The 72,089-nt window shown below is 32.1% G+C and overlaps 3 protein-coding genes across 4 annotated transcripts; 1 reads left to right on the forward strand and 2 right to left on the reverse strand.

Moving 5' to 3' along the window:
• Positions 1 to 479: 479 nt before the first annotated feature.
• Positions 480 to 27,010, reverse strand: LOC134680905 (pre-rRNA 2'-O-ribose RNA methyltransferase FTSJ3-like). 2 transcript variants are annotated; one of them, XM_063540199.1, is made up of 18 exons: positions 26,865 to 27,010; positions 24,655 to 24,807; positions 23,933 to 24,012; positions 23,184 to 23,283; positions 22,450 to 22,762; positions 20,073 to 20,181; positions 16,503 to 16,603; positions 15,384 to 15,452; positions 14,308 to 14,418; positions 13,348 to 13,483; positions 11,361 to 11,575; positions 10,838 to 10,937; positions 9,186 to 9,567; positions 8,259 to 8,358; positions 7,615 to 7,699; positions 6,268 to 6,360; positions 5,545 to 5,639; positions 480 to 704 (listed from the first exon to the last, which is right to left on the reverse strand). In XM_063540199.1, the coding sequence occupies exons 1-18, from the start codon at positions 26,929 to 26,931 to the stop codon at positions 497 to 499; spliced, it is 2,517 nt and encodes an 838-aa protein (XP_063396269.1). In that variant the 5' UTR covers positions 26,932 to 27,010; the 3' UTR covers positions 480 to 496. The 2 variants fall into 2 exon arrangements, with proteins under 2 accessions (XP_063396269.1, XP_063396268.1); XM_063540198.1 differs by having other exon boundaries at positions 8,259 to 8,361.
• A 5,305-nt stretch (positions 27,011 to 32,315) lies between these two features.
• Positions 32,316 to 33,170, forward strand: LOC134727612 (E3 ubiquitin-protein ligase TRIM45-like). Its single transcript, XM_063591994.1, has one exon. The coding sequence runs from the start codon at positions 32,316 to 32,318 to the stop codon at positions 33,168 to 33,170; it is 855 nt and encodes a 284-aa protein (XP_063448064.1).
• Positions 33,171 to 66,694: 33,524 nt separating this feature from the next.
• On the reverse strand, positions 66,695 to 70,159 carry LOC134727613 (uncharacterized). The gene is made up of 5 exons (XM_063591995.1): positions 70,000 to 70,159; positions 68,928 to 68,950; positions 68,138 to 68,267; positions 66,924 to 67,040; positions 66,695 to 66,744 (listed from the first exon to the last, which is right to left on the reverse strand). Exons 1-5 carry the CDS (start codon positions 70,070 to 70,072, stop codon positions 66,695 to 66,697), a joined length of 393 nt encoding a protein of 130 aa, XP_063448065.1. The 5' UTR covers positions 70,073 to 70,159.
• Positions 70,160 to 72,089: the final 1,930 nt, after the last annotated feature.

The following is a 72,089-nucleotide window of genomic DNA, read 5'->3' on the forward strand; positions in this document are numbered from 1 at the left end:
AGCTGACAAAATCTACTGGTCTGATGCAAAATCTTCTGTACTCAAACAACCGGACCAGCTCAAATTTCAACCCCTGCTAATAACTCATGTTACCAATCATACATCTTCATATTTTTATATTAAGTCTGCAGAATGTATTAATTATGATTCTTTTGTCCTGTTTTATTCAAATGATAAATATTTTTAAAACTTTACCCTAATAATTGAAGAACTAAATGTCTTTTTTCTTCTTCAACTTATTACATTGGGCAAGGAGAGTTCTTTTTAAATCACCTATAAATTTTATCAATCATTACCTAGTGTGGAATATTTCATCGTGAAATGTAGTGACTGTGGTCGTGTGAATTTAACCACATCTACTGATACTTATTTGAAGAAAAAAACCAGAGCCCAAAACAGTATTTTTAAAAGAGAAAACCAATATGGACAGCATCTAATGATTTTAAGTGTGTTATTCAATAAAGAAAAATGAAAAGTAATATAATGATATAAATATTTATTTTTTCTTTCTTCCTTTTCCTCCTCCTTTCTTTCTATCTTGTGCTTTCTGTCTTTTATTATCTGATTTCATTCGTGGATCTACAACTTTATAAGGGCCTTTATGGCCAGATGGACGAGCTGCTCGTTTACCCATTCCTTTTTTAGCAACCACATATTTAATTTCTTTCTTTTTGGTTGTTAATAAGCCTGCTTTCTTGTAGATTCTGCAATAAAAATAATTAATGTTACATGTATGTGGCAGCTGTAACAAATAGTATGTTTCTATTAACTTTATGTCAGTATGTTGGGGGTGTTTTTGTTGCAGATCAGTGTTTTAGTTGTTCTGTTTTGTCTCTTAATTTGCTCCGGTTTTAGTTTAGAACCAAGACTTATTAATTTTAACTCTTTAAATCATCTATATGTACACAGTCTTGATTTTTAAGTCATCTCTAAAAGAGAACACTAACAACCATTTTTTACATCATTATACAACCTTGTGCCTAATGTGTGAAGATAGAAGTGCTAACCACTACATCAATTTCACTTTAAGACAAAGTATCACTTGTGTATATCTAATATGTTAACTTATACTGCATATTGTTGTCTTATGAAGACATTCACCAAGTTACAAGATGTTTATTCAAAATCTAGATTATAAAATACTACACATGTTTTCTAAAATATATAAATAACAAGAATGTGTCCATAGTACACGGATGCCCCACTCGCACTATCATTTTCTATGTTTAGTGGACCGTGAAATTGGGGTCAAAACTCTAATTTGGCAGTAAAATTAGAAAGATCATATCATTGGGAACATGTGTTCTAAGTTTCAAGTTGATTGGACTTCAACTTCATCAAAAACTACCTTGAACAAAAACTTTAAGCTGAAACTAATGCACTATCGTAGGTGGGGCATAAAATTGTAAAAACTGCAAATATTGTTTGCCTTCAGACAACCCTCCTCAATTCATTGCAATTACAATCTCTTATGAATTACATTCTAAATACATGTACCAATAATCAATTTCGTCACATTAACCAATTTAGGAATCTGATATTATTATTTGGTATAGGATTAGGTCATTTATTAATTATAGAACATCAATATCTTAGGCAATAATCCAATGAAGATTGTCAATTAGCTAAGGTCTAAAGTCCAAAGTTGCCATAGTCTTCGTCAACAATGGCTCTTGGATGATCAATAAGTGGATAATTAAGTAACGTAAAAATGAAAATAGTTAATAATATGATGTAGAGTGATACACTAAAGTGGCCGTTCAATTTCGGTCAGGAAACTTGAGAACATATTTGTTTTATCATTGATCTCCTAATACTTGACAAGTTCTGATAGTTTGACATATGGTATCAACAATTGTCTATTATCATTATGCTGCCGCTGTCTCAAAGTGTATAGTGCTTAACTGTCTTACCTAAAATGCTTTTTATACTTCATTTTGCATGGAGTATTTCTAAAACATAACTTTGAAATATGTTTTTTTTTAACTTTTCCTTGACGTTATCTATCTTCTTAAACCATATTTACAGTTTTTCATAAATAATAAATTGAATATTTATTTATTGCTCATTATTTGAATCTTTTATCAACCAGGATGTTTAAAAATGCATATATTTTTTAAATCTGTTAAAAATCAATATTTTTTCTTATTTATTTAATCCTTTTTAGTACATATAATACAACCATATCCAATTTTATAGCCTAAAACAAATTATATTTAGTTCATCGAGAAAAAAACCAAACTGATATGGCTTTCAAAGGATTACTTGTTTAGAATAACAAACAAATCTACAGAAATGTTCCAAAACATTCATTTCTCATCTAATAATGTTTTGGGGTAAACATTTTTAATAAAACTTTCCTTTAATTATTTTTCAAAATATCTAATAATGAATCCTAAATTTATTAAAATATTAACATATAATTACTAAAATCAGAATTTAATGTACATGTATCTCTTTTTATCTTTGGATCTATTTCTACAAATTGTGCAAAACAGCTCTGAATTTTGACTGCGATTAAATATTTGACAAAGCAAAGGTTTCTGACACAGAATAAATGTGGTATTTGAATTTAATCTAAACATTTACCTTTTATAGTCCAATAGCCAAGATGTAAATACATGGTTAGATTCAGCATATTGAAGAACTTCAGGAATTTTGTTTTGCTAGAGTCATACCAAATCTAATATGTCTAATTATGGACCTTTTGAACCTCAATGCGGACTTATTAGAAAATGTGACAAAAAATTGAAAACCACAAAAATTTTCATCTTTCAAAAAAAACACCATTCAATTGGCCAAGAAATAAGCAATTTCTTAACGTATTAGAAAAGTTTTTTTTTTTATCTACTTTTTGCTAAACCATAAGTAGGGCCATAATCCTGACAATTGATTCCAAACTTCCTTTTAGGGTATGGAATCATGTAGTACAATTTCATAGAGATTCATACTCTTAAAGACAACTCTTTTCTCATCTTGGTCTATATGCATATCTAATAAAGGACACTTTGCCACATTGTAGATAAAAATAGAATTCATGACAAAAATCTCTATTTTGTTGATCTTGTATTACTAATCATTTTAAGGTGGTACCCAACACTTTCACAAAAATAAATTTGGCTCGTTTAATTTTCATCAAATTTTGACGAGTATTTACTTTGACCCTTACACAGAAATATGAAAATTAAAAAAAAATTTAACCAACAGTTTTGTCAGAAAAATTACACTGGTTATATAGTAGTTTGACAAACACCATTTTTGATCATTGAGAAGCTTAATATTCCTGTTACAACACAAGGTAATTAAAATGTTTATCTGACTTTACAGAGTTATCTCCCTGTAGTTAGGTACCATTTTAAGAGTCTGTTTAGTTTCTTTCTATCATGTCTATATAGTTTAGTTGTTTCTCATCAAATTTACCTATATACAGGTTTAACTTTATCTACTTAAATTGTTTGCAGATGTCAATCTAAATTAAAATGCTTGATCAAACTTTGATACAAACAAAACAAGCAAGCAAACCAAACATTGAACTTGCTAGCATTAGGATAACAGCTGTAAGGGCAATTACTCCTATATAAATGACTGACAGTCTGCTAACTATATAGGCAAATAATATAATGAAATAACTCCAATTAGGAATTGTCTTAATTGTAGATCTTTCTTGCTGATTAATTTTGCTTATTTAAGTTTATAATAATACTAAGGAGAGATTGACAATTTTGACCATTAGTCACATTTGTAGAATTTGTGTATGGATAATTTTTGCAACTTGAAATTTCTCTCTATCTTAGTTTTCAAAATGATAGGCAAAATATGAAAATGGGTAATAAGTACTATAAGAAGTTTTGATGAACAATAGGTAGAACTCACATTCTGAACATTTTTGCTATAGTCAGATTTTCTTCATTTACAACAGTTTTTTTTAAAATAGACAACCTTGCATTTCACCCATGTTCTATTTTTAGCTATGTCAGCCATCTTGGTTAGCAAGATGGGTCAACTGACACATTTTTTAAACTAGATACCCAATGATGATTGTGTCCAAGTTTGTTTGAATTTGGCCCAAGAGTTTCAGGAGGAGATTTTGTATAAGTTTTATACCATTTGGTTGGGACAAACTGAAGCTAGAGAGTGGCGATGGACAAGAGAAAACATAAAGTCCCCTCTCCATCAGCGGGGCTGAAGGTTCACCTTATAGGTAGTTGACACATTATTTTGCATTATGGAACTTAATATCAAATCAGATTAATGCATATCATTTAGTACTTTAATTGGCAGTCTGTTTTGCATAAAACTTTGTAGTTTTAAACTGTGCAAGATACGGTTTCCACTTTTCCCATGCTTCATCAAATATTTCATGCATTATAGCCACTGTAGACATGTAATTTTTATAAAGTAAAAAAAAAAATACCAAACCAATGCCCCATAATGCTTGCTATCTATTATATTTTAAACAAGAATATGTTCATAAGTACACAGATGCTCCACTCCCACTATCATTTTCTATGTTCAATGGACTGTGAAATTGGTATAAAACTCTTTTTTGGCTTAAAAAATAGAAAGATCATATCACAGAGAACATGTGTACTAAGTTTCAAGTTGTTCAGACTTCCACTTCATCAAAAACTACCTTGATCAAATTTTTTACCTGAAGCGGGAGAATGACGAACGAACATAAGCACAAACCAGAAAGCATAATGTCCCTCTACTATCTTAGGTGGGGTATTAAAATATGAGACATTTCTTGCATTTGACATATTTGTTTCACTATCAGAAATGGCAGTTATGCTGGTGTGTTAGAAGCAGTAAAAATTAAAAACAATATAAGGTAAAAGATCACCTTATAATATTATGATCCAAGCCACTGTTGGTTCAAATTGGCCTAGTGGTTCAGAGAAAATTCATTTTTTTGTGATAAGTCTTCAACAAAAACATACACCAAGTGATGGAATTAGCATGTGAGCTAAAACCAAATATATAAACAATGAAAACCCTTGAGTTAACATGTAATGACATTAGGCAATATGTATGCACGTAGATCCCTTTGTTTACAGTTCACCCCTCCAGTGCTGCTAGGGTACTGCAGAATCTCACTCCCTATCAGGTTTAAGGGAGATGTGCCACTAACATATTTTATAATGTATACCAATGGACAAGGACAATCCCCACCATAACACAAGGGAGTGCTAGGACACCAGGTAGTCTGTTATTATGGTGTCCAGAGTAAGTTGTAGTGCTCGGACAGAATCACTTGGCTGATCAGCAGGAACAGTCAAACCAGAGAGATACATATACATTGTATCAGCAGATTGATCACCAGGTCAATGAATGGAAAACTTTCACCAACAGAAGTCCTACAAAGTACCCATTCGTTTTCTTGTTTTAACTTCTGTCTTGGTATCAGGGTTGTGTGTGGTTGGTTAAAAATCATCATTTGATGACTGAATCTTCAGCAATGTAGCCATCAGCCTTAACCACTAGACCATGAACCCACTCATGCCAATAACAGCCCTAGATATTATCACTATATAATAAACTTACTGTTTAATCTGCTGCATTTTATCCCTCTCATTAATATCTACTGTATCAGAGACGGCTTCAGCCCTCTTCCTGGCTCTGTCTAACCTTTTACCTTCCTACAATCAACAAACAACATTTTATATGGAGAATTGAAATTTCAAATTTTGGCTTTATCATGACGGTCAGTTTTTATAAGTGGAGGTAGTCCCTTAGAGAACCATGACCTTTATACAGTAAAATTATAATACTGAAACTCAATACAAGTCAATTAAAATTAGACTTTGAAAAGTTTGCGTTTTATATATAAAAGTTTAAAGGTTTAAAGTACTCTAGCATAGAGCAATATGGTAATCAGGCTAGATCAGCTATTTTAAGTTCTACAATGTTTTACTCTTTTCCTTTCCTTGAAGATAAAAGGGTCGAAAGATGTGAAGGTTTAACCTTATATGGAATTATTCTAATCCATGCAAATAGAAAAGAATGATGGACAAAGCATGCTAATCCACGTAAATGTAAAAGAATGATGGACAAAGCATGCTAATCCACGTAAATATAAAAGAATGATGGACAAAGCATGCTAATCCACGTAAATATAAAAGAATGATGGATAAAGCATGCTAATCCACGTAAATAGAAAAGAATGATGGACAAAGCATGCTAATCCACGTAAATAAAAAAGAATGATGGACAAAGCATGCTAATCCACGTAAATAGAAAAGAATGATTGACAAAACATCTACTCACCCTTTGTTTTTTCCTAGCCTTGGCTTCTGCTACTTTCTTGATAGGACGAGCATCTATATCTTTCATCTTCATTTTATACTCCTGAACTTCATCCTGAAATTATATATACATTAAGTTATTTTTTTACACTATTGAACTTTATCCTAAAATTATATATACAAAAACACATAGCTTTTGGGGCCCTTTACAGCTTGCCGTTGGGAGTGAGCCTAGGCTTTGTATTGAAGACCATACCTTGACCTATAATGGTTTACTTTTATAAATTGTGACTTGGATAGAGTTGTTTCATTGGCACTCATACCACATCTTCCTATATCTAGTTATAATTTTATACTCCTGACTTCATCCTGAAACTATATACTGTAAATTCGGAAATTATTGTGTGCATTTATTATTGAGATTTTGTCATTTTAGATTTTGAGAAAAATCCTGTTTAATTCATATAAAATATTTCAAAATTCGAGTTTAAATTATTGCGTTTACAACTCTGTCGTATTTTTCGGAATAATAAAAACCTCACAATAATTTCTGAATTTACAGTACTTATGCAGCTATATCTTCAATTTAAATGAAGCTAAATGTTAAACTGGACCAATCACTTATGTCATGCCAGACTGAATAAACGACACAAATGTTTTAAATCTTTGTATGTGCGAAATTGTCAGGAGGTATATGACAGAATTTTTTAGATTTCTTTGCCATTTGTAGTATATAAATATTCTCCAATACATAGGTGAATAGTTATCAACACCTTGCAAATAATTCAACTAAAACAAGAATGTGTCCCTAGTACACGGATGCCCATCTGCACGATTATTTTCTATATTTTCTAGGACCATGAAAAAGGGGTAAAATCTCTAATTTGGCATAAGAGTTAAAAAGAACATATCATAGGGAACATGTGTACTATGTTTCAAGTTAATTGGACTTCCAAAAACTACCTCGACCAAAAACTTTAACCTGAAGTGGGACAGACAGCCAAACAGAAGGACAAACAGAACAGAAAACATAATGCCCATAAATGGGGTCTAATAAATGGGGCATAAAAATAGCAATAATGACATTTTAAACAGGCAATGAGTTGTATGCTTTTGGACTTAGTTAAAGACCTGTGTGATTTTAAGACATTCAATAAAAGTGCTCTTCCATTTGCTTTTGAATAAGGTGTCTGAATTTTGTGACATGACAACAACACAAATGGATCATACAAAGGAAATACCACGGATCATTTCATCACGCCTAAACTTTTTTTTTACAATAATGTTATTTCACAAAACTAAACTTGCTAGAATATATACATATGAACATACATATATATTGAGGGATTAAAAAGAGTAAATAACTTACCTTTGTGACGGGTAAATCTCTTCTAGTATGCTTTGATTCATCCGCAACGAACCATTCTGGCAGAAATTCATCATCATACATATACCTGCAATATATAAAACTATATAGTAGTGGTACACATTTGTTTTTCATAAGCATGAATAGATTGAACTTTTGTTTAAAGCTCATCCTGAACTTCTAATATTTGTCAACAGATGTTAAGCATCCAACAAGCAACCAAAAAAGGTACATTGAATGAACATGATGAATCATATATTGTGAAACGCTGAATTTAAATCAGCTAATCATTTATCAAACATTTAATTACCATGATTCCTAATTATTTAGAGCATATTTGTCTCAATTCTGTGTCTCAATAAAGATATCTTTTGAATTTTCCCAAACATTTCCTTTGTCACAATGCTTATATTATAACATCACAATAAGAACTTATTTTTAATGACGTCATCTACGAATGTTGACCTGGATTCATCCATAAAATACAAATTCATTACTGTGAACTTGGGGTTAACAGCTAAAAGTAATGCAGTATATAAATAAAACAAAGAGAAAAAGTTGAATCAGCATAAGGAACGTCACAACTATATTCTAAAGAGGGATTTTCTACTTTCTCAAAGTATAAAAAGATTGGTGTAAGGTCCTACCTATGATATCCATCATCAACAATATCACGTTTCCTCTTCCGTGATGTTACCATGGCAGCTCCAATAGCTAATCCTACAGCATTTAACTTTGGGATATTGGCTGCTACAATAATAAATTATACAATATTCTTTATTCAATATTTTGTATAAAAGCCTAACTTAAAGCATGCATGCATAATTGTAAGAGAAATGTCTTGTGAAATTATCTTGTGTTACTGTACAATGTGTAAAAAAACACATTCTTTACATAAACAAAACATTAAATCTTGAGAACATCATTTACTGTCAACCAACTAGCATTCGGTGAAAACAATTATGAGACAAGCAATGTTTTTTTTCATTTGATCATTCAAAATGTAAATATATAAACAGACATGTGTGCTGGGGGTACCAGGATTTCCCGAGAAATACAAGAAAAACGTAATATCCCCAAAACAAACTGATATATCCTGAGAAAAAGATTTTTAATGGTGTTATAGGTATTTCATTTTTTATAAAATTTACTTCTGGATACTATCTTATGATCATAAACAAGTTTCTCTCCAAGTTTGGTAGAAATCCACTATAGTTTAAGAAAGTTATTAAAGTTTCAAAAACTTTAATCACAAGGGGAATATTTGTGGACACTGCTGGTAACGACGGAATGTAGGATCGCTATGTCTCGCTGGAAGGCTCGACAAAAACAAATAATATCTTTAATTAATATTCTTTAATATTGTTAAAAGTAGTATAACACTATAAAAAGTAGCATAACACCATACAAAAACTTTTCTCGGGATATATCAGTTTGTTTTGGGGATATCACGTTTTTTCTTAAATTTCTCGGTAAATCGTGGTACTGGTGTGCTGCTGACAACAAACAAACAAATAGCTCATACACCTAAGAGAAATCCTAAACTGAGAAAATACAACACATTATAAGTTTACCTGAATCTACTGGTACCGTTTCAAAACCATCCTTTTTTGTCTGTGCTTTTTCTTTTTTTCTACTTTCCTTTTCCTTTCTATAAAGTTCTGAAGTATCGTAATCACTGTCACTAGCATTGCTATCACTACTACTTTCACTTTCAGTATCACTGTCATCTGACAAACCACTATCATCTGAATCTTCTAACTGTTTTTTAGATTTTGAATCAATTGGATGTTTGCCATTAGTCAATGTATCACTTAATTTTTTGTCTGCAGTTTCAGCAATTTTTACACTTGGTTTCTGGTCAAGAATTTTTCCACCTTTTTTAACATATTCAGTTGCCATTGTTTTTAATTCAATGTCTTCATGATCATCATCAACTAGATCAGCAAATATATCCTACAAATAATAACAAAAATATCAATTAGCAATTTTTTAAATCTTATTTTATCCCTTGTATTTACCAAATGAAAATGACATTACACCATTGACTGAATGTCAATTGTTTAATAAGTAGTTAACCAATCACAATAGCTTTGGGCTCTAGTTGAAAATTTTACCCAGAATGGTTTAGATTCTGGAATGGCAAATTAACTATTGAGCTGCTATCATACATTCAGGTATTTTCATAGCAAGTGCATTTTTATGGAATCTTAACAATTCAATTTATACAGTAAAATGAAGTCATGCTACTTTAAAGGAATATGTGCAAAAACATGATAAAAGCTAGCAACAACATATTCCTTTGCCACAGCAACTCTAATATATATAGCCCAATATTCTGTTTTTTTTAATAGTTGCCATTTTCCCTTAAGGGCATACGATACAGTTTTGATCCTGTATTTACAAGTTCATGAAAATTTGCATTTAGGCTATTTTCTACCTGATTTAATGAAATATGTTATAAAAAATATATCTTCAAGTGCTACTTTTTGAGTAAAATGAGGTCGAAATTTTGTATATTTGCTCAAAATTCAGATTTGTGGCCGTTATTTCGTTTTCAAAAGAAAGACATAACTTTTTTGTTATAAAAGATAAACACAAATTGTTTTCTGTTAAATAATCGGTAATTTCTGTATTTTATAAATATCATAAAAAAATATACAATTTTTTATTCAGAAATAACTCGTATTGATCAAATGTTCATGAATTGAGGAAAAAACGTCATTTTTTACTGCATGTTTAATTAAAAAAAATCCTTACAGTTTTATAAAATTTGGGTCACATAATCTTCCTGCAAAATGAAACAAAATGCCGTTTTGAAAAATAGGGGTCCATGAACTCGTTTTCAAATTAAATCAGTTTGAATGATAAAAATCAGTCGAAAAATGCATCTTTTCACGATATGTCACAGTTTGACGTCGTGAAAATAACAAATTACGTTAGCAACGTCATTACCTTCCCTGTAACTGTATCGTATGCCCTTAACTAAACAATCTTTGTGTATATTGCTCTTTTTTGTAGATGTTTGCAAATTTGCATCAAATAACTTTTTATGCTTGACCATAAGAGGGAAGATCACTTTAATCTTTGATATTCAAGTTACTGATACTGACCATTCACCAAGAGAGGATTACCACTCACTCGCTCTAATAAAACTAAATTGAAAATCTATCTCCCAATTATATAAACTTTATTCTAAATACTGTACTTCAAATACTTCACATACCTTACTGAACCAATTATTTAATTTTTTCTCCGTCCTTTGATCTCTATCTTCCATCTTGACCAGTAATGGATTCTCATCATTATCTTCTGCTTCCAGATCACTACAATGACAGTCAGAATAATATATATATTTTTGACAGGTACATGTTACAGAAAGATAAATTACCAACTTTCCATTATGAATTTTCCTCAGAGTAGAGTATTATTATGATTTTACTTTTTTACCAAGAAACTCTTTTTTTACTGAACAATAAATTTGGAAGATTTAAGACAACCCTGCTTGATGCATATTCTCCATTTAAAAGAAAGTCAACTATCTTTTTAAATAGGAAGATTGAGTTGTAAAAGTTTTTTTTATATCACAAGTATATTTTGTTCATACTAAGTGTGATCTTTAAATTTCTATAAACATTATATAGAGCGATTGATATATTCCTTCCATTCTACAAAACAATTTACAGACAATGACAGACTTAAGCCAATGCATGATTTTATTTCTGCCGATTTATATTTTGTAAACATACCCTTCGATTTCCTCATCATCCATTTCCTCAAACTCTGGCTCCTCCTCTCCCTCATCTCCTGACGAGTAAAGGTCAGAATCTAGGTGCTCCTTGTCCTCACGATCAAATGTCAGTTTTCTCTGTTGAGCATTAAGATCATCATCTTCTTCTACATCTTGTTCTGCAGCATACTCATCAGCAATCATTGTATCACCCTCTTCAACATTATCCAATTGCTATTAATAATAGAATTGGTATTGATGTGTGAAAATATCTTATTCTAGAGATATGTGTCTTAAAAATTCACTTTCTTAACTTTTTCTTGATGAAAACCAGTTTATTTAGATTCCTTAAAATTATTTTAATAACAAGACTAGCTGACAATAATTTATTTTATCAATATACATCCATGGAATTACAACTAATATTCTTTTTGTAATTTCCTTAATTCTTCTTTTTTTTCCATTTTTGGTTTCGTAAGACATGTAAGAAAATCATTTATAAAATTTTAGATTCATCAAGAAATATGTTTCTTAAAAGATAGAATGACATGGTTTTCCAAAGTCACATGGTTTTTAGTTGGAGTGGCAACAAAAATCAGGGAATTATTGGTATGGCTCAATGTTACACACATGCTTATTACACTTAATGCAATTTTTTGATATTAAATCATTAATTTCATTGAAAATGTGGCATTCATTAATTCTCACTTACCTTTCGTTAAGCTCTGCCCACTTATGGCAATGTGTGATAATATTAGCAAAACGTGTTAATGTCTAATATTAACACCAGGCTGAAGCTAAAGTTTGCTGATATTGAACAATTAACACCCACTACAGTCGAGATTCTTAATTTATGAATGTATTTTTTAAACACCTGTCCTTTTAATAAAATAGTGCCTAACGTCAAGAAGCATTCACTATAATAAATAGAGGCTCAAGAGCCTGTATCGCTCACCTGATTCTACTTGGGTTTTTTAAATCATATAAAAAGATAAAATTTGGCTACAAAGTAACAACACTTGGCCAGCACACCATTAAGAAAGGAAAATTTATGCTAAGATTGCTTTCATTCAATTCAGTTGTTCTCTAAAAGAAGTCATTTGTATGCATTTCCCATAGGGTCCTATGTTAAACTAAGTCCCCCTCTGGCAGTCATCTTGGATGATGAATCAGCTACAAAGTAACAACACTTGGTCAGCACCTTATAAGAAACATTCATGCTATGTTTGGTTTCATTCCATTCACTGGTTCTCTAAAAGAAGTCATTTGTATGCATTTCCCATAGGGTCCTATGTTAAACTAAGTCCCCTGCTGGCTGCCATCTTGGATGATGAATCAGATACAAAGTAACAACACTTGGTCAGCACCTTATAAGGAACATTCATGCTATGTTTGGTTTTATTCCATTCAGTGGTTCTCTAAAAGAAGTAATTTGTATGCATTTCCCATAGGGTCCTATGTTAAACTAAGTCCCCTGCTGACGGCCATCTTGGATGATGGATCGGCTACAAAGTAACAACACTTGGTCAGCACCTCATAGGGAACATTTATGCAATGTTTGGTTTCATACAATTCAGTGGTACTCTAAAAGAAGTCATTTGTATGTATTTCCCAAAGGGTCCTATGTTAAACTAAGTTCCCTGCCAGTCACCATCTTGGATGATGGATTGGCTACAAAGTAACAACACTTGGTCAACACCTTATAAGGAACATTCATGCAATGTTTGGCTTTATTCCATTCAGTGGTTCTCTAAAAGACGACAAGTGGTGAGATAAGCTCACTTGGCCCTGTGGGCCAGGTGAGCTCAAAACGCATACTTCCGTTGGACGAAAGTTGTTAGGGTGATGAACAAACTCACTGAAAAAATTATCACCAGCCACTTTGTCTTAATTTGTGATAATTTCCCCCCTCATGTGTTAACCTACCCTAACACCTTCATCCAAGGGCAGTAAATTTATTATTGTACATCAAAAAGAAGCTGTAAATACTTTTCCAATATACATACTGTTTTATTCTTAATTTTCTGTAAACTAAACATTCCAATATCATCTACAAAGTCGTGTCTATCGCCAGGTATTATCATCTTCAGGTCAATCTTTCGTCGTAACTTGGCTTTCTCCCTTCTAATCTTCTTTATTTTCCTATAATGAAAATAAATGTGCATTGTTTTATTACAATTCAAAAGTTTTATTCACTTTTTAAAAGTACAGACCTGAATAGCAGATTCCTCAATTATAAATCTTTTTTTCAATATTGAAAGCCATTTTAATTCAGAGGGTGTTGAGTGCTTGAAAAAAAGTCACTGCTCCTGATTTTGAATTACTGGACCTTACATAAGTATCATTGTTATATTCACAAATATTTACTGCTTGTTTGACATAACCATAAGATCTGTATACAAATAAAAAGAATATTTAAACATATTAAAAACTTTAAAGGAATCAAAAAGTTACTTGAACTTACCATGTTACACTAACAGTCAAATCTGTATTAAAAATGCACCATCCAGACAATAAAAAAACAAATGAAACAGTGAGTTACAAGCCACTGCTCACTGACAAGAACCCCACCCGCCCAGGAAGTTGTTAAAATTGAAAACAAATCACAAGGTATAGCTGACCTATATATAAACCCTGAAACCAAATTGAAGAAATCCTTTATATGTAGTTCTGGTGAAAGATGCGGTGAAAAATATTCATGGGAGGGACTGACAGACTGAGGGATGATGTACAGACAGAGGTAAAACAGTAAACCCCACATTTTATAAAGCTGAGGTATAAAAACTTTCAAGGGAGGTAACATTGAATTGAAATGGATTCAAAGTATATATCTATCACAAAATCTTGTAAAGAAAAGGGTGAACTGATATCTTTAATAGAGGTGACAATTATAGCAGTTTGAATGTATGTTTATCAGTTCCTTAAAATGATTTAATGCCTTCTCAAAGATTAAAGTCATAACTGACCTTTTTAAAGCTTTTTTCTCTTCTTCCTCAGCCACTGCTATTTTCTTCAACAACTCTGCCTCATCTTCCTCGGAATCTTCTGCCTTCTCTTCTTTTTCTTCTTCTTCTTTTCTGATTTATTGAAAATAATTATGGTGTAAAAAAACATGCAATGTTAGCAAAGATGACAAAATGATACTTCAGGCCTTGACTCCATACAATGTACATTGCAAAGTCTATGAAACTGTTAATTTCAAATTGAACAGATAATTTACAAAGAGATCACTATATGCATTTCAATAATCATTTTCAGGGATGATAAAAACTATTATCCTAATTAAGAGTAATTTCTTGCAATTTGATCATGTTGATTGGCTGATATCGTCATAATAAGTTTCAGTACAATTTTTTATCATGTCAATTAGAATGATCTCCCTTACACCATTGAACTAATAAAAGATAGGTCATGTGGTCAATTTGATTGGCAGTTTAGGAGGTGGTGCATTGTAATTAAAAGTCCACCTTGTCTCTGATTGTTTAGTGATAATAACAGTTGTCAATCATACTAGTTGAATCAATACCCACTTACCTAATCAAAATGTTTTTAAAAAAGCCTGCACAACAACACACATTAATGACATACATTCTTGAATGAACTGCTCCAATAATATACCCAGTTTTTTCAGTTTATTTGTGTATTACACATGTATGTGCACATACATGAGAACTATAGGGAACTATATTTTAGTGTGAATACATTTAGTAACAGTAGCTAAACTGTCCTGTTGTTAGGGAGGGTGGTGCCTAAGTAAAGATTTAGAACAAGTTCTAATCTTTCCAAAAACCCCAGTTGAGTTGCTTTATAGTCCTAATATTTTTCACAGTTATAGATAAAATATATTTGGTTAATACATCTAGATGAATTTATAGCCTCACCCCTCACTTGATATGAATTTTATTGAGTGATAAATTCTCATATTAGGACAACTGCACACTGTGTAACTTACATAACAATCTGGGAATAATGTTGGTTTTAAAATGAAATGTGTTTATTCTATTCAATTTATTCTAGTCATAATAATATACAAAGTACTTACTCAGGTTCGTCCTCTTTATCTTCTTTGTTGAAATCCTTTTTCAGTCTTTTCCTCCAGTTAATTATACTCCTACAAAGTAAAGACAATAAATATTGAAAATTTTAGTCATTTAATTATTTGTTAACATTTCAAATTTCATTAAAATTTTTAGTGCGACTATGATATAAAAACATAAATTTTCACACTTTAATTTAAGAATTGAATGCTTCTTTTTGTAAATTTGTTGGGGTGTAACAGCTTTGACTGAAGTACTTTTGGTATGAAGTTCAGAAGTGCTAATTCTAAAATGTGTGTACAGTCAACGCTTTTACACCTCTATAAAATTACTTGAAGAAGCATTCAATACCTAAAATTACATTATTTTGCTAGGATCATAAAAAAAAATTTCTATCAAGATTTTATTTTATTTACCTGTACACTTATTTGTGGAAGCTCATGCCATCATGAATGTTACATTCCCTTTTGAAATGAAGATGAATTTCGGAATGGCACGAGATTGCTTCTAGCCATTCAAAATACTGTATTATAATGAACAAGAATGTGTCCATAGTACATGGATGCCCCATCCGCACTATCAATTTCTATGTTCAATGGACCGTGAAAATGGGAGAAAATCTCTAATTTAGCATTACAATTAGAAAAAATTATATCATAAGGAACATATGTACTAAGTTTAAAGTTGATTGAACTTCAACTTCATCAAAAACTACCTTGACCAAAAACTTTAACCTGAAGTGGGACAAATGGACGGACGAATGAACAGACAGAGGGACCACAGACCAGAAAACATAATGCCAATAAATGGGGCAAAAAAATACATGCAATTTAATTATAATGTCATATTCTGTCAAGTCCCTACTAAAGCTCTAGTTCTGATTCCATGTTATATATTAACAATTGACATGGAACTATATTTTTTCAATGTGTTCTCAATATTTTTTAAATGCGTTTTCACTATGTTTTGATGCAACCCAATAAAAGTTGTCTTGACAAAATCATCTTGTATTGTTGTAAATAATGTCAGTGTTGTAAAATTACAACATTTCTATAAAATGTAAAATTGTTTTTATTGGGAAATAACTTTTTCACTGAGGTCAATATAAACAATTAAACAATTACCGTAATTCTTTCTTGCCCAAGACTTTTATATCTCCTAAACAGTGTTTCAACTCTTCTGTGGATGCAGGATGGGTTGCTATTCTATCTTCATCAAGAATGACCTAATATTAAAAAAAGTCAGTAAATCTTAAAATCACTGAAACATGTCATTTGTTTAAAGAGGACCAAAAGTCTTAATATGCTTCCCACTTAAAAAATATTTAATTTTAGCTATTTACAACATTGAGAGGGGGTAGGAGGGGTCCTGATCCCGAAATCCCAGGCTAAAAAAACACCTGATCCCGAAATCCTGGGCTTAAAAACATGAAATCTTGAAGTCCCGAAATTTGAAAAAAAGAATTCCCAGATCCTGAAATCCCAAGCTTAAAAACACCTGATCCGGGAGTCCGGATAAAGGTCCTATCCCCCCTCTACATTGAGAACAAAATAGCAGCACTTCAAAATTGTTATTTGTAATTTGCATCCCTATACATTAACAGAAAGAACATGTACAATAAATGCATCCAATAATTTCCACTGGATGATAAGAAAACAACATTCAAATTATTCAGATAATTCTGGGAAACCTTTGTTTTATAATTCAGGCACTTATTTATCACATGAAGATAAACAAGAACATATGGCCTAATTGGTATGAAATTGAATGATCTTATATATGTATCTGAATATAAAGAATATGCAAATATATTATTAGTTCACCTTTCTAGTAGAATATTGCAATTAATATCACAGTTTATCAAGCCCTAATGATGTTTATTAAATTTTTGCTACAGCTTATTTCATAACGCATGAAAAGGAAAACTTTGATTAGCTTGCTTGCTTTGTTTGTATAAAGATAAGATAAGATAAGATAAGATTTATTTTATTAAAGTGTCACCATCCATTACAATATCAATATATATATATATACACATAAAGTCATAAGAACCCAACATTTATGTAAAAGTGCCAGCCGAAAACGACTTATGAGACACTATCATTAAAACAAACATCTAATACATACATAAAAGGACAGCTTTGATACATTTAAAATGTATTTCGTAATTTAAAAAAAATTAAAAATTAAAAATAACAAAACATATATAATTTCTAGATGACATGTTTTCGTCGATAAAACATATGATAAAGGGAACTAGCTAAAAGAGGAACCATATTCTCATTACACATAAGATAACGAAGTTTTTCAACATCACATAAATTCTCAAAATCAACATTTAAAAGACAGGCTTTGGCATATAATTCATGTCTGATATCAGAGTAAAAACAACAATTAAAAAGAAAGTGTTTTTCATCTTCAATTTGGCTACTATCACAAAAAATACATAAACGGTCTTGTAGAGGTTCTGGTGGTCTAGCATATCGACCTGTTTCAACTTTAAGTTGTAACGAACCAGCTCTGAATAGTGATAAAATACGTCGGTGGCATCTATTATTAACTACCTTTACATAAGGCTCCGTACCAATACAAGTTTTAAACAATCTATAAAATCTTAATTTATTACCATTGACATTATTTTTATCATTCCATACTTCATGGTGCCAATATTCTTTTTCAAAAACTTGTATAGAGTCCCATACATTACTCATATTAATTTCATCTTCTACATTTATAATCAATCTATATTTACGAGCTAACTGTAAAACTCTATAATCCCATGACGATTTTCTTCTAATCGCCCAGGTATGAACCTTTTTACATATATTACTAGTATTGTCACATTTTAGACGATTCCAAAGTTTAAAAACTTCAACTTTCAGTAGTGCATCGCCTGATAAAAAACCCATATCACCTCTAGCAGCTAAGTTGCTGCTTCTTTTGCTTAAGCCTAAGAAAAATTTACAAGCATTGTTTTGCAAATTATTTATACAATTATGTATATTAATGCCCCATACACCGGAAGCATATGTAAAAATGGGTTTGACCAAAGTGTCATATAATTTAGTAAATACATCAAAATTCATACCACCAGTTTTACAAAATTTGGCTTTAATAACACCAAGAGCTCTATTAGCTGATTTATACAATTCTTTGGCAATTATAGAATTATCTGAAAATTCATTCAAAAGTACACCAAGATATTTATAACAAGCTGCATATTCAAGACAAAGTTCGCCACATTTGAACTGAGAATTACTTCTTAGTACAGATTTATTTCTAAAATGAACAATTTTGGTTTTGTTTTTATTCAGAGTTAATCTCCACTTTTCACACCACTTATTTAAAATGTCCAACTGCTTTTGCAGTTTCTCTGCATCAGGTGCAATCAATGCAATATCATCAGCATATAATAACATAGAGACCATAATGTCATCTATTTGAATACCACAATTTGCTTCTCTAATATCTGAGACTAAATCATTTACATAGATAGAAAATAAAGTCGGCGATAAAACACAGCCTTGTTTTACACCAAGAGCAACAGGAAAAAAGGATGTCATAAAGTTATTTACTCTGACTGCACAATTAACATTACTGTATAAAGAAGTAATACAATTTAAAAATATACCGCTAATACCAACTTTTTTCAATTTAAAAATTAGACAGTCTCTATCAACGGTATCAAATGCTTTCTTTGCGTCAACAAAACATACAAATGTATCCTTTTTTGCATTTTTTCTACTTTTAACAATATTATCTAATACATAAACATGATCTGTACAGTTTCTACCTTTTCGAAAACCGTTCTGTTCATCACATAAAATTTCATTTTCATTAAGCCATTTATTCAAACGCTTATTTAAAATGTCAGCAAAAATTTTACATGGGATAGATAAAATAGTTATACCTCTATATGACATAGGATCGAATTTACAACCACTATCATTTTTTGGAATAGGATTAATAATTCCATTTAACCATAAATCAGGCACTTTACCATTTTGAAAGCAGAATGAAATAAGTTTAAATAACAGGTCTATACATATGCTATTGCGTAAACTTTCCGCAGGAATATAATCAAAACCGACTGCTTTATTCAATTTAGTCCTATTTACAGCGTCAATGACATCTTGTTTTGTAACAGGGCAGTTCAAAGTGTCACAGTTCCTAGTCGGGAAAACATGATTATTTCCCTTTACCCAGTCTAAATGATTGTTATCAAAATTGCCATTATCACCAGAATTAAATAGTTTTTCATAATCTGTTTTCCATTTGTCCAGGACAACATCAACATCACTACTAAAGCCTTCATCTGTTTTTACTTTGAATGGAATGTTTTGGCGACGTTCATTCGCAATACCAATATTACCAATGTATTTCCAAAAGTCCCGAGTGTTATTACTTTGAAACAGTTTAGACAAATTATCCTGCTCCTTTAATTGAAAGTTACGTTTAGTATTTCTATTTAGCTTATCGAACTGATTATATTGTACAATTATATTGGAACAATCTCCAATTACATTTAAATATAATATATACTTGCTTCATAATGCCTGTCTATATTGCTTGCAGATGTCAAACTTAAATACAATGATTCAGCTTACGTTTATACAAACAACGCAAACAGGCCAGCCAAAGTTTTACTCCACAAGCATTAGGAAATTGGCTGTAATGCTAATTGTATAACAAACCTGATTAGCCGCAGCCAATAGTTCTAAATAATTCTCACTCTGTATAAATTCTGAAGCATTTAATGTGTGGAAGAGTGTGTAGTCTCCTTCAGCATAACCATCTCGTTGTCTGAAATATAGAATTTATATAATTATATATACAACCATATGATTAAATAGAAGCAAGACTATGATATCCACTGAGAAATACATTCTAAAAGCCTTAATTTGCAAAAGATTTACAAAAATTTTGCCATTTTCGCTGTGAAATGATAAAAATTGTTTGGTCAGATTCCTCATTCGTTGGAATCATGAACTAGAGGCTCTAAAGAGCCTGTGTCGCTCACCTTGGTCTATGTGCATATTAAACAAAGGACACAAATGGATTCATGACAAAATTGTATTTTGGTGATGGTGATGTGTTTGAAGTTCTTACTTTACTGAATGATTCTGCTTCTTACAATTATATTTATAATGAACTTTGCCCATTAGTAACAGAGAACTATATTTGGTAAAAATTTACATAAATTTACCAAATTAATGAAAATTGATAAAAAATGACTATAAAGGGCAACAACTCCTTAAGGGGTCAATTGACCATTTAGGTCATTTGACTTATTTGTAGATCTTACTTTGCTGAACATTTTTGCTGTTTACAGTTTATCGCTATCTATAATAGTATTCAAGATAAATAAAAACGGCAAAATTTCTTTAAAAATTACCAATTGGAGGGCAGCAACCCAACAACCAGTTGTCCAATTCATCTGAAAAATTCAGGGCAGATAGATATTGACTTGATTAACAATTTAATTTCATGTCAGATTTGCTCTAAATGCTTTGGTTTCATAGTTATAAGCCAAAAACTGCATTTTACCCCTATGTTCTATTTTTAGCCGTGGCGGCCATCTTGGTTAAATGGCCAGGTCATCAGACACATTTTTCAAACTAGATACCCCAAAAAATGATTGTGGCCTATTAGTTTCAGTGGAGATTTTGTAAAAGATTACTTAGATTTATGAAAAAATGGTTAAAAATTGACTATAAAGGGGAATAACTCCTAAAGGGGTCAACTGACCATTTCGGTCATGTTGACTTATTTGTAAATCTAACTTTGCTGAACATTATTGATGTTTACAGTTTATCTCTATCTATAATAATATTCAAGATAATAACCAAAAACAGCAAAATTTCCTCAAAATTACCAATTCAGGGGCAGCAACCCAACAACAGGTTGACTGATTCATCTGAAAATTTCAGAGCAGATAGATCTTGACCTGATAAACATTTTTATCCCATGTCAGATTTCCTCAAAATGCTTTGGTTTTTGAGTTATAAGCCAAAAACAGCATTTTACCCCTATGTTCTATTTTTAGCCATGGCAGCCATCTTGGTTGGTTGACCAGGTCACGCCACACATTTTTTAAACAAGATACCCCAAAGATGATTGTGGCCAAGTTTGGTTTAATTTGGCCCAGTAGTTTCAGAGGAGAAGATTTTTGTAAAAGATAACTTTAATTTACTAAAAATTGTTAAAAATTTACTATAAAGGGCAATAACTCCTAAACGGGTCACCTGACCATTTCGGTCATGTTGACTTATTTGTAGATCTTACTTTGCTGAACATTATTGCTGTTTCCAGTTTATCTCTATCTATAATAATATTCAAGATAATAACCAAAAACAGCCAAATTTCCTCAAAATTACCAATTCAGGGGCAGCAACCCAACAACCGATTGACCGATTCATCTGAAAATTTCAGGGCAGATAGATCTTGACCTGATAAACATTTTTATCCCATGTCAGATTTGCTCTAAATGCTTTGGTTTTTGAGTTATAAGCCAAAAACTGCATTTTACCCCTATGTTCTATTTTTAGCCATGGCGGCCATCTTGTTTGGTTTGGCGGGTCACGCCACACATTTTTTAAACTAGATACCCCAATGATGATTGTGGCCAAGTTTGGTTTCATTTGGCCCAGTAGTTTCAGAGGAGAAGATTTTTGTAAAAGTTAACATCGCCGGACGACGCCGGACGCCAAGTGATGGGAAAAGCTCACTTGGCCCTTCGGGCCAGGTGAGCTAAAAATAGATATACCTTTGCATGCAATATGGGTTGATACTTTATTTATACATAAGTTTTAATTATCATCATAACAAAATTCTGAAAATTAATACAAGTCTGAAGCATATAATAAGCCTGTGCAACATATATATATTTCCAAAATAATGAAAATTTCAATTAACATCTATATCTTTGATATCTTTTCAGTGATTACATCATCAGCAGCAATTATGGCTGGGGTGACTAGCAACAAAAAATAAGGTTTCGCAAAACAGAGCTTTATTTGAAAATAAGGAATTGGTACCAACAAAATTATCCTTAAAAATGCATAGACAAACCTTTTCTTTTTCTCTGGATGGATCAAACTAATGGTCTGTTTAGGTTCCATTTCCAACTCCTGGAAAACATACTTGGGGTCCACAAATTTTGGGTCTATTTTATCTGGTGCTAAGAATTTCTCACAGACCACAAATATTTCAGCCGATTCATTACGTGAAGCTTGTGGTTTGGTAGCATGTACACGTTTAAATAACTGTTGCATAACCCAGAGAAGTGCATTGTAGTCTTTGGACCTGAACACTTTTGTAACAAACCATCCACCTGGTTTTAAAAACTCTGTTGCTAGTTTTAATGCTTGGAGAGCAAGCTGAACTGAAAATATACAAGACAAGAAAATACAGTTTACTGGAATAGTCATTTGTATATTTGAACATTTCTCTATGTATCAAGATGGCAAAATAGTATGGAAGATTTTAATTTAAAGCAATATAAAAATCATTTGAAACATAAGAAGCAGAATATGAAACTCTACAAGTCATAACATCCTACTTTTTCAAACCATCCTTCCCTGAAACTTATCACTGTTTGATCTTTATTATACCTTACAAGCCTCAACTGGAATGATTCTCTTGTTTTGCAAAAGTCTGTATACAAGCATATAGAAAATATGTACTTAGTTGAATGTTTAAATTGGTAGATTTTCTTTACCAACAAAAATCTTCAAAATTGTTATCAAATGAAAAGTAATAAACTTGCAGTACCATACCTTCTTGGAAAGCATATAATATCTTACCTTGTTGGAAAGCATCATGCAACCAATTTTTACCAACATTAGGTGCTCCATCATTGAGAACTACATCAGCCTTCCACTGATGTAATTCCTTCTTCAATGTCTGAAAAATAAAATAAAAATATGTCACTATTATATTATCTTATGAAAATAAAACAAAAATATGTCACTATTATATTATCTTATGTGACAGTATGTGTCTTAATCTATATTACAAAAAAATGTAGGCTTTATGTACAGTTTTTTAAAGAAATAAGTATCACTCATGTAGTTACAATAAGTACAACATATAAAGAGAGGCAAATTTTCTATAAAGTTGTTTTAGTTGGTTAATCTAAATATGTTTAAGGTCTACACAGTGCTAGTTGATGATTTTCAAAAACTTCAAGTTAGTGGTTGAACAAAAGAACATATTTGGTTTTTATTTATTATTTGGTGCATAAATTTGGGCGTTAGTATTCTGGTTTGAATTGTTTCATTGTGTAACTTCAGGGCCTTTAATAGCTGACTGTGCGGTATGATTTTGCTCATTGTTGAAGGCTATACGGTAACAAATAGTTGTTAATTTCTATGTGATTTGGTGTTGTGAAGAGTTGTTTCACTGGTAATTATACCATATCTTCTTATTTCTATTTAGCTTATAGCCCTAGTACATTAATTTTTTTAAACTGTAGGCAAAATTCAAACATTTAGTTTGATGGACAAAGGATGTTATTTTCTAACAAGAAATAGCTGTATGTTTTCTTACTAACCTGTCTACATTTGTCTGTAGTGATATCTTCCTGAAATGTTGTTACGTTGGGTATAGGTCTTATAGAAACCAAATCTACACCTGTTGGCAAAAATAAAATCATTTCAGATATCTATAGCATGTATACATGTACATAAATGTTATTTATTCTATTATATTTCAAACATAGAGTAAACATTTGGATTATTAAGGCTACAGCCAAAGTTTCCAATACATGATGGTATTCTGCTTTGGGGTAGGACCAAGGACGAACATTTTATACATGTTATAAAAGTTGTGAATTTGCATGTCCAAACAAAAGTTATATGCCATACTGTGCGCTATATTTTTTTTCTGATCGTTTCAAAAATATTTTAGCAAGACACTTCTTGTTTGTAGATTCATTTCTTTATTCTGATAATTTTATAACTTCAATTTTGATGTCTATTATCTCTGTCATTTGGCTGTGTTTGATTGTTACACATACATGACATAAAATCAAGTTACTTTTTATTCCAGTTGAAAATATACTACTGAATACTACTTACATTTGAAACTTATCTTGTAAAGGAAATTCTATTTTATGACAATTAAGTATACTTTTTGGCCAATTATATCATCTGAAAGCTTGCCTCATGTTGATCTCACAAAAGTGTGTTATTTTATATCTACATGTATGTAGCAAATTTGGTATGTACATTTCTCAAGGCTGTGACAGCAAACTACAAATGTATATAAACCTACCAAGAATAAGACTGGATACTGGAGTATTCTCAGAACAGACTTGTAACCACCCTCCAGGAGCAGCACATAGATCAATCACTACTCTCGACTTCTGTAAGAACTCATATTTTCTGTTCAGCTGGATAAGTTTGAAGGCTGATCTAGCTCTGTAGCCTAAAGTAAATACAAAACTAAATTTCACAATTTGTAATACAATGCCATGGATTCCAGACTGGTAGTGTCATCCTTGATGGACAGGTACAACAAAACATGCCTAACATCAGTCTGTTCAGTCAGGGATATAACTCTATAGGTTTTTAGAGAAAATATCTTGCATGTATTATTACAGATACATTGTACTTTTGTACTTTCCTGTGTTGTTATTTTTAATTCCTTAAATTTTATAAATTTATAGTAGATTTTTTCTAACGTACATTGACATACGTTTGTTATTTGTTAAATAAATCATAATCATTTTTAATTTTGTGTAGGCATTTGGGAATTCTTGAAACTGTGCAGAAACTAAATACACAACCTTGATTGCTTTTTTCACATTTAATGAATATAGAGTGGGGCGCTCATATTCGCCGTGGACACAATTTCGCCGTTTTATGATTTTGAGGTGTAAAAACTTCAAAGGATGGTTAGGATGGTTGAAATGGAAGAAATATGCCGGTAAATTGTATTTTTAAAACAAATATGGTTATATTTGAAAATGAAACAAAATTTTGGCACTAGTCGCAAAGGACCGAAAAACGGATAACAATTTTCAGCCAATTTCCTGAATGAACAAAAAAATTCAAAGAAGTATTTCTTAGTTATTTTCTTGACTTATTGCCAAAAATTTCAGTTTTTTACACCTTTCAAATGTCTGCTATTCATCTTTAATGAAATTTATTTGATAAATATTAAATATTGTTTAAAGCTGCAGTGTTTTGGTTTTAAATAGATATGCAAAAAAGGGCGAATATGTGCCCCCTTTGACAAAAAATCAGGAAATTTCAAACACCCTTAAATCACACGTTTCAGATGATTTTTCTCAAAACAAACACGATTTCAAGCCAAGAATAATTTGCATTTGAAGCTATCTTCATATAGAAATATCAGTATACTTCAAAAACATAAAGACGTGAACATAAACTGAAGAAAACATGGAAAGATATGTCGAAAATGAGCACCCCACTCTATTAACAATATTTTTCATCAATTATGGTAAATCCAAAAATTGAGGGTAAGATTTGGAGATCCCATTGGGGAACAGATATCAATCTGAGTCTTAAATGTAAATTAATACAGTCAGATATACTGTTTCCAGATTAAAACCAACGTTGTGACCTGTATCTGTTAATTTCTGTGTCATCTTGCAGTGATATTGTTTGCCTTAAATTACTGCCGAATAAAGGCTTTTTCCCCTGGAGAAAAATCCCAATTTGAAAAAAAAATGGCTAAAAATTATTCCCAAAGAGACAATTTTTTTTCCCAAGCAGTGCAGTCTTAGTGGTAATTGTGCATGAAAACAAACCGAAGAACACTCATTTAAACATTTTTCATGCCTAAAATGACTATTTGTGCAGATTTGAGGGTCTTTTTATGTATCATCACTGACAATAAGGGGTCTTATTACAAATGAGGGTTTACCTCTGCAAACAGGATCTGCAAATTGAAGTTCCAGTCAATTTCATAGTTTATCATAAATTTCCCAATTTGATAAAAATGACGCATATTTTCCCAATAAAAAAGGGTAGAGGTAGTTTTGAAAAAAGCCAACAATATCACTGTCTTGTTTCTTGTGGAGAGTTGTCCCATATTGGTAATCATATACCACATCTTTTTATAAATTGAAGACAGTATTGTTTACACTAGTCATGACAGTTTAAAGATTCAAGCGGCCTGCAATACCGAATAGGTGTCTCTATTTCATGTACAATAAAAGCCAGAATTAGTATTTTAGATGTAATCTAAAAAAACAGTATATAGACAGATGCAGTTGATTTTGAATCACAATAATTTAAAGACACCACAAACAATAAAACTACACGACCTCTCTAAATTCTAATTGCCTAACTCTACCAAAGCGAGAATTTGCTTTCATGAGCTTCAATGTAATCGAGTAAATTTGAGAGAAGACTCAAAAGTGTAGTGTTTTTTTTATGAGTGGTGGGGGTTGATCATTGAAAAATATCAAATCCCATATATTATAGTGAAAACTATATATTAAAAATGATGATTACCTGTTTCCTTAGCTAGTTTGTAAAATTTGTCTTTTCTGGATTTTCCCGTTTTACTTTTCTTGCCCATATTAAATGATATTTGAGGAACTGAATCTGTTTACATTGAAAAACGTGGTTTCCGATTTTTATGTGTGCTACGTCACTTCCTGTAAATAAATAAAAGTTTCTAAATACAAAACTAAATGACGGAACAGACAACGACTTTTTTCGGAAAATAAGTTAGTAAGATAAACTTTTCTTTGGATTCGCCGCATATGGACATAAGACCAAGCATAAGAGAACACAGAAGTCAAACATGGGGTCAAACATGTCAAACAAATCTAATCACCTTTTTATACAAAGCCTTGCACATACTTTAATTAAATATGTTGTAATATGTATTTTCTTTTAGAGACATCTGCTTATATATAAACTCACAAATTGTTGTGTATACACTGCCAGAAAATATTATGGTGGAGGATACTGATCATTCACATTTTTCAGAGGATTTATTGTGTAAAGATACTGTTATGATTATTCGGTCTCATTCGATTGCTCCTCAGTAAACAGGAGGGAATTACGAAAGAAGGAAACTTGAGGTGCATGTGTTCCTTGAATAAGCAAACAAAAAATCTCAAAACAAATAACACACACAAAAAAAAAAAACCTACTGGCTTAAAAGCCACTGTATGATAATTCATTGTATATGTATTTTTTTTTAATTAGAGACAAGTGCCGGTGATACAAATTCTTGAACAAGCAAACAAAAACAATCTCAAAACAAATAACACAAACTGAAAAACCTACACTTAAAAGCACTCTGTTTCACTCAGACTGTCTACTATTAAAAAGTAAAAATAAATGCAACTTAATCTGGTCAGTCCTGATATACACAAATGTACAGCATTTTTTCTTCTTGTCAGAATATCAAACATTACAATGGATTATATATAACTAAGTATATTTACCACCATTCAACACGTGACCTGAAATGGGATCAACAATTGATCAATACATACAGCAGAGTAACGGACAAAGCAATTGAAACCCTTGGATTTTTGCAGACTGAACACGTCAGACTGAATTTCATCTTCAGAAGTAAAAAATCAAGCTTACATTGTACTAGTATTAGTACGACCACAGCCAGAATATTCCTTAACTGTTTTGGACCAATCCACAAAAGATTATATCTACATAACAGTAAACATACACAAAGAAGAGCTTCCGAATACTTGATTATAGAACAAACTCATTTTAACTGCTAGTGTCTCAGAAATGATAGATCACCTGCAATGAAGATTATCACTTCCACAACGCAAAGAAAGGACATCAGACTAGTCAAGTTTTATAAAATAGAAAAAAAAGTATGATAGCGATATCTAAAGAAAGGTGTCTCAATACCACCAGGCTGTCAATGAAACATATACGTCCCAAAAACCACACTTAGTACCACATAAATTTCATACTTACATGTAATACAGCCTATAAGGGTCTAAAACGCCTAATAAGTGGAAAACCCATAGACACAGTGGACGTTTCATCCCCGAGGGGGTACCACCAGCCTAGTAGTCAGCACTTCTGTTTTGACATAAATATAAATTATGTGGTCACTTTTATCAATTTCAAAACTTTAAATTTTTCGAAAAACCAAGGTTTGTTTTTTAATCCCAGGCATTGATTACCATAGCCGTATTTGGCACATTATTTTTGGATTTATGGATCCTCAATTATGCTGATGTTTTTTCTATGGTCGGGTTGTTGTCTCTTTGACACATTCCCCATTTCCATTCTCAATTTTATCTTCAATTTGGAAATTGTTTGGCTTTAATAAATATTTTGAAATGAGCGTCACTAATGAGTCTTATGTAGATGAAACGCGCGTCTGGCGTACTAAATTATAACCTGGTACCTTTGATATATACTATTTATTCATTTTTAAAAAATTAAGACATAGATTACCTTAGAAGTATTTGGTACAACTTTTTGGAATTTTTGATCCTGAATGCTCTTCAACTTTGTATTTGTTTGCGTTTATAACTATTTTGATATGAGCGTCACTGATGAGTCTTATGTAGCCGAAAGCGCGTCAGGCGTACTAAATTATAATCCTGGTACTTTTGATAACCATCTCCACATGAAACAAAAACTTAATGTTTAACCATGTTAACTGAATTTAGATTGACGGTTTTTATGCAAAGGGTTTCCCTACAGGTGGCACGGTAGTATTTGCTTTCCAGAATTTAGGTTGCTCTTTTGTGTACTTAGGTAAATGTATCTAAACAGTGTGATTGGACAAAAAATACAGTATCAACTGAACATACTTTCCCAAACTGAGTGATGAATCAGGTGTAGAAAAATATGAAATAATTTTATATACAGATGAAAATGAATTTTTGAGATTTTTTTTAAATTTTGCATTCACTGCACCATAAAAGACCTAAAAGTACTAGTGGCCTTAGGATTTTAAAAATAGCAAAAAAAGTAAACGGTCATGGTACATATCGAAATTCATTTCTGAATGGTAAAATGAAAGTACTTCAGTTAACTGTGAATGTAGAATTTTTTGCAGTGTTAGAAAGTGGTGAAAATTCTAAAAAGGCTATCATTATCCCTTATGGCCAGGAAATACTACCGTACCACCTTAAGATAGATAACGCTCGGTTGACAAATATACGATAATGCATACCATTGAGCATAGAACATGGCATGGCTTTTTTTTCTCTTAAAAACAAATCTCATCATTTACAAATTTAAATGTAAGTTCTGATTAAGGAAGACTGAATCTGTATTGATATTTAAAAACATATTCTTGAAGATCAAAACAAGTCATATGTTTTTTTTGGGGCCTTTTAATTATCTTTTTCAACAGAAGTTCATTTCGAATAATCATGTACATAAAAAACAAATGACGAATTTTGTTTACTTAATGAGAACCTACAATTATTTCCAAAGCGCAAATTTAACAATTTTCAATTTTAATCTCCGAGGAATTAATCCGAGAATTTATCATAATAATATTTTATAGATGGAGTTTGATATTTGTAGTAAAATAACAAGCTTCGTGTACATGAAAAAAAAGAGAGGAAAATTAATTCCAAATACGATTTTAGACATTTAAAATTTAAATAAGTTTTATGTCGCGTCACTGCTCGATAATGATTTTTAATACTAAGGTGTGCGCATGTTTTCAAGGAACTATTTTTCTATCTTCTACTCTCTGCATACCACCTCTGATTGTTACAGGTATTTTTGCAAGAATCACAACCATTGGTCCATTATGTCAAAGACCGAAACAGACACAGGTTTGTGATTGTTAAAACTCCTTTTATAATATCAGAGAATTGAAGTATTATATATATATGCATATATATGTATTTATAGAATGCAAAGTCTATTTTACTTCCGCTTACTTGCAGTTTTACAAGAAATGTACACGTCCCTATTTCTCTTGCTGTAGAGAAGGGCTGCTCCAGCGGACGAAAAAGGATGATCTTAAAAGAAGTTCCGAATGAAGGATCTTCTTTTTCGTATTATATTACCATTTAAGGCAATTTCTCCAAATTTTTGTATTTCTTTTTTTGGTCTTTTCTGCATTTCTTGGTTCGTTTCTCTGTATCCATGCATATAGTCGGCTCATTATTCTTTGCTTTTACAACCTCGTCCACTCCCACTTCAGGCACATAGAAGAGTCAGTATAGAGACAAAAAGGCAAATACATTGGTATTGATCAACATGATCAACTTGAACATGTCTATATAATTTGCATGAAAAAGGTCATCACTCAAACATATATTGCATTATTGGATTATTATATTGTAAATTAAATTAATGACAAAGAACTGCTGCATTGTTTACAAGAATAAACTGTTAAAATCAGTGTTGTTGATTATGTTGAGTTTTCAATAAAAGTTTAGTGAGGCATTTTTTAAACTCGCTAATGGGTTAGACGTCTGTAGCAACTTGTCATGTGGTTGGTTCAAATCCATGAGTGTTTGTGGGTAAAAATATGTATACATTCTTAATTTGCCTTAAGTCGTCTGCAGCTTGCATAGACATGTGCTAATGTAAAAGCCTTTGTAATATGCAAAGCTAGCCATACACAAGTGTATGGACTTTAAAAAAAATGTTTGGCCATGACATTATCAAAGTTTACCAAGTTAAAAAGAACACCATCAAAACAATATGTCATTTACACATTGTTATTGATACCGTTTGAGTGGTCCTTTATCAACGTCGAAATCACAACCAACATTCAATTCATTGCCAAAAAGTTATACAAAACGTATTTCTTCTCAATCTTTGTCTTATTTTTTATATAGCATGTATAATATCTTATAAACTGTTTGGTTAAAATGAATGCTCATAATACTGTTAATGAGTAAATCTACATGTATTTTACACAAGACGTAACCAGTTTTATTCAGTTTAGCTTTAAAATAGACTAGAACACACCCGTGCTATCACGGGTCCATGACTGAATTAAAATATATAGTGGTATATAACTATGCAAGCCTTATTTTAGTTTTAGTATTGTCATCTGATATAGTCATGCCGATTATAAGATACACAGTTTTTCTCTGCTTTCAAATTTTTCTGTTTGAACCCGTCAAACTGGAACGTAAAAAAATATCAGTTATTGGTAATATTAATTATTTGGAAAACAAAAGGTCCTGGAATGGAGTATTTTTTAATCAACAGCATTGTCCTATATTAGTTATAAATAAGGTTGAATCCTTTGATTCACCGTTTTACGTCATGCCCACTAACAAATTAAAAACTGTACCCATACGCCTTATTTTTAGTCCAGATTTTCAGTATTCGTATTGTTATCTTAGAAAGTCTTACTGATTAAAATACTACAATATGTATCAAATAGACAACTTAATAGTGTCATTCAACCCTGTGATTATGACCCGTGTATATAGCATATTAATCCTGAATACACCGTTTGGTGGTGCGCCTCTCAGATGCGGAACGTACAGATAAGGTAATAGGGAACAGGTTAATATACTATTGGTATCGGTATCGGACTCGACCCGGAACTTCTTAATTATTGGCAATATTAATTACGTCACGGGAAAACAAAAGGACCTGGAGTGGTGTAATTTTTAATCTACACCTTTGTACTATATTAGTTATATATAAAGTTGAATTCTGTTATTTGTCGTTTTTACGTGATGACGAATTGGACCTCGTAATTTTAGTATTATAGATAGATACCCCATTTCCAATACAATTAACAATCAAGTTTTTGGTTGATCTGCCCAAAATCGTCAGCGGTCTTGGTGCATTCAAACTTTGTTAAATAACTTTTTATTTATTTTTCTTCAACTATGCTGAACATGTTGAACTGACGTGGCATTTTATTTTCAAATCCATTTTTGTTTTTTAACCACTACGTTGGATATTGATCCGTTTGTATTCTTTTTTAATTGGATTGTTATCATTCTTTTTTTAATAGATAGTTTGCACATGGCATCAGCAGATCAACATGCCTGTGAACCGTGTTCAAGAGGTGAGACCGTCTCAACTGGTTACAGCTGGTGTTCTGACTGCGAGGAAATATTATGTGATGTTTGTGACAAATCTCACAGAGTAAACAAACTGACTCTGTCGCATAATCTGACGGAGATACGAGAATTACCGTTTATTCCGAAAGAAACTGTTACCAACTTCCGATTATGTGGCAATCACCCAGAAAAGATCGTTGACTTTTATTGTGCATTTCATGACGTCGTTTGCTGTCAGACATGCATAGCTGAAAGTCATCGAGCCTGTCAGCAGGTTAAAGTTGTCGATGATGTATCTGGTGATATCAAATCGTCGGCTTTAGTGGAAGATGTATCGAAAGCAGTGTCATACTTACTGAAAACATTACAGTCAGTCATAGAGAATAGGAATAATAATAAAGAATTGGTGTTTTTGCAAGAACCATTAATTAAAACATCAATTGCAAAGTTAAAAAAAGATTTACTTCAACACGTTGAATCGCTTGAAAAATCTCTCCTCTCTGAATTGTCAAAACTGAAATCAAAAGCTGTATCTCAACTTGATACCGATTTAGCCGAAACAAAATCAATGAGCGAAAGTTGGCAGAAGATTAAACAAGAACTTGATTTCAACATCGAACATGGCTCCAATAACCAGTTATTTTGTTCGGTTCAAAATCTAAAGAATAAGATATCAGACGAAGAAATGAAACTTCAAGACAATTTAACAAGGACTATGAACTTAGATTTGGAATACTTTGTAGAGGAAGACTTATATATGCGACATAATTTCATCACATTGCAAAGTAAAAATTGCATATCAGCATTGCGGTATTAGCCATACATCTCAATTACATACAAAAGCACAGTTTGTACCAGCTGTTTTGTCTTTCACACCAACTAATTCAATTGACTTGTCAATGCATGGAACATGCGCAATATCTGGTATAGAAATAATCGACGATAGACTTTTCCTGTGTCATTTTAAAGCAAGTAAGATATTAGTGTACACAAATGATGGTACATTTATCAAAGAAAAATTCACTGAAATCAAGCCATATCAAATATCAAAGATACCAAACGAATCACATATTGCATTAACGACACTCGATTCTTCAACTATTTTGGTAATTGACAGTGAAAGTTTAGATTGCATTCGCAGGATAAATACAGACAAATCATATTCTGCTGTGAAAACACTCGATCATGCATTCTTTGTTGGTGGAGACAATGTTTTAGACATAATATCGATGGATGGAAGTGTAAACCGTTCTTTTGTGGTCCCCTCGTGTGATAAAGGTAAAATTCGCCACATACGAAAAAGACGGGACGACACACTTTTGTTCACAAACTCGTATACATTATATTGTATCCGGCTAATGGATGGCACGCAATATTTTGAGTACTCCTCAACAACTGCGGCGCGTGGAATAGCGGAGGATCAATATGGAAACATATATATTGCAGACAGAAGTCAGAAAAATATACACAGAATCGCTCCTGATGGATCTTTCATTGATATTGTTCTAACGGAAGATGACGGAATCGGTATACCAACAGCTCTGCAATTTAGTAGCGATTATAGTAAACTGTATGTAGGCATGGATAACAATAAAATGTTGGCAGTTTTTGAATGCAAATGAATTGTGAAATACAGTTTTGAATTGTAAGTTATATTTGCTTTACTGTAAACATATTTTATTAAAGCAATCGTTATATTATTAGTTACATTGTGTGTTAGTGACCTAATATATATATACGATATATATGGGGTCAGTAAATTCCATATGGGGATTTGAGCGAGGTAAGATACATATACTTACAAGGGTAAAGACATAAATACGAAATATACAAAAGATTCAACAATTGGGAGTATAGGAAACAAGAGCAGTGCTCTCATATAAATCCGTCTCCTGAAATTCAAAAATGAAATTACAAGCTTTGAAATATATATGTATATATTCTTTATAAATTGTTGTAGTCATATTCGATATAAAAATTTATGGTGATTTAATGTCAGCAGTCCAAATAATTTGTATTTGCTTCAAGTATAAACTGCATACATTTTTTGAAAGGTAACATATAGTTTTACCATACATATTCTTATTTAGTGGGAGGTTTAATTAGCTTTAAAATCAGATTCAGTCCATTATTTTCTTCGGAAATTGTCTGTATCAAGTCAGGGACACGACATTTGTTTTCTATTTGTTCCATTCATTGACATAGTGTCGCACGTTTGATTATATCAAGTTTTATGTCCTTCACCCTTTTACACCCTATTTCATTGAGTGTGTATATATGCAAAGGTAACATCTTTCAATTGATTAGCTTGCTTGTTACATGTAGATGAACCGTGAGGTCATCATTATTAGGTCATGTATACTATCCCCTTTCGAAGTAGTCTAGTCAAATAGATTAGTTATCTGTCAGACAAGACGATTCTCAAAGGAGGGTAGTTTACCTAACATAATAATGACTTCGCAGATTAGCTATCAAGCAAGCTAACCAAAGATATTACGTTATTTGCTTACACACTCAATGAAATTGACTGTATCTATTTTTGTACTTGTGTTATTATACCCCCGCTTTCAAAAAAAGGGGGGTATACTGTTTTACCTCTGTCTGTCCGTCCGTCCGTCCGTCCGTCCGTCCGTCCAATGAAACTTTTGTCACATTTTTCTCAGGAACTACACATCCACCCTGTTTGTAATTTGGTATCAACATTTATATATGTCAGCCATACCGTGTGATGCGTTTTCAGATTCATCATTCATCGACTTCCTGTTTGCCGAACACTTGTATGATTTTACACATGATAGCCAAGTTGAAAATTTTCGTCACATTTTTCTCAGGAACTTCAATACAAGGATTTCTGAAATTTGGTTATAATTTAATATATATTAATAGAATTCTTCAAAAACTTCTCTGTTTTGGTGATGATGGCTTGTTTGTAGATCTTACTTTACTGAACATTCTTGCTGTTGAGGTTTCACACCACCAATTACTCCCTCCAATTTAGAACGTATATTAGGACCATTTTGAGTAAAAAATTACTTGTTTATGAGTTTGCATTCAAAATTGAGGATTAATGCACTCCATAGTATACTAATTTAGGATCTCCAGAAAACCAGGGGTTATTTTAGTGGTACCTCTATTCGGTAGACCTCTTCTTTCTCATACGATTTTAAATATCTGTTGAAAATTGGCATGTAGAAAGCTGATACATGTACTATGAAGTTAAACGTGTGAAGGTAAAATATTTAGAAAGCTGTGAAAATTGGAAAATTTGGTTGAACAGATATTGACTTTTAATTGGTGGTATTATACCTTTACAGTTATCTCTATCAATAATGAACTTGGTCAAGTAGTTTCAGAGGGAGAAGATTTTTGTAAAAGTCAATGGACGACGATGACATGCAACGATGAACACCAACTTGGCAAGTGATGAGAAAATCTCACTTGACCCCTTTTGGGACAGACACTATCATTAGGTTTTATAACGAGTGAGAATGGGTATCGCTTGTTAACTCCAGTTATTTAATTTCAATATTATAATAAACGAGCATTTGGCGAGTTTATCATTACTATTTCAATTAAATAACGAGAGTTGATATCAAGCGATATCCCAATCACAAGTTATTAAACTTAGTTGTCATAATATGGCCAATTCTTTCATTTTTGTTAAATAAAAAATTCAGCGAATCGTTGTTCTAGTATTTTGCACATAAAATGTACATAGTCGTAACCTTTGAAGGTCATCAATGACCTTACAAATAGACAGTGGAAATGCCTTAATATCGTCTTATGATGATGAATAAGAAAATCAAATTAACACATATTTTCGTATCACTTTTTCATATCACACTCACTTTAGTGTGATACGAGAGATTTCTATTAATGCAAGAAATAGATTATATAAATGAGACACAACCATGTATAAGAGAAATTAACTTTGCAAACGCATCAGGTGTATCATTCGACCATGGCACAGCTTTTTTATTAAACATCGAAGTAAGAAACATCAGTAATGGACAGCAAATCAGAATCAGAAAAATATACTTGTAATAAAATACATTCTGCTATACTGAGGAGGCCTGCTCCCCGCCCCAACACAAAAAATCCATGAATAAAAAATGAAAAAAAAATCCAACAAGCACAGACATACCTAATCCGCCCAATTTTTATTCCAATTGTCAAGAACATTTGAATTAGATTTTATACATAATTAACAATGAAATGAATAGCTCATCAGGAATACAATCTATCTGTATATGCACGTCTCAATTCAAATTGTCTATACTTACATTATATTGTTGACATTACGAATATAAACTGTATGTATAAGTTATAAAATATTACAAACAACAATAACATTATATACAAATGACTTGCATGTAAATGTTAGAACATCATTATCAAACTGACGAATGCATTGAGTCATGCTTGGAAAAGTACTTTTCAACCTTTGTTTTAAACGTAAATACACTGACAAATAGCATTTTAAGCTATAGGAATTTTGTATAATCACTCGAAAAAATCGGACACACTCGAAAAATCCCGGACTGCTCTCGAAAAAAAAACGAACATAAAGAAATGAATTTTAGTCCCAAAATGTCGTTTTCAATGCAAACCCAATATTTTTGGTAAAGCGTCTGTATTTCTAAGGATATATAGATTCCATGTATGCATTCCCTTCAACATCATCAGTGTCATGTGTACAAAAATGGTTGTATTCTGTATTTTGGAATTAAAGCATTTTAAGGCTAATTCTAACTTCTTTAACGAAAAATAATGTCGGATTGGTAATATCTTTCTTTATCAAATACTATTATACATGGTATAACTTTGTATATAAACTGAAGCGTCTATATCACGTCTTGTTAAAAAGGAAGTCTGTTTGTTTACATATTTGTTCATATTGATATTCACTCGAAAAAAGTGGTCACACTCTAAAAAGCCCGATTAAATCACTCGAAAAACCACGATCCTAGCCGGACGGTCTATACCTACGTGTAATTGATTAAAGGCGCGCATGCTTTATACACGCAACCATTTATCTATCTTCTTACCGCTGATGTTTTAACAACACAATATAAATTCTAGACGGTCATAGACTGAATCTGACACACGTCAGGTGTGTTATTATTGTAACGGATGACATCATGTAGCCATACAGATACAGAATAATGTAAAATACAAGTGGTATGTATGTAAACAAAAGTGTTATAGTCTTTTTTACTTCCGCTTGCCCCTCATCTCTCCCCTATTATTTTAATATCGAGGCCAATGTGAATGAGACTTATATTGGACCGCGATACATTTGTTAGGTAAATTTTCATCATGTTTGATTCGAAAATGTCATCCAAGACTACGTTAAGTAAACTAAATCAATAAAAAAAAAAAATACCTAGAACATATTTTTCAAAGAGGTTAAAAATAAACTGCTAAAATCTATGAGGGTCTGGATGGGAGTAATTCATTTCTTAAATGTTTGTCTTAATCTATTTTTCTGTATTAATTCTTTTTGCTAATTTATTCAGCACTATTTGCTGTTTTCCTCTGTTAGTTAGTTAGTCAGTTAGTTGATAATCTAATTTTACTAAAGATTGTTTCAAAATATCATATAATCGATAACCTCAACCTGACATAGTTTATAGCATATATTCAGCTAAATTAATATAATTATATTCGCGAGCAATAAAGAAAGAAAAAAAAAGCCACAAAATAGTTGTCTCCTTTTGATTGTAACTTATTTGGAGAGAATTGGCCCCACATTTCTGAGCCATATAACAAAATTGGCTTCGGTATGTGGTTAATAGAAAGATGTAAATTTGTTTTAATATTAGGTTTAAAATGAGTGAAAAATATCTTTTCAATTTAAAAAGGCTTTTAATGCTTTATTATACAAATTAAACTTAGCATTTGCATCTCCCAGATACAGTGAATATCATGCCAAGATAATTATATTTTTTCTCATTATTAATAAGTTGACCATTAAATGTGAATTTTGCCTTTTATATTCTTCCTGTGTTATTAAACATTACAACTACTTTGTCCAAATGTGCAAAGACATAGTTTTCGAAAAATTACATGTTAAATTTTGTAAATATTCTCCACAGGTACCTAGAAGATCAACTAATCTAGCAGTGATGAGAGAGTGTGGCGCTACCCCTATCTCTTGAGATTATTCTTAATATGACTACATTTTGGCTCAGACTCACAGAACAACACAGCTCCTTCATTAGAGAAGCATTTGAAGAGTAATTTTATCTAAAACATGTAAGGACAATTGGTTGGGAAGCATTTATTCATTATTTAAATATCTTAATTTAACCCCAGAATATTTGTTAATTCACAAATCTCATATAAAGTCAATTATCATTAAAAAAAAGTCCGAATTAAATATGATGAACTTTGGCTTAACCAACTAAATAATGACAAACCTGGCATGGTTCAAGAAAATAGATTAAGGACCTACAGATTATTTAAAAATTATATAGGTCTTGAAAAATATTTATTGTTAAATAATTGTATAACATAAATGAGTTAACCAAATTTAGAATTATTGCCCATGAACTTGAAATAGAAAAAGGAAGACATAAAGGAAAACCCCCAGATAAAAGATTATAATGTAATAATGACATTGTTGAGGATAAGATTAATTTTCTTCTTCAATGTCCATCACTTAAAACTGAAAGGTCCAGTTTTATTTTAGATTTATCCTCTAAATTTACTAATTTTAAAAACATTAAATGACCAATGTAAATTTGTATGGTTGATGTCAAATGAAGATCCATAATAACGGCATTTGTTAATAACATAATGATTAGATTTATAGAACGTTTAATAAAAACTAGAAGAATAAAATTCACTCATTATCTTTGAGAATAAATACTGTATAGTGTTGTCTCCCTTCTCTTATATATACTGACCGACTTTAGAAACGCAACACTAGATTCTTTTTGTGTTGTTTTTGAATGAATGTGTCCCCGTCATAAGCGATGACTGCATGTTACAAACGCCAAAATAATTGTCAGAAAGGTCAACAAAGTCTGTCTGATATGTGTTGAGTTCTGTTTTACACCTTTTGGTTTTGCATTTTTTCAACCCATTAATTGTTTTTGGCAATTATGCCGTTGGAACTTTAGGGCTTTTAAGGTTTTCCTTCAGTCGATTCTTTGGCAATTCAGTTGATGGGAAACATTTATGGCATGAATCTGTACTCAATGTTATCGACAATTTGATTAGAAGTTGACGTTGCGGCCGTAAACATGTCTTGCAAATGACGTTGCGTAATCAAAATCTGTTGATGTTTCATTGTCACTAAACGTTTATCTGTTCATTGATGGCCAGCAACAAATCTTGTCTACTTGTTATGTAGTCGGAAGGACAGTAGGACGAGTTTCTGAAGCCATACAGTATGGTTGCAGCACGTTTATGTTTTAATGTTTGCAGTATTCTTAAGGAGTAATTCAGTTATTTGTATCTCAGTCTTGGCAAAATGGAGATGCAACATTTTTAAACTGGTTTCAGTGAGGCAAAGGGTTAAAAGAACTGTTTCACAAAGCAAAACAGCTGAAACAATCTTTCATGGGTCCAAAATTTCGCTTTAAGAAATTCGTGCGACTTCAAAAATTCGGTATGTTCAATAACCACAGGTAAGTCAGATTTTGATTTTTTGTACGGAAATAGAAGTATGATAAGCATACAAAGTAGTTGTAAGAAAATCAAACAAGATTTGGTAAAAAAAATCAACAAAATGAGTGTTGCGTTTCTAAAGTCGTTCAGTATAGTTTTAGTTTTATTGTCATGTATTGTCATTCAATGAAAAACATCACCAAAATTATTTGTATACTTTGATTTAAACTGTAATTGTACTGCTCCTCGGGGCGTCTTGATTGACAAATAAAAATTGTTGTTTTTGTTGTATACTTAGACTAAATAACATATGATAAAAAAAAATTGCGTCGTATAATGGTATCATGTTGCCGTCTGCATTGAATTTGTCGTCGTAGTTTTCGTCGTCCGAAGACATATTTAGTTTCCGGACAATAACTTTAGATTAAGCGAGTGGATTTTTTTGGAATTAGGGGCAAAAAGGGGGACATTTGTTTTGTGTCAGAAACTCATATTATGTCAAAAATTAGATCACAATCCAAATTCAGAGCTGTATCAAGCTTGAATGTTGTGTCCGTACTTGCCCCAACTGTTAAGGGTTGGACCTCTGCGGTCGTATTTATAAAGCTGACCCTGCGGAGCACCTGGTTACTGTATGATAATAGCATTAAATTAACGGTAAATTTCTTATTTTTCGAATTGATGCTTAGCGGGCCGACATGAAAAGTTGATCACATGCCTTTCCGTAACGTTATCGCATGGCATTCCGGTGATATTCGACATATTCCGTAAAATACACCTTAAAAGGCTACTTTTTTTTTAGTGAAAATCATTACAAAGTAGTGTACAAAACAAATATTTGGATACTGGAAAATATATTGTGTAAAATAAAAATAATTAAAAAAACAAAACAAACAAATTATTAAATAAATGCATTTATTGAACATAACGTTTTGAACATAATTGAGAAAGATTTTCTTTGGTTACATCTTCTGACATCGGACTCGGACTTCTCTTGAACTGAATTTTAATGTGCGTATTGTTATGCGTTTACTTTTCTACATCGGCTAGAGGTATAGGGGGAGGGTTGAAATCTCACAAACATGTTTAGCCCCGCCGCATTTTTGCGCCTGTCCCAAGTCAGGAGCCTCTGGCCTTTGTTAGTCTTGTATACCGGGTAATTTTAATTTTAGTTTCTTGTGTACAATTTGGAAATTAGTATGGCGTCATTATCACTGAACTAGTATATATTTGTTTAGGGGCCAGCCGAAGGACGCCTCCGGGTGCGGGAATTTCTCGCTACATTGAAGACCTGTTGGTGACCTTCTGTTGTTGTTTTTTTTCTATGGTCGGGTTGTTGTCTCTTTGACACATTCCCCATTTCCATTCTCAATTTTATTTTAAAAAAAGTTGACTTTTCCAGACAGTGTTCATTATGTATATTGTTGATTTTTTTTGTCGATTTGTCCATATTAAAATATTTTTTTCTTCTCTGTTGCTGCATCCGATAGAAAGATTTGATATCGAATTTACTAAAAATGGGGTCCGACGTCCCTGAAGTTTTTAATCTCTGAACTTTTATTTAGAACTACTAGTCATCTTGGTGCAGAAATAGATCATAATTGCTCACTTGATGAGGAAAGCATGAGACTTTGTACAGTAGTTTTTGGTTTTATACCCTTCGATGTCAGCTATGGACGTGGCCACTTAGAAAAATCAAATATACCTCCATTTTCAAGATGGCGGAAAAACGTTATACTTATCAAGATTGTCATCAAGGCATTAGTATTAAAGTAATAATTCTGTAAAAAAGTCCTCATGTTCTTAAATTTGTTATAGAAAATTTTGAAATATAAATAAAATAGTTTGGTTATAACTAGAACGCATACATTTGCAAATATTGTTGCATATACAAAAACAAACAATGAAAATCAAAATGTTAAGTATAAATCAAATCCTTTAAAAAAGCAATTGTAAACGGTCTTTTCCCCCTTTGAAACATGATTGATTAATATGTGTGTATGATTGTTTGTTTGTTTGAATAAGGGGTATATATTATTGTTTTACCGGAGAAGTTTCATGTTTAGTTGAAAAGTTTTTTTATTTTATTTCAGGTCCAGCGCGCGACTCTCGCGCCAGATTGAGGAGACATCACGTGACGATAACAACGAAAACTTTTTTTCTTCTCTTTTTAGGTGGGGACGTTGAACAGACAACATGCATAGAGAAGGAATGAACACAATGTAATTTCTTTTGTAATTTTGGGAAATTGACATTTTGATCACAGTTCACGGGCAGTGCATGCTTTGGATTTAATTGATCCGGTGTAACTTTAAAACACGTTTAATGATTATTTTCTTAAAATGTACATTTTTGAGCACCAGTTTGCATGTAACACAGATAAGTATTTCAATCTAGAACGGACATTTTATTATAGGATTTTACTGAGATTTACGGACCTAGCAAGCGTTTTTTACGGCATTGCAATTTCTTTTCTCTAGGAAAAGTTTGAGAGGTAGCTGCACCACGTTGTTTTATGAACTTTTAGTACATGTATGCCCTGCTGACTGCAAATTGTCAGGTTGATTGGACTTGTAGTTTCAGAGTCTATTTGATAACAAGCATGTGGATTTTTTTCAGATGTAAGAACAATATTAAAAGTCAATTCTTCTTGCATAATTGAGAGTTTTTATTCCTTCCATATTGTTTTAAAGAAACTGTTAAACATATTGATTGTTTGATTGGTTGATTGATAGATAGATTGATTGATTGATTGATTGGTTGGTTGATTGGTTGGTTGGTTGGTTTATTACTTAAACACTTGGGATATGTTCTCGTTGAACAAGCGCAAAAAACAACAAATGTGAACTTGGGCCCCGTATTCAACGCACGAGACGGCAACATGCACGCAATGCATGATTGAATGAATGATTGATTGATTGATTGATTGGTTGGTTAATTGATTGATTGATTGATTGATTGATTGATTAAACACGTTGGATAGGGTCAATTATCAATTTGAAACAAGCGAAAAAGAAACAAAAAAGATCTTGGACCCTATATTAAACACATGAGACGGAAACATGCATGCACTGATTTATTGATTGATTGATTGGTTGTTTGGTTGGCATTCAAACACACTTAAAACGCTTTAAATAGTGCCAAAATCACATAATTTGCCTCTTTGTACACGACCTTGACCATTGACCTTGTGACCTTCGTCAAGGTCATTGCTCCACAATGTCATTGCAAAAGACCCTTTAGGCCAAGGACCTTTTGTTTAAGAGTTTTGCACAATAATGGCTTTATATAAACCATCAATAGGGATTATGTCCCTTACACAATGGTAAAACAAACACAGTCATAATGTAGTAAAGTTGACCCTTGAAGTACGAAGCATTATTCATTATGCAAATTTTCTGTATCTACAACCATTCAAAAGCTATAGGGAAATCAAAGACAAATAAGAATCTAAAATATGACCTTGACCTTTGACATTATCCTTATTTTCATATTTTTGGACCATGGACCTCAAATCGAAAGACCCTAGGCCTCTATCACTTATGGTTTTCCAGTTAAAAATTCATTTCACATATCAAAAACAAAAGGGGAAAATAACTCTCATATGGAATCTCTTTACGGCTTCGATCAAAATTAAACAACATCCTGAGGCTGTAACGAGCGATTTGGAAAAATCAATTTGTCGGTTTCTTATACTGTTGCAAAGCCTTTGAGATAACAAGAAGCACATTGTTCGTGGAGATAACTCTTATATGGGAAAGTATTCGGTTAAGCAGAGTTGGTTTCGAAAGGATGAAAGACCCAATTAAGATGTTACATGTTATTGTAAGTGTTCTTTAATCGCTTTCAGTTGAAATGGTTGGGATGAAAAGAGTTGAATTGAGTCGATTTTACGTTCATGTAGGTCAGTTAAATGTGATGGCATATCAAATTACATTTTTACTTATCTTAACCTGCCTCGTGTCTTTTCAATGCTATGTCTTACGTCACTTATCAGGTTTTTATCTGTCGTATATACGTACCCGCCATAACGTCAAATTATTCTATGAAACCATTAGTGTACCTTTCTTCGGCCGAATATGTGACGATTGCCAGCATTTAAAATGGTTAAGGGACAACTATTTCTTTTTCCAACTACGTGCGAGACCAATACGGAACTAGTCAGCGGACATGGTTTTAAAATGAACTCCTGGTCAGCACTTTTATTAGTTTTAATGAAAACAGTCATTTCAGAGTTTGGCGGAACTGTGATGGTTCGTTTTATGCAAACTTGTTGAGTTGAAATCTCACCTCCAATGCTAACAAATGCCTCATTTATCACTTAGTGTTGGAGTACTCAGATTTATTACTGCACAGTGTGTCCAAAATATCTAGCGTAAGCATAACATCGTCTGCATGTTAACGGCGCTTTTCACACATGACACATCCCATTGCATGTTTACTCTTTCAATGTCGAGAGAGGTGTTCTTTATTATCTTCCCAGTAACCAGCTGTTCTTGCAAACCACGTAGCGTTACGGTCTCCGAATCTTCATTATCTTCTGGAAATTAATTTTTCATTCGCTAATGTTATCATTCCAGCACTGTCCACAATCATGCTCACATTCTGGTCATATATACCGTATAGCGGGTTATTTTCGCGGGGTGCAAATTTTCGCTTATTTTCGCGGACAGAACTAAATCGCCAAAATAAATTCCGCCAAATTAAAGGTGTACATACAAAGGTATTAATAAAAAGTTTTAATCCGCCAAAATAATAACCGCCAAAATATTTCGTATAACTTGTTCAATGAATATCGCGAAATTTTACACACGCGAAAATAACCCGCTATACGGTAGTACCTTGTACTGATATGCCCTTTCCATTGGTTCGTCTGATGACTTTATCGGACGAGGACGTGGGCCTCTGTTCGAGAAATGTAAAACTTCTTTACTTCGCTTGTCACTTACAACAGATGTCATTTATTGGAAGGTACCCTGCTGTTCCAATGCACCTTTAGATTGAATTATGTCTCCTTTCTCTCTCAATTGTTGTCGGCTTGTCCATCCATCTCACCTCAACATTGAATTTCTCATTGGTCTGACCGTCAATTCCGATAAGCGCTTACCACTAGCCTTATCCTAATTCAGACTTTTGAAGCTGCTGAGATATTGCTTCCATCTATTCATTATCAATATGCATTGCCTTTTCCTGCTCAGCTTGTATAGTTAGGAGACCAACACTTATTTTATCAATTCGCGCTTCGCTCTGTTTTATAATGCGGTCAATCTCAACTGTTCTTTGGGCATTGTATTTACTCTCTGCCGAAAATTCTTGTAACAATAGTTGAATAGTGAATTTATGAGTTGTCTTCAGCAGTGGGGTTCTCCATATTCCTAAGTGATTCAGTTTCTGTCATTTAAATGTTTTTGTTCTTGTTGTCCCAAATTCCTTCCATTTCATTGATATGTTTTGTATAGATATGAAAATACAAGCCAGGCAAATTCAAAAGGACAGAATTGGAATAGAAACTAAATGACACTATACTTTAATAAAATGATCTAATTCAGGTCAATTCTCAATAATAAATATTTGCTTATTTTACAGGCAGATCATTTTAAATTTCAAAGATAGATCAAAACAACATCATATGACAATATTATGTATAAAGAGATGAATTTTTATCATAGACTGGTTACACAACTAGACAACACCATCACTAAGTCTTCCAGCATCAAATCCACTGCGGTTTATGCAATACTGTTAAATATGTATGGCGGCCATCTTGAAATAAGCCGCCATATTGAATGTTGAGGGTAGGTCCATAGCTAATATTGGTCAGCACACAAAAATGTACCTCATGCAAAATTTGGTGCTTTCCTCATTCTTTGAACAATTTTTTCACCGATCGACAGGACTACACGAAGAAAGATCAATTTATGAATCTGTTATTTTTCTCCATTGAAAGCATATGATAAAAAGACCATAACATGTTTTTTCAATATCAGATGTATTATAAGCCTTCGGTCAATATCAGTCCTCGAGTCATGCGGCTTTTGGGTTGATATAGAACATGGGACTGATATTACATGCGATATGAAAAATGCCATGTAATAATCTGATATGAGCAAATAACTGACTGTGCTAGCCGAAAAGTAATTCAGATGTCATTGATGAAAAGTTTCCATTTTTATACGACCGCAAATTTTGAAAAAAATTTCGTCGTATATTGCTATCACGTTGGCGTCGTCGTCTGCGTCGTCGTCGTCGTCGTCGTCGTCGTCGTCCGAATACTTTTAGTTTTCGAACTCTAACTTTAGTAAAAGTGAATAGAAATCTATGAAATTTCAACACAAGGTTTATGACCATAAAAGGAAGGTTAGTATTGATTTTTGGAGTTTTGGTCCCAACATTTTAGGAATTAGGGGCCAAAAAGGGCCCAAATAAGCATTTTCTTGGTTTTCGCACTATAACTTTAGTTTAAGTTTATAGAAATCTATGAAATTTTGACACAAGGTTTATGACCACAAAAGAAAGGTTGGGATTGATTTTGGGAGTTTTGGTTTCAACAGTTTAGGAATTAGGGTCCAAAAAGGGACCCAAATAAGCATTTTTCTTGGTTTTCGCACCATAACGTTAGTATATGTAAATAGAAATCTATGAAATTTAAACACCAGATTTATGACCATAAAAGGAAGGTTGATTTTGATTTTGGGAGTTTTGGTCCCAACAGTTTAGGAAAAAGGGGCCCAAAGGGTCCAAAATTAAACTTTGTTTGATTTCATCAAAATTGAATAATTGGGGTTCTTTGATATGCCGAATCTAACTGTGTATGTAGATTCTTAACTTTTGGTCCCTTTTTCAAATTGGTTTACATTAAGGTCCAAAGGGTCCACAATTAAACTTAGTTTGATTTTGACAAAAAAATGTATCGGTTGGGTTCTTTGATATGTTGAATCTACAAATGTACTTAGATTCTTGATTATTGGCCCAGTTTTCAAGTTGGTCCAAATTCAGGGTCCAAAATTAAACTTTATTTGATTTCATCAAAAATTGAATAAATGGGGTTCTTTAATATGCCAAATCTAACTGTGTATGTAGCTTCTTCTTTTTTTGGTCCTGTTTTCAAATTGGTCTATATTAAAGTCCAAAGGGTCCAAAATTAAACTAAGTTTGATTTTAACAAAAATTGAATTCTTGGGCCTCTTTGATATGCTGAATCTAAACATGTACTTAGATTTTTGATTATGGGCCCAGTTTTCAAGTTGGTCCAAATCAGGATCTAAAATTATTATATTAAGTATTGTGCAATAGCAAGTCTTTTCAATTGCACAGTATTGTGCAATGGCAAGAAATATCTAATTGCACAATATTGTGAAATAGCAATTTTTTTTAAATTAGAGTTATCTTTCTTTGTCCAGAATAGTAAGCAAGAAATATCTTATTGCACAATATTGTGCAATAGCAAGATTTTTTTTTAATTGGAGTTATCTTTCTTTGTCCAGAATCAACTTAAATCTGTGTTATATACAATATACAATGTATATTCACTTTTTACTACCAACTGATAAATTTAAATAATCTTTACCATTCAGTGATAACAAGCAGTTTTTTTACATCTTAACATTTTATGATGTATTTAAATGAGTAGTTATTGTTGCAAGCTCCATTAGAATATTTTAATTGAGATTAGTTTTGGAATAAGGGAAAGGGGGATGTGATTAAAAAATTGGGTTCAATTTTTCTCATTTGAAATTTCATAAATAAAAAGAAAATTTCTTCAAACATTTTTTGAGAGGATTAATATTCAACAGCATAGTGAATTGCTCTAAGAGAAAACAAAAATTTTAAGTTCATTAGAACACATTTATTCTGTGTCAGAAACCTATGCTGTGTCAACTATTTATTTTGTATTAAAAGCATATTATATGTACGTGATAGTGTAGATAAATGTAGTCTCTTTGGTTAGCTTGCTTGCTAGCTGAGCCATGAGATCATTATTAGCCATGGTTCTACCCTCCTCTCGGATTTAGTCCTGTTTGTTTTATGTGTGATTGTCATTTAAGCTGCAACTGTAATTCTCATTGTATATTTCAGTTCTTCTGAAGATGGCGTCAGACGAAACACTTTTCTGCGACCCATGTTCGAGAGGTGATACTGTATCATTAGGTTACAGCCGATGTTCCGACTGTGAGGAAATATTATGTGCTCCGTGCGACAAAGCTCACAGAATAAGTAAGCTGACACTGACACATTACATAACTCGCATACAAGACCTATCATGCATTCCAAAAGAAACACTAATTCAATTACGTTTCTGTGACAATCATCCAGAAAAGATTGTCGACTTTTATTGTGTATTTCATGACGCCGTTTGCTGCCAGGCATGCATTCTTGAAGGTCATCGGGTATGTGAACAGATTGCCTTAATTAATGATGTGTCTGATGGAATTAAATCGTCCGCTTTAGTTGAAGATGTATCGAAAGCAGTGTCTTCTTTATTAAGGACGTTTGATGTCGTAATAGAAAATCGCAAAACTAATAAAGAATCAATATATTCGCAAGAAACAACGATTAAAGCATCAATTGTTAAGCTAAAACAATGTTGACTGCAGCATGTTGAAACGCTTGAAAAATCCCTACTCTCTGATTTAGCAAAATTAAAGGACAAAACTGTGTCACAGCTTGATGTCGAGATAAGCGAGTTAAAATCTTTGAGCGAAAATTGGCAAAAAACGAAACTGGAATATGATTTCAATATAAAGCACGGTTCGAATAGCCAGTTGTTTCGTCTAGTTGAAAAATTGAAGAATCAAATATCAGAACAAGAGAAGAAACTTCAAGACATGCTTGCAAACACTTCAAATGTTGATCTCAAATACGTTGGCAAAAAAGACTCTTCCGACATTATTTCGGCTCTTGCTGCAATAAGTGTAGAACAACAGTCGTGTAATATTGAACATGTGTCTCAAATGGAAAAGAAAGCCCAGTTTGTACCAACTATGTTATCACTTACGCTAGATACTACCATTGATTTATCGTCACATGGAAACAGCTCGATATCGGGAATAGATGTGACAAATGATAATAAACTTCTCCTTTGCGACTTTATCGAAAAGAGAATATTTCTGTATAATGGGGACGGCACATTTATTAGGAAAAGAAACGTAGATAATTATAGCCATCCATATCAAGTAAAAGTCCTGCCTTATCATACAGAAGCCGCAGTAACGATGCCATTATTGTGCAGTATACTGATAATTGATGTTACCAGTTTATCATCTGTTCGAGAAATAAATGCTGAGCAACAGTATTATGCTATAGACACATTCAATGACGCTTTTATTGTCGGCGGAGATCAGATCTTTGACATAATAACAATGGACGGTAAAGTTAATCGAACTATTGAAGTGCCTCAAGATAGCTCCATTCGTTGTATTATGAAAAAGCGAGACGAAACTCTTCTGTATACGAACTCATTTAATCTGTATTGCATTCGGTTATTTGATGGCACACATATGTTTGCATACAACGCGACGAAAGAAGCACGTGGTATAGTTGAAGATAGATATGGATATATTTATGTTGCTGATAAAAAGGGTAAGAGCATCCATCGACTTTCTCCTGATGGTTCCTTCATTGACATTATTATTTCTAATGGTAACGAAGAATGTTTTGGTTCCCCGATAGCCTTGCGATTTAATCAAGATTCAAGTAAATTATATGTCGGATTGGACGAAAATAAGATGTTATTGGTGTATAAGTGCAAATAAAGAAATATCGGATTAATATATGAACTTGTAATGTCTGCTTTAATTTAACATGTTAGGACATTTATTTGATTTGGTATAGACCTGAGACAATTTGAAGAATGTAATATAGTAAAGAAACCTATCCATACTACTACAGTCGATATTTAGCATGCACCACTGTGTTTTGATTTCATGCAGATTTTAGGCTTCACTCCCTTATTAATGCATTTAAATTTTAATCCTGGTTATCTTATTAGTTAAGATTTTGATTCATATCGTTTTGAAGACCACTAAGGTTGTTAAGGCCTTTGAATATCTCATTATCAAGAATGACACATGTACAAGGACTCATTTTAAAGAATATATTATAAACAGAAAGGAGATATAGTTATGAGTTATCTTTTTGTATTGCTGTAAGTTTCACATGGTTTTGTGGTTTAATATCTGATCATCTTTGTTTAAAATAGGAACGAAAGATACCAGAAGGACAGTCAAACTCATAAATCGAAAATAAACTGACAACGTCATTGCTAAAAATGAAAAGGACAAATAGACAAACTATATTACATGCGACACAACATAGAATACTGAAGAATAAACAACACGAACCCCACCAAAAACTAGGGGTGATCTCAGGTGCTCCGGAAGGGTAAGCAGACCTTGCTCCACATGTCATGTGTCACCCGTCGTGTTGTTTATGTCATAACAAATCCGGTAAATAGTCTAATTAGGTAGGTCACACTCACAAAGTGTACACTAAATTATTTTTAGGTCATGCAAGAGGTGCATCGATAATAAGCTATATCTATGAATTGTCACCGAATACGAATTGTAATTTTGAAATTGTTTTTTCTTTCAAGGATTAGCATAATCTAAAGCAGGTACAGTTCATTATTTCGGAAACAGAACCTCGTGTCCGGGTTTTCTGTTTCTCTTAAGTGTGTTATCCACTGTTCTTACGTTTGCATTTTTGTTTTCTTATTTTTGTCTGCCACTGAGTTGTTTGTAATTCGACTTGTAATTATTAGTGCTGATTGATGTCTTTTTCTATACCATTAGGTAACTTAATAAAACTATTAAAACACTGCTTGGATGATACATTTAGGTTCTTGGATTTAACAGTGACTGACAACTACATTCCAAATACACACGGTAACATAACAAAAAGCAAATAAAAAACCCGAATGAGACAGGAGAAAGTTCCCTTTCTTTCAAATTCAAATAATAATGCCATGATTTTTTAAAAACTTATGAGCCCAACTTTGATATGTTTGATAACTTCGTAAAATCATAATTTATTAAATTGATATCTATGCAAATTTCAATTACATGGCAACGAACTACACAACATAATATTTTGATAATACTAGTATATTCTAAAAGGATACTCTTGCAAAGTATTGTCATGTCTTGTAATACATTTTAAAGGACTGACGAAAACAAGAATCTTTGCTGTAAGCATCTTGAAGAAAGGCAATGTTCATATCTAATGACACAACCGTTTGAACTTTTTTATGCTGCTTTTGTGACACACCTTCAGTTCAATATCATTGTTTCTGGTTGTTTCCTGTTGAATTGTACGATAGAATAGAAAACGAAAAGAAAAGTGTATGAAGGTCAAGTTAATGTTGATAAAATGAAAGTATACAGTGCAAAAGGAGAAGGATATTCATTGCTGAATAGTTCAATGACCATTGTCATTTGATTTTTGCAATGAGCGTACACATATATAAGCTTGAACATTTATTACGTTATACAATCAAAATACCAAGTCCCTCTGCAAATGTTTGCAACTGTTCAGGAATCTAATGAACAGTAGTTGTCGTTTGTTTATGTAATTTATATGTGTTTTTCGTTTCTCGTTTTTTTATATAGAGTAGAACGTTGGTTTTCCCGTTTGAATGGTTTTACACTAGTAATTTTTGGGCCCTTTATAGCTTGTTGTTCGGTGTGAGCCAAGGCTCCGTGTTGAAAGCCGTACATTGACCTATAATGGTTTACTTTTATAAATTGTTATTTGGTTCTTTACTAAACATACGATATCAACTTATTCGTGCGTGTTCAAGACGCAGATAAACTTTTAATCGACATAAAGGCTGGAAAATCTAACTGCTTTTAAAAAAGGGGATATGTTACTATACAGTCCACCTTTTGACACCTCATGTAGCATGCATAGTATGTATCTTAACGCGTTAATAGGGTATTGTTCTCCTTATTAGAGAAGTCGAATATGACATCCTCATTCAAATCAAACATGAAAGCGTTTGTATACATCATGTACCACAAAACTGACGCCATTAAATATTCGATGTTTAAGGTAGAAAAAGGGGGCACCATAAGCTTAGTATCGAACCTTCTCCCTTTCTTTTTGTCGAACCTTTGACTTATGTCGAATAAGCAAGACATAGTGATCCTACATTCCGTCGTCGGCGTTATCGTCGTCATCGTCGTCGGAGTCGTCCACAGATCTTCACCCTGTTATTAAAGTTTTTGAAATTTTAATGACTTTCTTAAAGTATAGTGTATTTCTACCAAACTTTGACAGAAGCTTGTTTATAAACAGAAGATAGTATCGAGAAATAAATTTTGTAAAAAAATCCTGTTTATCCGTGTTTTACTTATAAATTGACTTAGTTTTCTGCCAGTAAGTATTACATTCACTCTGTGGTTAATTTTTGAAATTTCAATGACTTTCTAAAATTATCCTGGATTTCTACCGAACATGGATTACTAACTACTAACTACTATTATGATCATAAGATAGTATCAATAAATAAATTTTGTAAAAAAATATCCTGTTGATAGGTATTTTATTTATAAATGGACTTATTTTTTCTGGCAGTTAACATTATGTTCACTCTATGAGTCAAGTTTTTGAAATGTTAATAACTTGTTTAAACTAACCTGGATTGCTACAAAACATGAACAAAATCTTGTTTATGATCAGAAAATGGTATCCAGAATTTATTTTAAAAAAAATGCTCTTTTTTATTACATATAAATAAACTTTGTTTTTCTGCCAGTTAATATAACATTCACTCTATGGTTTAAGTTTTTAAAATTTTAATTAACTTTCTTTAACTCTTCTGGATTTCTACCAATCTTGGACAGAAGCTTGTTTATGATCAAAACCTAGTATCTAGAAGAATCGACATTTTGTAAAGAAAATATTTCCTGTGTTTTCAAATGTTACTTGTATAAAGTCGTAGTTTTTCTTCCAGTTAACAGTACATAAAATCGGCACTTAAAGTTCCTAAAACATTTATTAGCTTCACAAAGAAGCAAAGACACTGGGTTCCGCGGAACCCTCGCGCATTTATTTTGTGATTTGACACATGTGAAGGTCACACTGACTTCGATTTAGAAAGTATAGAACCAACCTAGTATGAAACATTATCTGTTACGCCGACAACATTTAACCTTATTTCATTGATGTTCCGCGTTTTGGACTGATTTTTGGACTTTACTCTGAAATAAGGAAGATTAAAGTAATACTATTATGCATTCAGCCACGGAAGTTCTAACAATTTTAAACAATAATCAATGAATAAATATACATGTTGCATTATGCACTTGCAAAATTAGCGAAAATCATCATTTAAATACATAGCGTAGAATTATCTTCGAAAAAACAAACATATTCTAACGTGCCAAAACTCAACCTGAAATATTATATAAGAAATGAATTCATCAAATGACTCTAACATTCCTAAAGGTTGGGATTGGCCGTTCAAAATAGATGTGACACCCCACATTGTGATATCTTTTATCTATATGGTGATCGGTGTGATTGGAAATTCAATGGTTTTGGTAGTGTATAAATACCAGATGAAGACAACATCTGATGAAAGATATTTTATTCCGATTTTGGCCTTTTTAGACGTCATAGCTTCTGTTTTATGTTCGTTAGGAACTATAATTTGGGACTTAATGCGAACAAACTTTGAAAATGTAATTCTGTGTAAATGCAGATACATATTCGCTTCATATACGACATCTATGTCTTTTTTGTGTTTTGCTTTGTATCGGCGTACAGAGATACTCGAAAATATGTAGGCAATGTGCATTGAGTTTAAAGCTCCGAAAGATGATGATAGTTTTTTTCAATTTTGTTCAGTATTGGGTTTTGTTTTCCATTTGGTGTTAACTATGGTATAAACAAATATGAAAAAGATGGCAATATAATTGGAAATCGGTGCTCTCGCTTAAAAACTGCTGATTATACTTGAGGACAAGTATATTCTATTGTCTTTGCGGTGATACTATTTTGCGTCGTTATCACCCTTTTTATTCTGTATGGGATGATAGGATTGAAAATAATGTGTCATACGAGAAGTAAAAAACCGACACATTTACTTTTATATGCAGACAAAAACAAAACCAGTAATGTAAACACTGCTTCGGATAACCAAAAGATTTCTGTGGAAATTGAAGGACAAAGTACGAAAAGAGATTCTTTCAGTGAAGCAACAGATGATATGAAAGGAGGTGGACCAATTGAAATGCCAATGACACTCAAAAGGAAAAAGGAACAAGTTTTGAAGAGTCCGGCAAATGACCGCAAAACATCTGCCAAAACTATATATCCTCGAGCAAAACTTACCACAAAAACTAAAGTATGTCACAACCGATCTGAAAAAAGAAACGATCGTGTTAAAAGGAATATTACTTTTATGTTTATTGTCATAACACTAGTGTCGATAATAAGCTATTGTCCGTTAGGAGTTGTAGCTGTCATGCAAGGAATTATTCCAAATTTTAGAACGAATTTGACAGCGACAGAGAGTCATATTGTTTTGTGGTTTCATCGAACATTTTTCATTAACAGTATCATCAATCCCTTTATTTATGCGTTCTTGGATACAGAGTTTAATGAAGCTTTCAAACGCCTTTTCAAGAATTGAGCACTTTATTGATATAGTAACTAAAATCCCCCAAAGACGATGACCTACTTCGTTAACACTGTACAAGACCAAGGTATAATTTTGTTATCCAACGTCTAATTCTAAATAGCATGAGTGCCGTATAGTCAACACAAATTATTCAAATAAAGAAAAATCGACAAAATCCATATAAAGAAGATACAAATCAAAGTGCAAACAAAATTGAGCAAACGGCATGAACTTCAATAATAAAGCTTCCAAATACAAATGCATAATGAATTCGTGTGGTTAAGCCTGGTTTGCGATAATAAGTACTATGTATATATTTCATAACCTTTTGTTGAGGGAAAGTAAAATAAGAGAACGGAAACGACATTTTCTAGCGATTTTTCATTCATAAAGGGACACACTTCAAGAACGGTAAAAGTCACGCATCACGTTAAATTTAAGATTGGTGAACATGAACAAACATATTAACCTGAGGTTAAAACATCCATTGTCAAGCTAAAACAATGTTTATTACAACAGGTTGACTTGCTTGAACAATCTCTCCTCTCTGATTTTGCCAAATTAAAAGACGAAACTATTTCACAACTTGATGCTGAGATAACTGAGTCAAAATCGTTGTGTGAAATTTGGCAAAAGACGAAGCTTGAATATGATTTCAATTTATCTTGCAATCAGCAAAATATTGTACAAATAATTGGTATACAAATACATTTTTTGTTTTATCCGTGTTTAAATTACAAATGGACTTAGTTTTCTGCCTGTTAATAATGCATTCACTCTGTGGTTAAAGTTTTTGAAATTTTAATATTTATCTTAAACTATCCTTGATTTCTACCAAAAATCTTTATGATTAGAAGATGTTATCCAGAAATAAATTTTGTAAAAATATATTTCCTGCTTTTCAATATGTTACTTATATATGGCCGTAGTTTTTCTTCCAGTTAACATCACAAACAATCTGCAGTAAAAGCTCCTAAAACATATTAGCTTCATACTGGGTTCCGCGAAACCTTTATATTATAGAACCAACGTTGTGTAAAATATTATCTGTAATGCCGACAACGTTTGAATTTATTTCATTGATGTTCCACGTTTTGGACTGATTTTTGGACTTTCCTCTCAAATAAGGAAGGTTTAAGTAATACTATTATACATTCAGCCACGGAAGTTCTGTCAATTTTAAACACATATCAATGTATAAATATACATGTTGCATTATGCACTTGAAAAATCAGCTAAAATCATCATTCAAATACATAGCGTAGAATTTTCTTCGAAAAAACATACATATTCATACGTGTCAAAACCCAATCTGAAATATTATATAAGAAATGAATTCATCAAATGACTCTAACATTCCTAAAGGTTGGGATTGGCCGTTCCAAATAGATATGACACCTCACATTGTGATATCGTTTATCTATATGGTGATCGGTGTGATTGGAAATTCAATGGTTTTGGTAGTGTATAAATACCAGATGAAGACAACATCTGATGAAAGATATTTTATTCCAATTTTGGCCGTTTTAGACGTCATAGCTTCTGTTTTATGTTCGTTAGGAACTATAATTTGGGACTTAATGCGAACAAACTTTGAAAATGTAATTCTGTGTAAATGCAGATACATATTCGCTTCATATACGACATCTTTGTCTTTTTGTGTTTTGCTTTGTATCGGCGTACAGAGATACCCGAAAATATGTAGGCAATGTGCATTGAGTTTAAAGCTCCGAAAGATGATGATAGTTTTTTCACTTTTGTTCAGTATTGGGTTTTGTTTTCCATTTGGTGTTAACTATGGTATAAACAAATATGAAAAAGATGGCAATATAATTGGAAATCGGTGCTCTCGCTTAAAAACTGCTGATTATACTTTAGGACAAGTATATTCTATTGTCTTTGCGGTGATACTATTTTGCGTCGTTATCACCCTATTTATTCTGTATGGGATGATAGGATTGAAAATAATGTGTCATACGAGAAGTAATAAACCGACACATTTACTTTTATATGCAGACAAAAACAAAACCAGTAATGTAAACACTGCTTCGGATAACCAAAAGATTTCTGTGGAAATTGAAGGACAAAGTACGAAAAGAGACTCTTTCAGTGAAGCAACAGAGGATATGAAAGGAGGTGGACCAATTGAAATGTCAATGACACTCAAAAGGAAAAAGGAACAAGTTTTGAAGAGTCCGGCAAATGACGGCAAAACATCTGCCAAAACTATATATCCTCGAGCAAAACTTACCACAAAAACTAAAGTATATCACAACCGATCTGAAAAAAGAAACGATCGTGTTAAAAGAATATTACTTTTATGTTTATTGTCATAACACTAGTGTCGATAATAAGCTATTGTCCGTTAGGAGTTGTAGCTGTCATGCAAGGAATTATTCCAAATTTTAGAACGAATTTGACAGCGACAGAGAGTCATATTGTTTTGTGGTTTCATCGAACATTTATCATTAGCAGTATCATCAATTCCTTTATTTATGCTTTCTTGGATACAGAGTTTAAAGAAGCTTTCAAACGCCTTTTCAAGAAATGACCACTTTATTGAGATGGAAACCAAAATACCCCCAAAAGATGCTGACTTACTTCGTTAACATTGTACAAGACCGAGGTATTATGTTTCTGTAATTGTTATCCAACATCCAATTCTAAATAGCATGAGTGCCGTATAGTCAACACAATTTATTCAAATAATGAAAATCGACAAAATCCATATAAAGAAGATACAAATCAAAGTGCAAACAAAAATTGAGCAAACGGCATGAAATCCAAAAAGTGAGCTTCCACATAAAAATGCATGATTCATGTGGTTAGATCCGTTTTGCGATAATTAGTACTATGTATAAATTTCATAACATTTTGTGGAGGGAAACTTAAATTATAGAACGGAAACGACATTTTCTAGCGATTGTTCCATTTATAAAGGGACACACCTCAAAAAGTGTAAAAGTCACGCATCACGTTAAATTTAAGTTTGGTCAACATGAACCAAATAAAAACCCATAATAACCTGATGTTGAGTCGGATATTCCGGAAGAGAAGACAGTTTACGGTTTCACTGATGCACGATTAAGCTGCTGTTGAAACGCTCATATCTGAAAATACTCACATTCTGTAATATTAAAAACGACGACAGGGGAAAAGAAGGACTCGTTGTATATTTTATTGTTTATATAGTGTAGTCAATTTAGTGCAAAATTATCATGACTTATAACACTGTGGCATCATATCCATTTGCGAAAATGTGTGAAAAACTATGTAGACTGCAGACTTTGAAGGGCAATATGATGAATTTAGTGTGTTTTTTCAGTTTTCAATTTTAAGTGGCAGACAAAATTCCTACCACGCCTTTATATTTGATATATATGCGTTTTATCCAATAATACTATTGATTAAGTTCTAAAAGCAAATAAGAAGAAGCTTAAAAGTGTCACTTCGGAATAAGCTTGAGTATATTGACAACAAAGTTTTTAGTGTAAACATTGGTTATTCCTTATTTGAAAAAAAATAGTGGTTTATATAAATCATTTACATTTGGATTGACATTTATTATTTTTAACTTCAGTTCTATATCCGTGTTACTGATCATTTCCTGTTATAACTATGAGACATATATATAAAAAAAAAGATAAACGGAAAGAGGAGTCTGAAGGTCGGATCATATATCTCATTTGTTGAATTGAAGTATGAACTGCCAAAGTTTAAGACAATTTGAAGTTTGAACTTCCCTATTACAAACCCATAGAAATTAACTGAGAATAAAAACAAACGAATTAACTCGGTCAAACTCCATTTAACGTGTAATCAAAAGACTGCATTCTAAATAATGTGGAAAATATCTGAAACCTGTGACCAAAACCAAATTGTTCGGAAGACTGTCTCAATGGTTATACTTTGGACAGTATATGAAGTAATTATGCTATATATTATTAAGTTATAAATGTATCTCATTAGTAAAATATATATTATGTCTGCTAAATACAAAATAGAACAAAATAATTCAATTAAAAACGAACTTTATTTCACTCTTGTCCAGAATAATGCTTGGCTAGAAGTTATCAACAAGGAAAATATATACACATTGAAAAAAAGAGTTGCAACACCTTGATTTTTTTTAAACTTGAAAAAACAGCCTCTTATTTTAAATGGAATATGATAAAATATTTATTAAATAATATTGAAACGTAGTTAATGAGAACATTGTCATTAAAATGAAAAAATGAAGTGTTTTATGTACTAAAAATGCAAAAATGTTGATGACTAACAATACATGCAACTGTCACAGCGACATACCTGCTTCTCTCATGCTGATTATCTGCCATCTTGCCGCAGTTATGAGTTGTGGGTGACCATTTACAGGGTGTCAATCACATAACTTTATAAACTTGGTTATTTAAAGTGTTGAAAACAATGAGGATAAAAACATCTGTTTTATTGTTTACGAGTACATTTGCTGCATGTGCAGATCAGAACTTATCGAGTCGATATTTATTGATTAAACTCAGGTGATATTTGAATAATGTTTAACTAGTTCTACTTCAAAAAATTGTATAAAAAAAATAAAGAGCGTTTTTTTAAATTTGAGTTTCAATTTGGTGTTGCAATACTTTTCCCATGTGTATATATGTTCCAGACCGTATGAGTATTTGGACCGTAGGCGTACGGTCAGGACCGTATGCGTACTTTTTCAAAATACTCATACGGTCGGACCGTACGCGTACGGTCTGACTAATATTAAAATAGATGGTCAGGTTTATTAGATACAAATGCATATAGCAGATCAACAAAACTTAAGTATCAAATTAATATAAAAAAGTTCAATTGTAATTGAAACAAAAAATTTATATTTTAAATTCACGCTAATTAAATCTGTTAATCTCTTGTATCTAGCATGTCGATCCGTAATACATTAATTGCATGATGATCACTGAAATTGAAGACATCGGAAGTAAATATCATGTGGGAGGTAAATTGTTTTGGAATATTTGGCAACTGTTATACAAAATGCAACTGCAAAGGAACATGCATGAACTGCTTACGTGAAAATGTAAAAAAAATATAACGTTACTTGAATTGTGTCACCTTGGGCGATAGTACCAAAATAGGATTCAGATTTCCATTTAACAAATACTTAATTTCAATTGTTCGTTTGTTCATTTTATCTAATTGTAATAAATTATCAATAGCAATTTGTAAAACTAAAATCACTAGTAAAATAAAGATTGTGATAAATGCTTGTTTCAATTTAATTAATTACCCATACGATTGAATAACATGTATGTTCAGCTCGTACAGGACCGTACGCGTACGGTCCAAATACTCACATGGTCTGGAACATAAATACATCATATGAAGTACTCGTTTCAATAGTCTTCACTAGTATCTTTATTATAGTCATTTTCCACTTTACTTTCGAACCATGGGAAATGATAATTATTCTCATATCGGAAGGTTAAAGTATAGTTATTGAACAATAAACTTACCAATTCATTTCATAACATTCATTTTTTCTTCTTCCTGTGAACACATTGATAAAACTATACTACTTATGCGGTCGAGTTTAATGAGAAAAACAGTGCACAAAAATGAATTTTACGGGCGGTTTAAATACTTCTGTGGATTGGGAGTGGCCTTTAAATGAAATCATTATACCTCACATTGTTATGTCATCTATATATATGGTTATTGGTGTTATTGGTAATTCTATTGTCTTGGCCGTTTACAGATACCAGATGAAGAAGACGTCTAATGAAAGATATTTTATCCCAATTTTGGCTGTTTGGATCTAATAGCATCAGTTGTATGTTCGTTAGCAACTATAATTTGGGATTTGATGCAGACAAACTTCGAAAATGTAATTTTGTGTAAATGCATATACCTTTTTACTCCATATATCGCTTCAATGTCCTTTTGTTTTTTGCTGTGTATCGCAGTGCAAAGATACTTGAAAATATGTAGGAACTATACATTAAGTTTACAGTTTCGAAGGATGATGATAATGTTTTCGATACTTTTGAGTATGGTTATTTGTTCACCGTTTGGTGTAAACTATGGAATAAACCAATATGAAAAGAATGGCAAACGATGTGATCGCTTAAAAAATCCTGATTATTACATATCAGGATTGTCATTTGCTATTGCTTTTGCCGTTTAGGTATTTTTAGTCGTGGTTGCCCTTTTCATTCTTTATGGAATGGTAGGATGGAAGGTGTTGAACAATATAAGAGTAAAGAAACCCACCCTTTCATCTACACCTACCGACAAAATGAACCAGCTTGAGAACGAAGACACCTGTAATACAATTATGGGAGAAATAACGTCGGAAAATCAAAGGATTTCTGATGTAAAGCATGGAAAAAGCAAAAATAAAATCTATTCTCGTAAAACTGTAAAGACTAAACATCACGTAGAAAAAGAAATGATGGTACCAAGTGATATTACCAAGTCAATGATGTCCTTAAAGGAAAACCTATGTGTCTTTGAAAGTCAAGGATACGATTCAACTGCCGATACTGTTTGTCCTCCATCAAACCCTTCCAGTGAGGACAACCATCTTTTGAAAACCCCATTAGCTTGCAATGAAAAATCTAACCAGAGAAGCAAGCGCGTTAAACGGAATTTCTCCCTTATGTTTATAACCATCACTCTTGTTGCCATAATATGCTATTGTCCAATAGGAGCGGTTGTTCTGTTGGAAGGAATATTTCCAGATTTTTGGGAAAATTTTACATCAACTGAAAATCATATTATTTTATGGTTTTATCGAACATTTATTATAAACAGTATCATAAATCCTTTCCTTTATGCTTGCTTGGATACAGAGTTTTATAAAGCATGCAAGCGTCTTTTCAGAAAATAACAATACAGTCAGATTTAGGAATTTGAACTAAAATCCACAAAACGATTATGAGAACCGGAACAGGTCTGAAGATACAGTTATCGTTTTTATGTTTTAAAAAACTTAACCAATTTATTTCTTGATATTTTATGAATGAAATGTAAATTAAGGGGATGAAATTACATGTTTACAAGCATTGGATGCTAAATCTTTATATTAAGTAGTGAATTGATCTAGTTAAAAACGGTAAAAAATTAGTATATCTGAATCTGCCAAACTGAATTTAAGACTCCCTTAATTACAAAGAATGGTCCATATTTTGAGTTAAAGCTGCTGGCTTTTCTATAATTTGATTTTTTTGTCGTTATAGTAGTACACTATTGGTTAAAAATCTTTTTTGGGGTAGAGCTGGTGGAATATTTAAAATTTGAATTTATTGTCTTAAAGAAATGCATCACGAAATAACATTGTTTTCGGACCAACATTTGCAAGGCCGAAGTTATATGAAGCGTTTTAACTTATTAATGGATGAATAACAAATTGAAGTTGAGACGCGGATGTGAATGCAATTATACAGTCATCACTGGTGTTAAACTGATAATCGTAACTGGAATTACGACGATTCCAATATGCAATATGCAATATCCCAGTGAACCGTTACGATTCAAACTTGATGGTAGTGGTATAGAAAACCATTGCAGCTAAGTAACTCTTGACAAAAAAGGGCTACAGATATTGTAAAATTTTAGTTCTAATATGACGTTCTTCTTAAGCTTTGGGTCCAAACCCATCTTCTAATTCAAATAAAACATGGGCCACACGTGATTGACGTCACAATTGAAATTGCAACGTCAGATTAATTTTGAACAACGCAAGAGATCAAAATGGACATTTTTGTTGGTGTTGCTCGCTATGAAATTAAATATAAACATTCTAAAAGTAAGTTTAAATGTTTCTGTTCTTTTTTTATTGATAAACTGCTAATTTTTTATAACGTTTTTGGTTCATGAAATCAAAATTGTTACATTCCAAGCGTCTACTATAGGTCCGCTTCGAGAGAAAAAGTTCAAATATTCCTATTAGAATCGAAATAATTCTATCCTGTCATGCTCTATGCTCATTTTAATATGGGTAGGCATTATATTTGGAAACATTTAATACCTCGCTATCGCTCGGTATTAAGATATTAACAAATATAATGCCTACCCATGTAAAAATGAGCATAGAGCATGGAAGGATAGAATTATTTCTTAATTCAAATCATTTTCTGTTTATAGCTATGACGTCACAAGATGTACATTGACTTCTGGTGTTGATTGAATACACGAAATATTGGCCGGTTAATGTTCAATAATTGTTTTAGTATTATACGTACTTAGTATAATATCAATATATGTGTATATGCACTTGCAATATACACGGCAGGTTTTAAGGTGGTACCCAACACCTGAACTAAAATTAATTTAGCTCGTTTAATTTCTTTAAATGTTGACAAAGTATATACTTTAACCCTTTGACAAAAATATAAGAAAAATCAGAAAATTTGAACCAACCTTTTTTCCAGAAAAATTACACTGGTTTCATTGCAGTTTGACAAAGACTAGTTTTGGTCAATGAGAAGCTAAATATTCCCTTAACAACACCACGTAATCAAAACGTTTTGCTGATTTTACAGAGGTATCTCCCTGTAGTGTTAGTTACCACCTTAAACAACTTAAAAACCGTTTTTTTTGTCATGGAAATAAAACCATGTCATTACTTTGTCTTAGTACTTTGCTTAATTCTTCAAGACATTTAGCACACGCAACATTAATTGTACAGACGACCAAAACATTCTTGAAGGCTGCATGTGAATTGGTCTTTAGTAACTCATATTGTAATAGCATATGTTTATCAAAGTGATTGGCCATTTTTTGTTGTTGCAAGTGAGTTGATACTAGATGAAATCAACCTCAGATGAAAAATATTTTATCCCAATTTCGACTGTTTTAAACGTTTTACCATCCGTTTTATGTTCTCGAGCTGTTATATTATTTGGACCAGGATTTAATGCAAACGAACTGTGTACCGCAGTACAAAGAGACTTTGAAGCAGGAACGATGTATTTTTACGGATGATGACAGTTAACGTTTGAGTTAAACAATGTTTAAACGGATATTAAAAGAAAATCACGATAATAAGCAAGCCATCTGATTGGTTAAGTGGTACGTGCTACTAGCGGAGCAATATCTGCTTATCAATTCGGAGCACCTACACCCCTCCGCGGATTTTTGTGCGGCTCGTGTTGCTCAATTTAGTGGATTTTTTTAGGCATGAAATAAGATAATATATATAGGTTGTGAACTAGGAAACGATTTTTGAATCTTTAACATGCAAGTTGTCTGTGAACGGAGTATGGAATGAAACAGCAAACACATGTACACAACAAATACACACTGCCCTTCGCTATAAAATCGTGTGTCCTCATAAGCAGCATTTAGTATGACATTTTGATGGATTTTTTTTTTATTTGAATCTGAAAAAAGTATACGTTGACCAACACGAATCCCAACAAAATTCGGAAGGTAAAATCAGACTCATTTCACAAAAAGTCAAAGACATTAACATTTAAGTATAAATTTTGTCGTATGATATTTTTTCTTTAAAACCCGAAAGGATGAGTAGTTCTTGCTTCAAGTACTATATATACCATGGTTTTTACGAGTTAACATATTTAAACAAACGAATCCGAAGGATGAGTTTGTTTAAATATGTTAATGAGTAAGACACATGGTATATAAAATTTGTAATATAAATAAAATGATTGACAGCTTCAAGACCTTCAACTTATATTGGAAATTGATCACGTTACAGTTTTATCCAATGAAATGGAAGCTCGCGCAAGTCACTTTTGCGCCTCGTGTATGATCTTTTGTGTATTTCATGTAATAGAACCCCTGAATTTGCAAAATTGAAAGGAAATGTCAGATTTTCCCGATTTTTATTTAGTTTTGCGCCCCGTGTATGGTTGTTTGCGCAAGTAACTTCATAATGTCATCAGACTGAGGTAAACAAAATATCGGATTCCAGCGTCGGACAAGGATTAAATAATTATTCTAGTGGTGGTAAGAATTGTTTTTTTTTGTTTTCAAGTATCATACAAATTAATCATATTTTACAGAATTTTCATCTCATTGAAAAATGCATATTTGTACATTTCTAGTTTTCGTACAAACTGCTTTCTTCCGTTATTTTATTAATTCGATTATTAGATTATCAATTTTATTAAAACACAATTTTAATGATAAAACACTGTATTTAAACCGTAGCGGATCTAGGGATCGTAGATAGTGTACGTTCCCCTAATTGATCGCAAAAAAAATCAAGTTTTTTCACAGATATTTGTAGCCGATATTTATTCCTTTTTCACAACAAATGGAAGTTTTTAACGACCTTGACTGGCTATACAGCCCTTGCACGGTACCCCCTTTTTTAAATCGAAATTTAATTGGATCTTCGCAAAGGAAATGATAGTTTCACATTTCATTTTTTTCACAACTTAAAGAAGAAACATTTAGTAATTGTTTCCAAAATTAGGGGAATTCGTAACAATCCATTATAGTTTGAAAAAGGTTTCTTAAGATTTGGGTACACATTATCTATTGCTTTTTTGTTATGAAATGAAAACAAATGAAGATCTTGACCTTTTAGTACGTTTAACAGTTTTCTAAATATTTAAGAGGCGGATACATTTAAAACTGAAAAGGTGGAGCTTCAGCCATGGAATAACATGAACATGAATATGTTATACCATGGCTGAAGCTCCGCCTTTTTTCCTTTGAATTCTAGTTGAGTTACATATTTAATTAGCAAAGTATGGTACAACATTAATTTGCATATAATATACCATGGTTTTCCCTCACCACACTTTTTAAGCAAATTATTTCATAAAAACATCAAAGGAAAAAATCTAATTTATGTTACAATAGTTAATACCCGTTACGTAGTCCTTGTCCTTGATCCTATATAAAAAAAAGTCTATGATAAGGCTTCCTATCAATTCTGGAAATGCTCAAATATGAGATATCACTTCGACCATTTTCATGACATTTATTAAAATACGAAGAAGCTTTCCCGTTTTTTTTTACTAACTCTATTGTTCACGTTTTAATATACTCTGTTGTATCTCTATTTTAGCAGCTTAATGCTACAAAAATCTCTTTAGGTAAAAAACAGACTTCGTTGAAAAGTCCTGGTTCGTCAGACTGGCTAGTCATTTTGATTCCGAGTCAAGTATTTCGATAATATAAGACGGGCTACTAAATTTTATTTGAGATCGGTCGATCTCTTAGGAAAAAATTGGACAAAGCGCTACAAAAGTATGGCCAGATTGTTGTATTTTTCTATAGCATGTAATACTATTGATGAATACAAGACTATTTATGTTGAAATAATAAAATACTTAATGCCTATTTAAATAAATAATGCTCTTAAAATAGACGAAGTCTAAAACAAGGTCTGCTCAACGATTCTTTTTTTTTATTATCCATATCTGCACACCCCTACAAAATAAAACATTGTTTCTATATTAGGCAATTTAATATCACATTGTTCACAAATACGCCAATGAGCTTGTTTTAACTGCATATTATAATAATCTGAGTGAAAATTATTTTCTTAATTTCTATGAAATTAATATTAAGAAATGAACACCTCCATTTATGCAAAGACATAAACACATAGCTCTCTGGTTGTCACAATCTTAGTATTATAGTGTTTGTATAGTTTCGTTGGTAGGCATAACCTTTGGCAACTTATTGCAATATTGAGCTATAATAGTTGGAAGTTGATCGCATGAATACTATTGCTCGTAATTTAAGTAGTGAAAGGAAAAAAATGTCTTGAATTGCAACCAGAGGCTCTCAAGAGTCTGTCTCGCTCACGTGACTCTACTTGTTTTTTTGAAATAAAATAAAAAAATGAAAAAATGAAAACAGATCTAGATTCTTAAATAATAATTGAGGCTAAATTTGGTTTAATATTGCATTCCATTCTGTGGTTCTCTAAAATAAGACATGTACATATGTTTTTCTCATAGAGTACTATGTTAAACTAAGTCCCCCAACTGGCGGCCATCTTGGATTTTGGATCGACGACAAAGTAACAACACTTGGTCAGCACCTCATAAGGAACATTCATGCTATCTTTGGTTTCATTAATTTCAGTGGTTCTCTAAAAGAAGATATTTGTATGTATTTCCCGTAGGGTTCTATGTTAAACTAAGTCCCCCGATGGTGGCCATCTTAGATGATGGATCGGCTACAAAGTAACAACACTTGATCAGCACCTCATAAGGAACATAAATGCCATGTTTGGTTCCATTCCAATCAGTGGTTCTCTAAACCAATTTCAATCAACGACGACGGACGCCAAGTGAAAAGAATAGCTCTCTTGGCCCTTCGGCAAAAAAGCAAAGTCATTAAATCAAAATTGCTTACCTTTTTCACCAAACGGTGGTTCATTCATCCCTGTTCCAACACAATCAAATGGTTTGCTACACGGACACCAACCAAGGAACACAACTTCATTAGCATTTTGATTATTCACTGCACATTCTACAAGATATAACATCCTTAAATACAAATACGGAGATTTATGTTGAAAAGTGGTCTACCATGAGTCCGGTTTTTTAAATATTTTTATACATGAAGTGAATACATGTATCAATTCTAAAAAATAATGTAAAAGGTATATATATTATATATTAGTTATATGTTAAAGATAACAAAAATCCAGTTGTAATATAAGTTATTTAGGTTTCTTGGCTGTACAATTTTAAGTGATTCAATCAGGTTTCCAACGTAGGCGAAGCTAAATTATTTTTGTTGAAATTGATTCATAACTATATTTCAGTAACAGTGGATACTCTCAGAATTGTACTTTGTGTTGTTTGTCTTTATGTGTATTGTTATGTTTTGCTTCTTGCCAATCTAATAAATTTATATACAAATAATAGTTATCAAAGGTACAAGGGTTATGATTTAGTACGCCAGACGAGGGTTTCGTTTACATAAGACTCATCAGTGACGCTCATATCAAAATATTTATAAAGCCAAACAAGTACAAAGTTGAAGAGCATTGAGGATTCAAAAGTCCAAAAAGTTGTGCCAAATACAGCTAAGGTTATCTATGCCTGGGATAAGAAAATCCTTTGTTTTTCGTAAAATTCAAAGTTTTTGTAAACAGGAAATTAATAAAAATGACCACATTTTTGATATTCATGTCAACGCCGAAATGTTGACTACTGGGCTGGTGATACCCTCGGGGACGAAACGTCTACTAACAGTGGCATCGACCCAGTGGTGTAAACAGTTATCAAAGGTACCAGGATTATAATTTAGTACGCCATAAATATGGTATAGTTACAATTGAGACATATATCTACGAATTACGTAGAAACAAACACTTTAGGTCACCTCTAGTACTTCAAAAATTATCAGAACCCATACCGCATGGTTATCTACACACATCAGTGTGCAACCGCAAGTAAGATACAATAGTCATAGCTGCTCTTTTTTTCTTTTTATTTAACCAAGACGAAATTGGAAGGAAATTTGCATAAATTGATTTAAAACAGGCACTATGATTAAGCAACAAATATAATTTTACATCATTATTATACAAAAGAACTTAATAAAAGCTGTATATGTACCTGATTTCCGTTGGCCATATGGTTTACAAATTCCAGCATAACCCGTGGATCTTTTTTTCCGTCCTTTAACTTTGTCGTTGGCACAACATTGGTTATAGCCGCAATCCTTTGCGTTATTGCATTCTTTAGGCTGAAAGTGTATTTGTCAGAAAACATGCTAAAATTCGGACGCTAGAGTTAAATCATTTACCAATAATCATTCAATAAATTGTCTTTTGATCAGAATCAAAAAAATATTTATGTATTTGTTTTACAATGAAATCATGACAACATTAAAAGACATCATAAATGTCGGATATCACTATAATATAGAAAACTAGTTGCGAATATATTGATAGTATCTTTCTGTGTTCTTCCTAATTATTTTGTATAATGTTTGGTGAGAAAATCTAAAGTCTTTTATTTAGTCAAATAAGTTTTAATGGCTCTTGATATATTTTCTGTACGCGCTTGTATTGGATGCTTTTCTCTAATTAATTTTACCAGCATATTTGTTGGGTTGCTGCCTCGTTAACGTAAAGCCCTCATCTCCTTTTTTCCTACCTGTATTTTGAATTTTAACATGAAATTTGGAATATAAAATTTTAAACATTATAAGTCATCATTTTGGATAACTAATTCTAGTATAAGAATTAAGCACGGTATGTATTTTTTCGGTAGCAGTTAAAATTGTCTGTTTTCTTATGGCATCTCATCTATCATCTATCGATATTGGAAGATAGAAAATAGTTTTTTTTTTTTTTATTAAAAGAAATGCAATAACATAATTTCAAATTAGCATAAAATTTACCTTCTTTGGTCTTAAAGCTTCGCCTGAAAATATGTCATAAAGTGTGAACTGTTTATATAATTCTTTATAAGTTAATTAGCAACGCATGAAACTCGATTATATGCACGCACGTATAACATGACAAAACAAAATAAATAAAAAAACAGAAAAAGGAACATTTACACAAACACATACAAATAACATCAGAGAGACATTCAATAGATACATAATTTTAAAAAAAACCGAAAATAAGTGGAAACCCAAGTTGCTTTAGAGTTGATGCTAATCTGACAACACAATAGAAAAAAAATCCACCTCAGAATAAACAGAAAGTCGACAAAAAAAACCCCAAACAAATTAACACTAAATGGAAAATTGAAAACTGTTGTCTTGATATCATGAATAAGCAAATTACTATTTTAAAACTTAAAAATTTGAAACTTGAAAATTATCATGCATAATAATCGTTTTCTGTTTTGTCTGGCAATACAATATTTCTTCAAACTAGAGAATCAGGATGCAGTATTATAGTTCCGACCGCTCCGTCTCCACTAAAAAAGGCGACCATTCACCGTCAGAAAATGTGAAAATGTGGTTAATTGATGGTGTAAAAGAAAACGTGTCTTATATAAATGAGCACAAAGCACGAACTAGTACGAAGAGCACAGTAGCATATATAATGTACATGGTAACACTAAAAAAAAAAGGATATCTATTGGTCATAGTATGATTTTCAAAGCGATCTGAAAGACAAAAATCTGTACTTTTGTTTTTTTCTTTTAGCCTACACATTAATGTGATAAAGATTGCTAGCTTTACATTTTAATAAACTAAGCCGACGATCCGCTGAGTTCCTTTTATAAAGATAAATTTGGTATATGTTAAACTTTTTCTAAATCCGTTTTTAGATAAAAAATAGATTAAAAATATTTGCTAATATATCACATTTGTGACTTTTAAAAAATCATGTCTAATAAAAATAGATATACGACATGATTTTAAAGAAGACATGTTTACCGACAAATAAATTCATTTTACAAAAAAAAGATATTAAATCAAACTTACAAAAAAAAGTTCATTAAATCAAACTTACTTTTCCCTATAACCTCGAAAAGGGTAATTGTCACACAAAAACAAAACACAAGTAGTCCAATACGAGCTTTCATCTTGACAAACAAGTATATAATATCAGCAACGCAATTCTTTAGCTTTGTATTTATAGTGTTATTATTTATTCATGCCATTCTACCTGAAAGATGTTGTGTAAGGTCGTGCAAGTTTATATGTCATTTTGTTGTCAAATCAAAATAGAAAAAATAATATAAATAACATAAGTAAACAGGATATATTTTTTATTACTTTTTTTTAACTATAATTTGTAACATTGGGGAGATTACCTGACCGATTAAGTCAAACGCAAAATGACTTTTATCGTGCTATTAAGGAAAGTAAAATTGATGACAGACTATTCATTCCAAAAACAAATGAATTCAACAAGGAATTTGACTACTGAATAAAGGGATGCATACGTGGCTGCTTTGAAATATCAATTAATGAATTTTTAAAAGAAGGAATGAATTAATCTAAAGGAATCAGCAAGAAAGAATGCTAAGATTCGCATGTCGGTTGATGAATGCATAGCACGATACGCTGACCGCTTTGGTCTAATTCGTTTGGCTACATTCGAGAAAAAAAAGAAAGAACGGAAATTTTGTTACGACAACGTGGTCCCTGTAATATAGATTTTCCAAAAGATTTTATTTTTCAATTTAGTTCGAGGTAAATCATAGAATGCAATTTATAAAAATGAAAGATTGATTGAATATGTTAGAATGATCATAAACCCTACGTCAGTACTTTCGTCGACTTCTTCATAATTCACATTGCTAGATATCTTTTATTGTTTGACATTTGTCATTTTGAAACCTTGCATAGCTTACTATGGGTTATTGGTCTAGTTCATTGTTAAAGACCATACAGTGACAGATACTTGTTAATATCTAAGTCATTTGGTATGTGGTTGAGTGTATTCATTGATAATAATACTACATGTTCTTTGCAGTAAATATTTACGAATGCAACTGTTTTCAAGGCGGTCAGTTGGTCCCTACTTTTCCTGGACCCGCTACTGAAACCACATGACTAATGGCACCATTACGTTGAATTATCGGGAAACAAAATCGATAAATATCAAAACATCAGTAAGTAATGTCAACACCATATTATATAAAGACAAAAATGTTTAACCACCACCAAGTAATAATTAAAGTGCATACCGTAATATTATTTTCAACATAAGACAGTTTAAGCGTTCCATAACCTACTGTAGTGTTTACATTTAATTTTAAAAACTATTTATCGACTTGAGGGGCGTATGTACAAAATTGATAGAATCAGAACAAAGACATCAGGTAAAACAATCTCATGCAACACGCTTTGCACAACATGCAGTATGACTTCAGTCAAAATGAATTTGGTTTCAATAGAAAAGGGACCGAAAATATTGTTGACAAAAACCGAAACAGTGTTTTTGTCCGCTGCTGTATGCCCTGAGGTAATCAGTGCCCTCAGGTAATCGTGGTAGTGTGTCAATGATTAAATTCGCACGAAAATATAGTTCTTATTTAGATAATTCTTAATTAATACAATGCTATATCAAGTGCTATATTTATAATTAAGATATAAGTTAATTTCAGTGAGTATAATTATTTTCTGTAGCATTTATCTGCTTTTGTTTTCTATAAACAAGGATAAACTTGGTCATCCAAAAAATTATAACAAATATTATGCATGAATATAGATAAGATCAGCACGTGTAGCCATAGACTGAGAGTTGTAGATTTGTAGTGTAAATATATAGATGCAGTTTATAGAATACAAAATTAGATCAGAAACATGGTTATTAACTATTTTAAAGCCAAGCGAGTAAAATACGGATCTATAAATATATGCTTTGCCTAAATCATAAAAAAATATGATTATTTATACATTGATTTAATTGATGGAATACTTTTCACATATCGACTGTTTGTACAACTATTATGAAAAAAACCGTATGTGTCTGTCCCAAGTCAGGAGCCTGTAATTCAGTGGTTGTCGTTTGTTTATGTGCTACATATTTGTTTTTGTTCATTTGTTTTATATAAATAAGACCGTTAGTTTTCTCGTGATTGTTTTACATTG

The sequence above is a fragment of the Mytilus trossulus genome, chromosome 8, assembly GCF_036588685.1.
Source record: "Mytilus trossulus isolate FHL-02 chromosome 8, PNRI_Mtr1.1.1.hap1, whole genome shotgun sequence".
In the NCBI taxonomy this organism is placed as follows: Eukaryota; Metazoa; Mollusca; class Bivalvia; order Mytilida; family Mytilidae; genus Mytilus; species Mytilus trossulus.

Coding starts and splice junctions, on each gene's coding strand:
- LOC134680905 (XM_063540198.1), bottom strand. CDS start 26,931: ATGGGCAAGAAAAGTAAAACGGGAAAATCCAGAAAAGACAAATTTTAC. Junction 20,182..22,449: donor CATCCAGAGAAAAAGAAAAG/GTTTGTCTATGC, acceptor TCTATATTTCAG/ACAACGAGATGGTTATGCTG. Junction 705..5,544: donor AAAATGCAGCAGATTAAACA/GTAAGTTTATTA, acceptor TTTTTATTGCAG/AATCTACAAGAAAGCAGGCT.
- LOC134727612 (XM_063591994.1), top strand. CDS start 32,316: ATGGCATCAGCAGATCAACATGCCTGTGAACCGTGTTCAAGAGGTGAG.
- LOC134727613 (XM_063591995.1), bottom strand. CDS start 70,072: ATGAAAGCTCGTATTGGACTACTTGTGTTTTGTTTTTGTGTGACAATT. Junction 68,268..68,927: donor AAGCTTTAAGACCAAAGAAG/GTAAATTTTATG, acceptor ATACACTTTCAG/CCTAAAGAATGCAATAACGC. Junction 67,041..68,137: donor ATATGGCCAACGGAAATCAG/GTACATATACAG, acceptor TATATCTTGTAG/AATGTGCAGTGAATAATCAA.